This window comes from Pomacea canaliculata, linkage group LG11, assembly GCF_003073045.1.
Source record: "Pomacea canaliculata isolate SZHN2017 linkage group LG11, ASM307304v1, whole genome shotgun sequence".
Taxonomy (NCBI): Eukaryota; Metazoa; Mollusca; class Gastropoda; order Architaenioglossa; family Ampullariidae; genus Pomacea; species Pomacea canaliculata.
The window spans coordinates 22,966,642-23,031,641 of NC_037600.1; the positions used below are offsets into that span (position 1 = coordinate 22,966,642).

Genomic DNA, 65,000 nt, shown 5'->3' on the forward strand with positions numbered 1-65,000 from the left:
GAAGTCGCGCGGACGCCGCGTCAATTCTAATTCTTTTTACGTCATGGATGGAATGACGTAAATCAGCTTAGCACAGCGTAACTAGGGCGACGGTAGGCAATGGAGAGCCATGTAGTACTTGTGATTGGTTGACACAGTCTCCAAGAAAGACTGTTAGGAGGTCGTCCTGGTCGCTAAGGGTGCCTGATTGGTCAGGAAGATGAAAAGAACGAGTTAACTTAGGAGATCTAACGTTTCTCGTGACAGTCGGGACCAAGCAGTTGGAGAGTACAGAGCTCCGTGGAGAGTGATCAGTGTGTGGTTAACTGCCTGCAACTGATATCCAACGTACTTCGGTGGAAGATTACCATTTGTATTCCAAGTTGTGGTGTAGCAATTAATCCCACTGGAATATATCAGCTTCGCCGAGACAAGTGGTGTGGCTTTAATGTGGTTTTTAGATTCACGAACTTCGTGAAACAATCGTCGGATATAACCTGCTGGTCCAGTCAGTCATCCCGCCAGCCCGCCTGAGAAACGTTAGGAGGAGTTTGACGCTTGGGAAGTAGCGTTCTTTTATTTTGTTTCACCCTCATCTCATCGTTAATTAATTTCATAAACATTAAATGTGTTAATCGTTGGCCAGACCTTTTTGTTGAAAAAGGTGAAAGAGTGCGGCGAGCGTGGTTTACATGTAGATGTTTACACGCGCTCGCAGACACATTCAACACACTCTTTCGTAAAACGTTACACCCATTAAAGGTACTAATAGTAAATTAGCAGACGCCTTATCACGAGCGGAGGCGGATCAAAGAAATTCCTTGGAATTGTAGTGAGAAATATAGTGTTACTGTTAACAAAAATGTGTGCATTTTTTTATAAGAGGGAGGAATGTCAGGGAGGTGTATTATTTCCCTTGTCACGTATTTGGCGAGTGTGCGTTAGCGTGTGACGGAGTGAGGAGAGTTCTCCTCACGCTCTGGCTGGGTGCAAGGGAAGTTAGCATCCCCAGCGAAACCGCTGAGACGGATGGTGTTGCTGTACGTGTGGTTACAGGAACTGGGAATAATTGAAATAGGTTCCTTGCCTAGCCAAGGTAATAGATTAAACTTTTGCTGAAGTTCTAAATTTTAGTAATCTAAAGTAGCGTACTTCTAAATTCTTAATAAAAGTGACTTAATTTTCTAAAAGAAAATATATTTTCACTTGACGTTATGGCACAATATATAATAGTATAAGTTATAAATTCGGTAGACTGATTAGTCACCGAGTTACAGGAACTTCTGAGGGACCCGCTAAGGTGAACGCAGTGATCAAGTAAAGTCCCTAACGGCGGCAAGGCCCGAGAGCCTCCCAAGCACGCCGGACCCACCCGGGGGACCCACTACACAAGGGAGAGTCTGCTCAGACGAAGGTGTTGTCCTGGGGAAGCCCTCCAGTTGTATCTTGTGTCGGGTGTCCAGGGCGGAGTTCAGTCCGTCGACGTCCTGAAGTGTTGCTCCGCGACTCCGGCGTTGGGAATAGCAGCTTGGAGTGTGTACGTGCAATCTACGGAGATTCTGTTGGAATCTGTATCTTAGTGTGTTTAGAAAGTGTGTAAGTGAGCTTGTACGCTTGTCATGGATTAAGTAGGAGTGATCCTGACGCAAAGATACGTCTGACTTTTTTGTTCGTCTAAGTGACACTGGCGGACGGTAACAGTAGGTTTACTATAAATTATCAGGGAGACCACATGTGACCCTACGCGACGAACTGAGTCTTAAGTCGCAAATTTCAGATTTGTCAAATTGCATATTTTTAAAAACTACAGGTTCTGAGCTTTCTTTTGATACAAAAGTTGTTCTTCGAGTGCTAACATGGAGCGAGTTATACACGTTTGAAGTGTGACAGTACGGTGGCGGCCATTTTGAGAAAAGCGGGTCAAAGATCAGCGTCAAGACGGCCGACTGGCTCTGTTTACTCCTAAACTTTTGCAGACAAATCTTTGATCGGTGAACATTTGAATCGTTCTTTCAAGAAGTTGAGCATAAAGACTCCGGGCTTTCTGTCAAGGTACAACACGATGGGTTATGACAGGGAAACAATATCGACACAGCGTTTGACTTTCGTAGAAATCGGTACGGATCGCAGTAGGGTACTTAGATTAAAACGTATTTTAAGTCAATTTCTAACTGTTATTTAACATAGCAGTGTATTTCCTTGATAGCTTAATAACCAATGAATCCATTTATAAAGAAAAGGCAAACTGCACAAAACTAACCCTAACACCGTTTGGTGGCTGCCGGGATCACCGCGCATTGAGCGCATCTTTGTGATGCGGATACTAGCGCGCTATAAAACTACATCATCATCATCACCCTTCGGGGCCTTGAGCACAAAACTGTTCCGCACGACTTAAGACTCATTTCGTCGTGGACGGTCACATTTGTATTCTGGACCGAGTTCCAGGGCGGCACTCCTTTTCATGGTGCAAGACTGACTGAGTTAGTAATGTACTTTGGATGATATTTACGAGTGAGAGGGGTGGTGAATATCCTGTTTATTTCAGTCAGTTTTCCGGAAAGCTTTTGTATCTTTACTCTAGGTGTTAGTCTTTATGTTGCTTTGTGTGTGTATACGATACGACCTGTTGCCATCTATCCAACAAGAGAGAGGATGAGTAAGAACCAGAAGGAAAAACAAAAAGAAAAACTTTATGGTGAAGTCGACAATTGGCTATTTTAGTAAAGAAAAGATGAGGAGCCCCCGGACAGATCGTTGTGTTTTGTGTTGTTCGAATGCGCGTGAACACCGTGTGTGAGGCGGTGACGTCATTGTGTGACGTGGTCGTGACAGGACCAGAATGCTTGTTTATTTCCGTGATAGGATTGCAATGCCTGAGTATCGTTCGACCAGGTGCATCGATGTCATGGGAAACTATAATATATTATTTAAAAATCTAAAAAAACTGTCTTGTTTATGCAACTCCTTCTGGGTGAGGCTTAACACTTTTTTTTAACTATCCTCGTATACTGCACACAATTAGGTTTCCCTAAAAGCAAAGTTTTACGGTTTAGTATCTTTACCTCCAGGTAATAACTATCCCCGAGGGATGCAACGCTACACTCATGTCTCGAAAAGGTTAGTCTTTTTGAGGGTCGCCTACTGCCATGTCTGATCACCAGCCATCTGGTTCACAACAGGTAAGTTAGGTTATCACACTAACAGGTATGTTTACGATTAGAAACGCATAATCACTTATTTTATCTCAACTCTAATTACCAAAGAAGAAGCAGGACACACACATAAAGACAACAGTTTCGCAATAACTCTTAATCGTGATGATGAAACTTTGAGTTGGAAAGCAGTTTGATAGGCGTATAGTATGTTATATGTTAGCAACAGAAGTAGCACAGTAGCTAATATCATTGATGTAACTGTCAGCAATTGGACTAACCCTAACCATAACCCTAACAAACTGTAAGAAGTCTTCAACAGTTTTATCGACACACAGCTCTGTAGTCCTTGTCTCCGTCATCTAAAATGATTTTATTTGTTCTTGCCATGCAGTGCATTAACACTACAGTAACTTACAACTTAGAAAATTAGTATGATCAAGTGTTAAAATCACATTTAATTTTAATTGGTCAGGTTTCTTTGTCCTAACTGTCGATTCTAACCACAGGGCAAGCGCCAGAAGAGGATAGAGGACAGAGGTGGTCGGGCTAAAGTTTACCTACACGCCGTGACAGATGTACAGAACCGTCTTCTTACAACATTAAGTGAGTTTTGTTTGACATACAAATGGGTTCTTATACTAGCGAGTTATGTCTGACACATGAATTTATACAGATACTGAGTTTTGTCTGACAAATGGGTTTTTACATATGTTAATGTGCTGTGTAGTGTTTCTCCAATGTACAGAAAACACACTAAAAAAAAACCGACAAATCAGTGTAGAAAGAAGATTTCACGGAGGTTAAGTAGGAGAAGTTGAACCAAAAGGAGTTTAATGATAACTAAGTGAAAGACATCGATGCTTAATAAAGATTTTGTAAAATAAAATGACGAAGTGTATGGTACGAGTTACATTAAAATTATCATAAATTCCATTTTACGCCTTTTAGCCTCTCTACTCAGAGAGATCCGAAACAAGACAGGCGCTAAGGTAGAGTTTGACCCTAACCCCTCACCTATACCAGGTATGAAGATTGTCATCATCCGCGGTGTCCCATCTCAGATGGAGGAAGTCGTCAGAATCATTCATCAGACGACTGGTTCTAAGGTTAGTCTAGTAGTGACCACAATAGACGCAGACACTCGGAAAGAGCAATTAAACAAGAGGAAGTAAAAGAAATTAGCCGTGACAATAAAACACATTAACTATCAGTGAACGGATGGTACTAAAAATGTAAAAACGAATACCGTGCAAATAACACTAATAGTTATAAATAATTTTAAAATGGTTAGATTGAAAATAAAACTGGATTTATAGGTGAGTTTTCCCGACATCGAACAAATGAGCTTAATAAAAAGATACAAACATAAAGAAACTAATAAATAAAAAATAAGAATGAAATTCAATCAAGCTGAAATCATGTTCGTACAGGAAACACTCTTAGAAGAAGCTCAGACATTCTGGATCAAGTGGGTTGAGGCCGCCTTCCCTGACCTCCAGTCTCGCGCTTACTTCCTGCCTCCTGTGTCTTTTAACCGCGTGCCGATGACCACAGAGACAGTTGCTGGTCAGGATGTCCAGGTACTACGGCCACTATCTAAAAACACAGGTCAGATGAAGCGTTTCGCACAAAAGGTTGGGTCTTTACTGACGCTTTCCAAGAAAGACAAGGAGGTAAATCAAGATGGTTTAGACTCAAAGCATCAACTGACGAATCCATCAGGACAGGAAAGGACTTTCATTTCTCAACCTGCTGATGTCCAGGACAGTGACATCAGATACGATGTAGCCATAAGACAAGTTCTCTTTTGTCTTCAGAACATGTTAGTAAAGGAAGAAGAAGTGTTAGTTGGAATCACTCGACTGGACTTCGGACAATATCTTAGTGAACCTGATTTTGCTGTGGCGGCTGCCCAGTTACCCCGAGCCTCCAGCCTACGTCCTAACTTGCCACAGAACTGGAAACAGGGAAAATTTGATGTGGTTCTTATTCATCGACATTATGGTCTTGTCGTCTGCAATGTCATGTCTTTTGGTGACATTACAAATAAACTTAAAATGTCACAGGACGATATTAATAAGAACATCAGAAAGAAGCTGAGAGACGCCGTGTCTCAGTTGGACAAGGCGGAGGCCATGTTGTCTCACCTGGTGTCCGACATCGCTCCCGGTCTGCGCATTACTAAGACCATCGCCTTCCCTAACCTCACGGCTGACCAGGTACAGCAGGCCATCTCTCACGACTCACAGCTCACTGAGGTAAAGATTATTCTCGCTATTTTCCAAAGATTAAATTAGTTTTTTCAGGTATAGTTAATTATTTTTTGGTGACATTAATGGGTCTATCCCCCAAGAATAATTGTTTACTAGCTGCATACCCTTATGTAAGAAAGGTAGTACGTCAGGGTGGTACGTGCTAGTGTAGAGTTGTAATATTAGGTAAAGGCACAGAGGTTTTACTTCAAAATCAAAATCAAAATCAAATCAAAACAGACTTTATTGTCTGCCCAGGAGGACAGAAATTTGTCTTTTCTCACATACCCATACAGACATTTAACACACAGTTAGAAGTAAAAGTGAGGAGTAAAATAGTGTTGATTGCACCAGTCCATCAAAGCAGTGTATGTTTATCCTAACAACAAACCTTGGGTGACCAAGGGCCTAAAAGCACTGCTTAAAGGCCGAAGTTTTGTGTCCGGAGGAAAGACAGTGGTATCACTTTTAAGTGGTTGCAAAAAGCCAAGCGGGACGAAGCGGATAGCAGAGGCGTCAACTGCGCACAGGGAGAGACCAACACTTCAGGGTATCACACACTTGTCTGTAGTCACCTATGCACCTCCACACTTGTGCGCTGTTGCAAGCGGTCAGTAGGAGTAGCCTATCTAATCAACGCTAGCTGATTGATGATTGGACAGTGAGTGAGTGACTAGTGGCGTTCCTCTTTGTATTTCTTGTTGCAAATGTCCAAAGGCAAATTACGAAATGGGAATATTTGACGACACCTCTAAGCACAACGTAAGAATGTATTGAACAATCAGTCACCAGTTGAAACGACTTCAGCTTCAGATTCACTTGTACCTCGAGACTGAGTCTTAAGCCAAGAGGGCAAGACTCGGGAGGAAGGACGCTGGGGTTAGAGAACCTTCAGCAAGGGGACAAGTTGGTGACGAGTAACTGTCAGGACTGCCTCCTGTCGTCGTGAAAACGAAAGGGCTACGTGACTACGGATTCCACTACCTGTGAGAGGACTTGCGCTTGAAGCTGGTGTTCGCTCGGCGGTTGTAGTGTCATTGTAGACGTTGGAGACACCACGTGTATGCTCTGGACTGGGACAGGCTCGACTCTGTGTCGTCGGGAGAGCAGTCGTCGCTCACTGACGAGATTGGCAGATCAGGCGGGAAGGACGATGGACAGGGGGAGCAACATTTTCGAGGGAAAGTCATCGGAGTGCCTTGATTGTCGGTTCAAATATTGGTCTCCACCAAACCACCGTCGTAAACCGACAATAACAAGAACAGCTCAGTTGATGGGCGTGTGAGAGTGAATGGTAGAGATAGAGAGAGGTAACAACACTGGAATAGTGGAAGTAGGCTTAGCATGGATAGGACTGGAACTTATTTCTATACGTTACATCACACACGAGTTTTGTGCTTGGGGAACAGCAGGAGGGGGGGGGAGGTGGGATCGTAAGCCACGTGGTAAACTTTGTGATCGACGTGTGTGTATTGTACGTGTGGTTCCCCTGTAGCTTTATGTTGACGTGACCCACGTGTCGTGTTCGTCGGGGCCAGTATTCACTTTGAAGGTAAAAACAGCAAGAATACTGCAACAATAAAGTGCATCTCTTTTATTACTCTTTTGCTTTCAATTTTGACTGTTGTTTTTGAAAACTTGTTTTTTAATATTAACACATTATTTTATAGAAATACTGATGGCTTTTATGGACAATCAAATAAATGTAAAATGTAGATGCAAGCAGCTTATTATAACTAAATGTTAAGGTCAAGAAATGGTGTATAAGGCCGCAAACAACTTTTGCTAAAACTGCTGCAGTCCTCTGCATTTGTCTCACCATACCGGCGGTCTATATTTACTGTATGTGCCAAGCAGTAAAGAAGTTTAGATTCTCTTGCCCAGAATGTCTTATACCTATCAGCAGCTGGTCTTAAAACCTACCTACTTTCGGAATCGCCATGAAATACATTTTTTAATCTTCATGTTTATTTGCGATCTTCAGCAGTTTGTCTCTTACTTCACCCGACTTAAACTTTTGACTGCATGATCACGTGATTGGGGAAATCCCTGATTCTCGTCTGTTCCCTTCTTTTCGTCGTATGATCTTGCAACTGTTTTGTTTTTTCAGACCACTTTGTTGTTTTCTCAACATTTGATTTCTCCTTTCTACATTTTGCGACTCGACATACGTAATATTTTAATCTTCTGTTCTCATAATCTCGTTTCCTTTTACACATGAACCTATAATCCTTCTCGGGATCTCGCTAGTAACTTCTATTTGACCATCTGTCAGCTTCTATACCGCCAGCATTTTCTGCAAATCATTGTCTTCCTTATCCTCTCCTTGGCTCACTCCTGAAATTATACAGGTCACAGACTCCCTCCATCACACTCAGCATATCTCTTCCTTTTCAAAACTCAGTAATCACACGGAAACCTTGAGACTGCTGGATCCTAAGTTAAATTAAGCACATTACTTTTGTACTGAGGACTTCTTAAATTGAAAAGTTTGGAAAAATATAATGCCAAATTCTAATCAACTTTTCTTTTGTTGCGGCCAATAGCAAGGTTATTTGAAATTTGTCTGGGTTTATCTACCACTTTTGTTTGCATAAATTTTACTTTGAAATGTTGTTAGACCTTAAAACAGAGAAGAAAGTGTACTTCCTCTTCTTCATTTGTTTTAGATAACGCACAAAGCATGTCATATGAAGTGTGTGTTCCATATCGCAAATAAATTCATTTAAAATATTTTTAGCAGTGCCTGAAATCCCTAGTAGAGTAAAAGAGAACCTCTTGCTTTTATTCATGTGATCTTCCCATTCATGCCATCTGAACAGAGCTTTTTTTTAAAAATTTGCCTATAGACAAACTTACATTTTGTACCCCCTGATTTAACCACAGAAAGCCAAACCAGTGAGAAAATAATACTGGATACCCAGTTTGTTTTACCCTTTGTACCTAAATGAAACAGACAGTACACTTTTTGAGGTAACCTATCATCGCTCATACTAACAAGTTTTGACCATGAACAAATACATTTGCTTACTGATTTTATTTTGATTGAGTGTCAATGCTATTTTTCATAAACTGGATCATTTGGAGTTTACCCAAGAAATGTCATAAGGCGAAGAGTTGAAAGGCCTTATCTAATCCCCATAGTTCTCACCATATTGTAACATAGCCTGAACTTGAGAATAAAAAAACGATTTAAAATACCTATAAACTCGTGTGATTGTAGGATCTAAGAGTTTTCATTATTAGAAAGCAGCATTGTAATGCTTATTTATTTTTTTTCTGAATATCTAAGAGTGTATATATTTGTATACAATTTATCGAATAGCTTGTTGCTATGATCTGTTGAAAGCATGGAAAATTGACAGTTAAAGTTTTATGCAGAATAACTCATCAATGCCCAAATTTTTCGTACACAGGCTTATTCGGTTATGCTTAGAATATAGAACAAGAGACCAGAAACATGTTGAAGAATGTTTTTATATTGGTTACTCACACACACACAAGACAGTGCTTTGCTCCGATATGACAACAATGGGCCGATGTGGTAACGTGTTCCCATTTAGAAACAACACAGTTTTATTGCAAACAACTGGTCTATAAATTAATAATATCTTAAGTGTTTTTTGTAGTTCAAAAATATTTTGCTGAAATATGTTCTCATCTCAAAAATAAAATGTTACAGTGTTCAGTTGCTATGATACTGATAATCACAGTATAGATGTAAAGGAAACAAATTAGACGAGCATTTTCCTTGCACAGCCTGCATCGTTCTCGCTTTTCTAATGAGACGATGTGTTTACCGTTACCATCAAACCTCACATTACTGACTGGTTTACTAGACGGCATAGATGTTGATGATGCATTGTGTTGTGAGTGGTGAAGTAAGGCACGAACAATGTGTCGACGAAATTCCAAACGGTCAAATTGGCGTTCAACTTAAACATGAATACGCAAACCCGCAACAGCTGAAATAGTGCTGCTATTGACAAACAGTGGCCACCACAACGTCTTTGAGCGATAAACTGGACGATAGTTTTCCAGCAGCCCGTCCAGTAGGTCTACACCACCCATGTAAGCATTATATAACACAATGACCACTGGCTGTTAAATGTCAATTAGACACTTTTAGGCAGAGCTCCACCTTCTTGCCTTTAACAATGGTTTTATGTTATTGTAGTTTGCAGCTACAGCAACACACTGGTTATCGTGTCATTTTCACCGCCATGACATATCCATCGCCTACGTCGCCGAAGTAACCTCTCTCTTCTTTCTTCGTTGCTTTCCTATCCAATAACGAGGACTAGTTCAGCGTGTTCTCACGAATAGTACCAGTTCCTTTTATGTTTCGTTCAGATGGTCATATGAGGTACAGAAATTGTCAAAATACACCTCATAGCATAGTGGAGTTTGTTTGCAGCTCAGCGAAGACGTGACCCAGGCAACACCCTTGATTCTGACATTGCTACTCATTGGTTGTCTGTCCACAATATACTTCGATATTGAAAGGATAGCATGTGGCTGATGCAAGAACCCACAATATATACCCAAAAGGAATGGGCTTTCCACGCATAAACATTTTTGCAGAATGATTTCCATAATAAGGGACCATCTCTTCATCAGTGCTCTGATGTTCACTGAATATGTTAAACTGCTGTAGGCGTATATTGAGTGTTTCGATGAGAGCACAAACTTTGTACAGTTTATCTTTTATAATTATTTTATCATTGTCTGCCAGGTGAATGTACCTCTTTATCTCCATGAAAAGGTTGCGTGCGATGGGGTGTGATACAAAAGGATGATGAACGTATTCATCCCGGTTATAGTACAAACGCTTATTCTGCAAACAATTGTAGCCGCTCAATAAAGAATTCCAGCAGAAATGTCCAAAACTTTGTCACCTAATTTAAAAACAATACTATTCTTTTGTCTGGAATATCTTACACTTTCAGTTCCAATCAATTCAGTAATATCCGCGTCAAAATAGAGTTTGAAGAGCTCATAAGGTGTTTTATCATGAAGTTCTGGATGCTTCTGAGCGAAGTTTTCCAGCTGCACAGCTCGTAATTAAATTACTGTTTGTAATTTTTTTCAAAATCTCTTTATGCTTTTTTCATGTCCTTTTGTCTGTACAACTCTCGTCTCTTCTGCTTGCTACAAGCTTCTCAGTCATCAGTAGCAGACCTGTATTTTATTTGGCAAGTATCAAAGCAGTAGATCATCTTCATCAATTATTTCTTCACCAGAAATATTGTTGACATTTTTGGAGGTACCAATGCGATCTCAGCTACTTCATTATTTCCAATCTGGCCCATGGCCTATAGCAAGTGTTCGTATTCTTCAAACGTTTTACCCTCGTCGCTGATGTGATCTTCCTCTGTAACAATTATTGCTACCATTACAGATGAGAATCGATTTTAGGACGGAGATCGTCTTCGCTAGGCAAACAATTACGCCCGGAGAAAGGCTGTCAAATTTTAACAAAGAAATGGCTAGGTTAAGGAGTAACGATGGTCATGCAACACGCTTTTTCACCATCAAAAGACAACTTTCTTAGCTTTACTGCAGTTTTAACTTAAGACCGCCTATACATCACAACCATGATTTGTGCAAACCGCAAAACAGAATTAAAACATACATAAATAATGAGAATTTCCTTCAACGGATTGGATTGTATAGAACTGATATCGCTTAAATTATTGAAAGATCGCAATGAATTGTAACAAAAGCACAGCTTAAGTTCACGATTAGCATAGCTTTACTTCAGTACTGTCACCTTCATTTTTCACGGAACTCATTTGCTTGTCATAATGGGAATGAATTCATGTGTTTATATGTACAGATTTGGTTCCGTTGGCTACTATTGTCCTTTTGTTCAAACTGTTGACATTGTTTGTAGCAGCAAGTAGAATGTTATTGTCTATTAAAGATATTTCTATCCTTTGTTGCCAGATTGAACACACCAAACAAACTTAGACTGTGTTTATTTTGTTATGCTATGGACTTACTCGGCGCTACATCTGTCGATGGACAATATCTTTATCTCTGCATGTACACTTTACATCACGTGGTTTGTTACAGGACCTGTGTCAGTGTCTGGGAACATTAGACCCCGCCGACATCCCTGGTCTGTGTCTGTGCTGTGATCAGTTGTCTGACCCCAAGACCCCGTGTGACGTCAGTAGTCACGTGCTGAGGGAACTCGGACACTGGTGGCAGCGACGTGTGGCTGGGGCTGGGTCTGATACTCACATGACACCTGGGGTGTACAAAACATTAGTAGCACGGTAAGATACAATGAGCACCTCGTGTACAGACATCACTAATTTCACCAGATGTGAATGGCGTATGCACTTTGTTGACCTCGTAGACGCACACTGTCTTAGACGGAAATCAATTAAAATAAAAGTAGTTATTTTAAAGAACAAAGAGGGGAGGGGAAGAAAAAGGGTTTTGACAGAAACGGTCATAAAATCAGTTACAAAATTTTTATGCTTAGGGCTTACGTTTACTACAAACAGTTGTTTATTTCAACTGGCTAAGCAGCTAGCGGTCAAAGACAACTTTCACATTAATTTTAATTTAGAGAGTTCTGTCACACACCCAACATATTCCTCTTGACACTACAGCGTTCTTTCGTTCACAAAAAAAAAAATAAATAAAAACAACAACAAACCAAACAAAAACACACTGTATCTACCTTTTGCAGGCACCGTCTAATTTTAATTATGAAAAAAATGTAAAAAACTTTCTATGCACAATTTTACATGATCAAACAAAAGAAACAATACATCAACTCAATCACTAAAAAAAATTACACATTATAACACAGTACACCCATAACTTTAGTTTCTCTCGAGTAGAAAAAAGTCAGCAGGATCTGAAGATAACTGCAATTTCCTAAGCTCGTACGCAAGATTTATTTGTCAAACACCGTTCACACTCGATAATTAACATGACACATGTACAATCACTGGGAGCTGATGCTCTCGAAATCCAGAAACCTTTGTTTGTCAGTAATAATCTAGAGAAGACGCTGCCTCTCAAATACAGAGATAACAATTTGAATGGTTATTTATTATGACGACAAAAATAGATCGCACTCTTCGGAGACCAATAATATTAAAGATAAAAATAGATTAAAGGTAACAGCCAGTGGACAGCGAGGCACTTATAGGCACCTTGAACAACATAAAGATGAGGTACAAGAGCGGTGCGTAAATAATTGGAGTTGTTACATGATGGTTAGCATGACAGACAGTATTGCCAGGGAGTTAAGATAGTAATTCAGGGATAGTACTTTGTGAACAGATATGTGAATGTAGCCTTGTAGTCCGAGTGGCCAATGTGATGAGTAAGAGAGTTCCACTGTTTAGCAGCACAGAGGGAGGACGTCCGTTGTCCGTATGTGACTGTCTTTGTGGAAGGGAGGATAGAATGAGAAGTCTGATGAGGAACCAAGGTTTGGGGCAGGATGTGGACAGACAAGTTTTCAGTAAAGTAGTGGGTGGGGGGACTTCAAACAATCCATAGGATAGAGTAGAGAGCCTGTAGTCTATTGCAGCTTTAACTGGTAGCCAATGAAGAGAGTGAAGAAGTAGTGTGACATGTTCACATTTGCGATTCCGGAAAACGAGACGAGCAGCTGAGTTCTCAACTTTCTGAAACTTATCAATGAGGTCCTGCGGACAGCCAGCAAGAAGAGGGTTGCAGTAGTGTAGTTTATACACAATAAATGAGCAGATGAGAATTTTGGTGGTTGAGATGCATAGAGTATGGCAAACGGAGCTGATCTTCCGGAGCTTATAGTATGCAGAACGACATTCGTGAGAAACATGTTCATCAAGTGACATGTCAGCAGACACTATGTAACCTAATTCAAGTGTTGAAGTAACAAAACGAACATCAGCATCGCCAACACTAACAGTTTATGTTGGATAATGAATGCTAAGACTTCTTTTGGTTTGGATTCATTGTAGGCCCAGAAACTCTTCTAGCCGCAACCTGTCATTCAGAACAGAGTTACTCAGCGGCAATGTCTTCGCTGTCTACGTTCATTTGTGTCTTTTCCAAGACCTCACAAGATAATAATGTCTTTCGTTGTCTGTTCACAAATGCTTTGGATATCATAAAGAAATTCAGAAAGCACACTGAGCTCCTTAAGTCGACGCGGTTGATGTTTCTACCACAGCATAATAGACACTGACTTTTCAGCGGTCTTCTACAGTGTCCTTGGTAGCCTCGTAGACCAATTGTTGCTTAGTTTTACACTTTCTTGGTACGAGTACACCTATTCCTGCTCAAAGTGAGCAGAAAAAGAAGAGAGAATTAAAATGAATATTAATTTTGCCATCAATCATAATTTACTACATCAACTTACATTTGGGGTTCCAAAGTATCGATTTGAGACAGAATTTTATTTCTTTAATAAGGTTCTGTGGTCCGGCGACAACAGTGACATTACCATGTACATCTATACCACGCGTAAGTGTCGAGACAACAGTGAGTGTGCCATGCACATGTCCTTCACGTGTGAGTGTCAAGACCCTGGGTCAGGCCGTGTGGTGGACAGGAGAGTGCTATACTGCTGTAATCACACTCTTCCCGGAGCAAGTTCACCTGCTACACGACCCACCTGACAGACTCTTTGTCACCGGACCGCCCGGTACAGGTAAAACTGTGGTGCTGCTGCTGATGGCCATACAGTGGCTGCGGTGTGGTCACCACGTCTACGTTGTCAGTACGTGGATGGGGAGTCGTGCAGCGTGCAGCATGTTGTATCACCTGTTGCTGCAGACAGTAAAGACACAACAGTCAGCAGGTGTGTCACCCGGTCAGCCTCACCTCTTGCAGTATCATCTTCATGATGACAAAGACGAGGAGAAGACCGTTAACGAATTGTCACAGATTTCAAGCGGAGGGTTGTTGTACGTCATCGCTGATGAAGCAGTGAGTGATTACAGGTACGCTGTATGCTTGGGATGTTATGACAGATGTGAATGGCGCTTGCTTTTATCTCATCACCAGCATGTGCTTGACAAATGATAATTCCTGAAATGGTTTTGACAAGAGGTGAAGTTGATGTGATGTGACAATAGATTTGTTCTGTTACATCAGCTGTTAGGTTTTCTAGCAGCATATATTATTATTATTGTTGTTATTATTACTATTGACTGACATTACACAAGATTCACAAAAGAAAGACACAATACAGTACACAATTTCACATGTGTAGCGACATCGTATGTTACTGACTTGCACAGGATCAACTACTTCGAGAATTTCTGTAAGAACCTGCTGACACGAGTTCCTCGTCTCCATCTGTGGGCGGCAAGTTGTTTCCATAAACACGCACCCGCCGGCTGGCAAGTTGCACATTTAACCAGACCCCTCCGCTCGCCGCCATCCGTCGTCAGGGAAGTCGAGCAGGACGTGTGGATCTTCACTAGACGGAGTCCTGTCCAGCCGTACAGTGAGCGAGGTGTACCCGACCACACAGACGGCCCGCCAGTCAGACGAGTGTATCACCGAGGTGAGGATCACTCAGGTCGCAGGCCAGGTGATTGTGTCACGTGCGGTCGTGAGGTGGCCAGCTTCCTACACAGTCTACGTGTTGGTGTCAGAGGTAGGTGTGGGTGTTGTGTAGTTTACCGTGTTTTGCAGGTAAACACTTACCTCTGTGATAAATAACAAGTGAGAAACAGTCTTGTGAGGAAGACGTGTGCGAGTCGGTTTATTGGATGATTCTATGATGTAGTTATTTATATTGATGTGTCTGTCTGAGTGTACACTGTATCTTACACGTGACACAGAATAAATAAATTGCGAATGTTGACAGAGAGTGGCACAACAACATCAACAGCAGTCAACTCCACCAGCGAGGAAACATCACCTCCCTGTCTACAGTGGAGAGACGTGCTGGTGTTGGATTGGGGTGACATTACTGAAAGCTCGGGTATGGTGACAGGATTGCAAGAAGCGGGTATCCCAGTGCGGGTGATGAAGGATGATGACATCGAGGACGTGGCCACGGCCCGCAGTGACGTGGTGTGGGTGGCGGATGGACGTCATGTTCGTGGTCTGGAGAGAAAAGTCGTTGTCTGTCTGGACGGTCCTGCGATTGACTTGGTTAGGTCTGGCTTCAGGGTGTTGTCTATATCTGACATATCAAGAGAGTCAGATCGTAGATCTTCCCGATTTGACCTCATGTCCCGCTGTACGTCACAACTTGTGATTGTCTCCCATGAAAATGACTGACACTCACACATCTGTCACCTGTTATAGTAGTGTGTCTGTCTGATATCAACACTTGTCTTCTCTGTTTCTCCTCTTACACTCTCAGTCTATCAACACGTCATCGCCTCATGACGTCATACACATGATATCTGAAGTTGTCTCACAACACCAGGTCCCAGATTTTATCACAATATCAATATCATACGTTCTCTACACTGGGTTTTGTTTACACAAGAACTAGCATCAACATCAAAATCATACGGTCTACACACCGGGTCTTGTTTACCAACACGGTTAAAGTTATGATCATTGTTTTATATCGTGTGAAATAAAAAACATATTTAATGCTAGTAACAGCTAGTTCATAACATTGTCAATATAAAGGATATTTTCTTGCAAAGTTTACTGTGTGTGTGGTTTATTTTTTGAAGTACTTTCTCTTTTCTGGTCTTTGTGACATGTCATAATCTTAATGTGCACGCGATTGAGTAATTTGTACTGAGACTAGATTTTTGGTCTGTTATATTTGTAACTTCCATGCAGTTTGGCCTACTTAATTTACTTTTAAAGCTTTAAGATTTTTGTCAAGAATTAGTTAATTAGATAAGAATTGTTTATGTAAGCGGGTAAAGAGATGTGGCAGGCTGATGAATGGAGTTAACGAGGAGTCAGCACGTATTGAATACATATTTTTTAACGATAATTGGAAGATTATACAAAGGGGGAAACATATTTGTCATGTGCTAACTTAAAGGGGGACGTAACAATCGCTCTAGTTAGGCTCTAGGGTGGCTTGTTGACAATCCTTAGGGCCCTTATCCAAGGTGTGGTGGTGTGTGTGCCAGTGTAGAGGTGTTGTGTAGGAGCGCACAGGTGTTGTAATGGGAACCAACCATAAGTGGTTAGAGGAAGGCAAGACTGTGAGAGGGGAGGACGCTTGGGTTTGAGAACCTTGAGCAAGTGGGGGAGTCATTGCCAAAGGGCTGCCAGGACGGCCTCTTGCCACCGTGGAAATCAAATGGCTTTGTGACCAGCTTGCACTTACAATGAGAAGACTTGCATTACCTGTGAGAGGTAGACGTTCGACGCCAAGGCCAGAAGTCGTCGTTCTCTAAGGATGAGACCGTTCGCTGGGTTTGGCGCACTCTAAAAAGCCTGAGAACTTTCCACGGCGGTGGTGTTCGTTCGACGTCTGTAGTGTCATTACAGTCGTCGAAGACATCACCTGTATGTCCCTGGACTGGGACAGGCTCGACTCTGTGTCGCTGGGAGAGCAGTCGTCGCTCTCTGACGAGGCTGGCAGTTCGTTTGGGAAGGCCGACAGACAGCGGAGAAACACTTTCGAGGGAAAATCGTCGGAGGGCGGTGACTGTCGGCTGGAGTATTGGTCTTCGCCAAATCATCATCGTGATTTGCGTGTGAGAGTGAATGATAGATATAGAGAGAGGTAACAGCACTGGAATAGTGGAAGTAGGCTTAGCATGGATAGGACTGGGACTCCCCGTAGACGAGTCTTTTATTGTATGTATATGTATGTATTTATGTTTATTAAATCTTTCTATGCCCTAAGCCACACGTCGAGTTTTGTGTTGGGGGAACAGCAGGGGTAGGGGCTAGTGAGCCACCTGGTAAACTGTGTGATGGACGTGTGAGTAATGTACGTGTGGTTCCCCTGTATCTTATGTTGACGTGGGCAGCTAGAGTTAAGGTTAACTCTCGCCCACGTGCCAGCTTCCCCAAGGCCAGTGTTCACGTTCCCGGCTAAAAACCAGGAATTCTGCAACAAAAATTAACCGGCAAACTCTTTACTTTCCAGAGATACTGCGTGTGGGTAGTGGGTGCTGCATTTTCCAAGTAAGGTGCGATATTCACATTTTCTTTTATACTTTATATTTATGTACAAGTTTATTTTTTTAATTCTCGTTGATTCTCAATTAGATTTGCGTTATTATATCTATTTATAGCCTGTCGATTTGTACAGCATTTGGGCCTGAAAAATGTCTCGAGAAATTTGGCCTAGAATATTTGTCCATAAGGGTGCTCAAAGAACCAATGGCCGTCGGAATGACCCTAAAAGTATTTGGCCTAGCTAATGATTTTGAGGATATGGCCTAGCAAACGACCAGTAGCAACTGATCTCAGATGGAGAAAATTGCTGACCCAAGAGTTTTCAAGAGGGAAGATAGTCTGACAATTGTAACCAGCCCCACCCTGCCTCCTCCAAGCACCTCCCCACTTGACCTTGTTTCCCCCTCGCCGTTCGCTCCGGGGACTGAGATCTTTCTCTTCTTCGTAACCGTCAGCGACCTTGACAGCGTGCGCTAAACAAAACCTTAGTTTCAATCATTGCAAGCTATGAAACCTTCTTATGGCGCTAAGACGAACATCGCTTACACGGTAGGAAAGGCTTCCTAAAGGTAATGGTGACAGGCAAATTAGCTGAAGACCCTATAACTGACGACACCTACAATAAATTTTAGATCAAAACAACCGAGACAACGTCCGACTATTAACTAGGTGAGCTTAGCCGTGTGAGCAATAATTTTGCTAGTTTAGCTTTAAAAATAGCAGCCAGGTAACGAACTGCAGAAAACAAAAGCTTCACAAATACATTAGACAGCATCTTGACTAAAACAGGATTTTTTTCAGCGAGGTAAATTTCATTCTCAGTAAGGAGCTTACAGATTGATAGTACTTGCTTATTTTTGGTACAATATAATCATTAAGCGAAATCAACCATAACAAATACTTTATTTGAATGTTTATAAGGGTGGCAAAAATAAACTTGTAGATACAACGCTATGGTCAGGGTAGAGCACCGCTACCATTGCGCTAAAAGCCATGTAAGGTCAGAGGAAACTGAAGAAAACAAAATTCAAGATTGAAGTTTGGAAAATACACAAAATGTTTATTATTGCCCCAGCGAATAGCACGCGTCCATTCTGTACACCTCAGTTGCTACGTCACCAGCTCCAAGGGAGCTTACTCGCCTTTGTATTTTCTCGTGTAACAAACTTAGGAAGAGAAAGAGTTACAGAAAGAGAGGATAAAGTTTTCAACTGTTCTGAACCTTTGCTTAAAACAGTTATTCATCCCAGAGCGCAGGAGGCAACTCTCTCCATGTGACAGTAAGTTCCAGAAAAAACAATGTTGCTTCTCGCATGTAAATGAGGGATCGTCTTGGTGAATTACATCGTTAATTTCAAATTAATGTGCAAGGATATGAGCGAAGAGTCGTCTCACTGCAGTCTACTTTCTTGTGTTCATATGCTGTCCTAGCACATGGGCGAATAATGGTCTTGGCGGATCAGGTCGTTAAAAGTCAAGACACGTCTCAGCTGGAATCATGCTGTGAAAATCAAGACATTCATTGTACTTACATATTCGCGAATAGTTGTCTAAGTGGATTATATTGTTGAAGACATACTGTTCTAGCTTATGAGCAAGCAATCGTCACAGTGGCTTCTATCGTTATTTTCAAAACATGTGATGTTCTAGCGCAGGCACTGCCCTCACATATGAACGCATTCTCATCTAACAGCGTGTAACATTGCTACATACTAGACAGATACTGTCATATAATAATATATTATCGAGTCCTTAAGATACTCCTCTTTTCGTCGTATATTGTCATTGTATATCAAGATAGCGATCCGACCTTCTGTGCGCATGCGTATCACTTGCGAGACGGCACATGCGCACCGAGCAGGTTGATCTCGGTCTACGTGCGGGGTCGATTATTTGCCATGTCACTTTCCAGCCATGACACCTGTAGCTGATTGATAATCAGGTAAGTTTTAGAATCTTTAGTAAATAATTACAATTTATAAAAAAAAAATCCGAATTTTTTTGTCTTACTAAAATAATTAATTTTTTTTAATAGATATGTATATGGTAGTGTGTGATCAATGAAGAATAGTGAGAAAAAGTAAACATTTTAAGTAGTAACGTATTAAAAATAAAATAATGTTTTTATAAAATTATTGTTTCGGAGTATTTTATCTACAGATGTACCAACATAGTTGTCAAATGATCATGCTATACAACTATTATGAACTAACAAAGTAACAGAAACATTAGATTGTTGAGGTAAATGTTTAAAACAATATTTTTTATTAACTTCTTCAATCAGCTCAAACACACACACACACACACACACACACACACACACACACACACACACACACACACACACACACACACACACACACACACACACACACACACACACACACACACACACACACACACACACACACGCACACACACACACGAACGCACACGGACATACAAAACAACATTTACTCTTGCACTCTTTCTACTGTGTTGGTCAGCTTAAGCCAGTTCTCCTTATCAACGACTCTTAGGTAATGAAATCGACTATGTTCAACATATCTTCCTGCTCGAACCATAATCGTGATGATACTTTCAACTTTATTGCACCCTATATCAACATAACTACAGACAGCCTAAGAAGAGTTCCTCTACGGACGACTCAGGGTCACTAGATGACACTAGTTTACTCGCCGTCGGTAGCGACTTTCCCCATCGCTCCTCCCCTAGAAGACTGAAACCTTGTTGATCAATCCCGGACCTGCCTTTCACCTGCATCACGTTATAGACCTGATCAACCCCTGGACTACCATTGACCTGCACCATGTGAGAGGACTGAAAGAAAGAACACAATAGGTTTGTGAATGTCTATATTTACATTCGACCCTGTAGACAACGCAGAGAACTTGTTTTTGAAATCTTAATTAATGAGACTAGTTTAGAAGCTTTACAACCACAGGAGTGAACTATATCTATCAACCGTGACGTCGAGGATATGAAAAAAACTCAGTTTAGTTTCTGTTTTATCCACATAGTGGTGTTAAAGACAGACTATCCGACAATCCTTTCAATGCGGTACATAACACAACAGCCATGCTGTTCGTCAACGTGTGAGCATTGCTGGATACCGACCATTTATAAACGGCCGAAAAATGAGGATGCCACAGCAGAGCCTAGTAAATTAGTGGTCAAAATACCCGCTTGTCATCACTGCAGTAGAGGTTCTGGGCTCAGATCTCGTCTCTGACACATCCTGAACGATCGGCTTGGTGTTACGGATAGTTTTGACTTGTTTCTCACTCAGGGTGACGACTCAATAACAATCGTGTATACCTGTCTCCAGAGATTGTCCTGATCACTATGACGGCCAAAAAAGTTACTTTTGAACTAGTTCCTAAGATATGACCCTGACCTGGGGTTCGACAGTTTGAACATGACATCCTCTGCTGCCCAGCTTATTGTGCTGGCTTTTTCTATCTTTTGGAGAGTTGTCTTTGCGAGGTTGTACGCCTGATGGACGTATTCCAGAACTACGTCCCGGCTCCGATGGACATTCAAGTAGAATGACTGTCATTTCTCATTTTTAAAATTTGCTCTTACAATACTTAATGAAGCAAGTCTTTATACATTGACTCCGTGAACACATGTTTAGCCATCTTTTGTAATGAAGAGAGGCAAAACTCTGTCATTCCTAAGGTAGCATCTGTATAACACAGGAAATAGGTGGAATACTTCTACTAATGTCACTTTAGCAATATCATAATCTCGTCGTTCAGCATCTGTGAGCGACAAAAGTACCTCTGCTCTTCGGCCTCTCAACTGACAAGAAAGAGTCACCCCCAGCGATTTTCATCCTTGCTTTTTAATTCAGCTACACACTTAAAGCATCATATGAAAGTGTCAAGATCATCCACAACATCCTCAAAAACAGTTTTCTTCTATAAAAAATCCTACACGTGTTTGATGGAGAATCATCTTGTTTTGCGAGCCGCTCGTGTTCTAATTGAAACTTTCTTCTTTCATTTTAATGATATTCCCTCTCTTTTAACTGAAGTTTCTTTGGTCTTCCGAATCTAGCGGAAGTTTTTCTTCGTCTAACTCAGGGATGCCCAACCTACGGCCCGCGGGCCATATCCGGCCCGCGAAACTTCTGCCCACAGTGCAGGAAATCGGCATGTTATTAATAATAATAATAAAAACCCTAAAAAAACGAAGAAGAGGGAAGAAGAAGTATTTATCCGTACGTAGGGACGTCTCTCAATCTTTTTTTTCGATGGACGAACATTTCGATTCAGTGCTCCGACTTTGTGTCTCTACGATGCAGCCAGACATTCAGAAGTTGGTTTCGGTAAAACAACTTCAAATATCCCACTAATTACTACATAGTTAATGGTAAGTAAAACTTGCTTCTAATAAAAAATGGTATCTGCTCTTTTTTTTTTTTTTTTTTTTGTATTTTTGCGGTGAAGCGCCCCGTCACACGCATGTCGGAAATGTGTTTGGCCCGCAGGCCGAAAAAGGTTGGGCATCACTGCTCTAACTAGTTTCCTTTGCCTCTCTTTTATTTTTTTTTTTGTTGACAGTCTTTCTTTTTTCTTTTTGATCCCATGAAGACGAAATCTGAGCTTGGCCAGTACGAAGCTAAAAAGTTTTTTTGTTTTTTTTCCCCCGCAAGATCTAGTTAAGTGGAGAGTAATTTACTATCTTTAAAGTTTACCTGAATTCTCCTACACTTCTTTAGAAATGTTTTCACTAAAAAGGCATTTTTGTTCCGCTCCTTTGGTGTAGGGTTAGCTTTGGTATTTGAATCGAATTAAGTTGTCACAACCACGGTAGGATACCATCTATAAGACACATAAAAACAAGATAATAAAAGTGTAGTCTCACCATATAGTTGGTTATTTCATAGACTTATATAGACACAAGAGTGATTAATAATATCTTAAATATTTTGTGTAGTTCAAAACAAAATTTTAATATAATGTATTTTGCAGTGAAACGCTGAATGTAACAGTCATCACTTTCCTTGCATTTCTGATCATACTAGGTGATGACGACAGAGCAAGTTTGATCTCAGAAAATAACATGTTTCAATTGATACTGATGTTCACAGTGAAGATAAAGAGGGACTTTTCATTCTTAGCTGATCAGATGAGCATGTTTTTTTTCCACAGACTGCATCTTTCTTGCTCTGTCGACTGATTTCTATCCTTTTTCCCCATAGTCTGTTCGACCTGGCACTCCTGGTGAACGTTTGGCAGCTCTACGTGCATCAGCAAACCGCTCCGCCAACATCGCTAATTCCTTCACAGTCTTTGGCGAGCATTGGCGGAGATAGATTGCCATTTCTCCTCCTATAACCTCTAACATCTGTTCTTGCAAAACTAGATCGAGCAAGTCTTCATACTTTGTCTCTTTTCCATACAAGCTAAGCCATCTTTCTACATAGCGGGTCAGTCTGGTGGCAAATTGAGGAAATGTTTCTGTGTCGAGTCTTCGTTCATTTCTAAACTGACACCTGTAGGACTCTGGAGTCAGCTGAAATGCTTCTCTCAGTGCTACTTTCACAACATCATAATCTTGTCTCTCAGCGTCTGTGAGTGACAGGTACAATTCTGCTGCTCGATTGACCCCCAAGCATCACGCAGATTTCGTGAGAACATTTTTGTAACCGTTTATAAAATATTCAAATGCTATCTGGGGCGCTGAGCGTCCGTGTACTTGAATGTGTAACCACACGCCACGCTCCTCTGCTATTTTTTTTGTATTATTTCTAGGGACATCAACTCCAGTCAACATCATGGGTCTGTGTCTGCGTTCTAATCAGTTGTGTGACCCCAAGATACCCTGGTACGTGAACTCGAAATATGGTGGAAACGCCGTGTGGCTGTGTCTGGGCCTGACAGTCACATGACACATCACCTGTACAAGACATGAGCAGCAAGGTAAGATACATTGAGTTCAATTATCTTTACATAGCTTAACTAACATGCCACGAGTTTTTACTTTCAGAAAACAATTTGATGTGCTGGTGATAAGAAGAACCAATGTTCAAGTCGTTTCGACTAAGATTATGATACCAGCCTGTCGAGCTTCTCTGGAGTTAAAGACTAATGTTACATCCATCCGTACAAGACACGCGATATTCTTAGCCACAATTTAACATTAACTTCTTCTGTGTTGACACGTATACAAAACTTACCAAAAACACGCTTTATAAATGGTTTTATTAAGTTGAAAAAAAGTGTTAATGACTTTGTTTAAATCGATTAAAACTATGTGTCTAAAGTAGATAAACATACTTTAATTGAAAATATAAAAAGTTTCTTAAAGGACTCTATCTATTTCATATGAAAAAAAAGGAAGAAGTATTGATGGCGACCACTGGTGAGAAAATTCTGCCGGTTAACTCTGAGTAAAATGTTGGCTGCTGGTGGTGGTATAGAGCTGTCACGTGTGTTGCACATTTATGATTACACGTGACATGAAAACTGTCATATTCAGCAGTGGGTATGACGGTAAACTGGTCTTAGAACTGATCACCTGTAACCTGAAAACTAGCGAGTTTTAGTTTTACACTCACGCACAATCACACACAGAATAGACTCGTACAGATACACTCACAGCACACTCACAATCGTTCGTCAATAGGTCGTCAACTTTGAAACAAAGAAAATATCAACTATTACACAGTATTCGACAAAATCCAAAGAGGCAGAATAAAAACACTTCTCGTTGGGAGCACAATTGACGGTTTGTACAAGCACAGGTCCAAACTCACGGATGTGTAGCAGAAAATGTAGAGACGAACTACGAGCCCCGAAGACGAGAAAATAGGAGGAGTGCTTGGTGTAGATCACAAAGAGCAAGTTATCATTTCACAGACATGCACACCTGTATTCATTCATGTCTTCGTGTAACCCCAAATCAGCGGAGAATTTTCTCTGCCGTCGTGTTGGCAACATCCGGCTCTCATGAAAAGTGCTGAAAGTAACTACTACCTTGCCTTTTTGGGGGCAATAAGAAATAAGCCTCCCATGTTGAGAAAAGAAAAGAGTGTGATATTTGTCTTCATGTTGTTTCTGGAAGAGCATGTGGAATCTTTTTTATGGTTTTACGAAGTTCTCAGCAAGGTAAGCTTCTTAGCAATAAGTTTTTCTCCAAACCCAAAGCTAGTGAAGAAATCATCACTCGATATTTTTCTTCCACTATTTCTCAACACAGAGATTATGTCCAAAACAATTCCTTCATCCTGGTTCTGTTCTCTTGGTTGATCAGGTCTTCATCCCGTGTATGCTTGGCAACTCAAGCTAAAAGACATTGTGCTCTCACAGAAGACCAAGAGTTGCATACCATATTTTCTTCGCTTGCTAGAAATGTATTGTTTGAAAGGACATCTGCTTCTAATGATGACTAATTGTTCATCAACAGTCACCTCTTTTGAGGGTTCGTAACACTCTTTCAAATTATCTACCTGAACAGCAAATATTTCAAGATTGGTAATAGCTTTAAATCGGGATGCCTTTGACAGCAAAGGGTTAACGTGGAAAAACTTCAAAAATTGTGTCGATTTGCTTATCTTAAAAACCATTTTCTTTCATTTGAGAAAGACCTTATTTGGTCTTGTGTCTGTTGTCTTTTGCTCTGGGAAAAAATCAAATGCCGTCACTTCCATTATCTCCCTTTCCGGAACTGGCATTATCCCCGCTGGCCGTCACACCTTTACCTAGACTGGTCCACATGTTTGTGACAATCTCCCCTAACTACTCCGCCAGGCGACCTCTTTCGGTGGTTCTAGAAAGAAATAAAACTCAAAACTGGTTTCTTGGGGAGCAGTGCTGTACACAAGTGTAGTATGAGCATTAGCATGAGCAGTGATACCTGTAGACACGTGACATCTAAGTCTGTCTTTGATTTTCTAAGGCATTTAGCTTTGTGCCATTTACTTAAAGGAGTTTTGTGTTCTTTCATTTCTACAGAAAAGTATTTACAAAAACATATGTCTGTACTGCTTGCCTAGCAAAATAGGTCATCACAAATAGTAAACTCTATTGTTGTCTCACAAAGAAGTATTACCGAATGCGTATTTCTCTTATTACTGCTGATCTCAAAAGTATTTGAAGTGCACCATGCTGATAAGAGACAAGAATTCGCTGTGATGACATTCCATTGTGTCAGATGTCATCACTAGCAAACCAGTCCTGAAGATAAGGGATCAGTTTGTTGTTTGTTAAAGTAATTTCACGAAACAAAAACAAAAACAAAAAAAACAACAACAACAACAACCAAACAAACAAACCCCACTATCTCTTAAACAAATATCGTCAGTGGACAAGGTTTGTTTAAAAGATCACACAGGAACAGTGGTGCTCAGTTTACATAAATATCATGAATCCAAATCTGACACAAATTATTCTAATAACGAAGAAGCTTCCTCCAATGACACCAGCAACCTTCTTATTCTTCTAATGATCAAATGCGCTCCCCACTATCGCGTTTCTTGTGCAATAAAACCATTGGTAAAAACGATAAGGCGAGTAGCCCTATGTGCTACATCGTGAGAGAAGAAGATGCTGTGTGTGTTAGTGTGTGTGCGTGTGTGTGTGCTAGTGTCTGTGTGTGTTATTTTGTGTGTGTGTGCTAGTTTGTGTTATTGTGTGTGAGCGATAGTGTGTCTGTTAGTGTGTATGTGATGTGTTAGTGTGTGTTAGTTTAAGTGTGTTTGTGAGTGTTAGTGTCTGTTAGTGCGTTTTAGTGTGTGTTAGTGTGCGTGTTTGAGAGAGAGTAGGAGACAGTAGACCGGTACAGCCCCGCTAATACTATTGTTCTCATGTTAACAGTTCAGCTCAGCGGAGATAATTTACTTCTTGACATTTTTACTCTTGTCAAATGACGCAGCGAGAAAAAAATGGAAAAAAAACTGTTAATATTATATCTTCTCGACTTTGTGCCACTGCCTTGTGATAATAGATAATAGATAATTACTGCACGTACTCACCATCGCCTGCTCCAAATGTCTGTATGTCGCCAAAGATGTCTAAAGGTGGCGGTGAAGACAGTGTCTAGCGCCTGCTGCTGCTAGTTGTCTGTGCTTGTAACACTACAGTGTCGTAGGTTCTACAAGGCTCGTGAGATGACAGTAGTACGTGTGTCACGTGGTGTATACCACGGTCATCTACAAGGGACGTCATTAAAGATAGAGAATGTAGTGAACTGCAGAATCACGTCTTGAGGATACGCAGCCTGTGATTTACCAGTTACGAGATAATAAGGCTAGCAGGCCAGGTACATGATAACAAATCTTGGAGGTAAGCTACAAACTAATCAAGTGACAGGGTTAAAGTCACAAGAACAAGCGACTTGGAGCAGTTATAACACTGTAGTGACATAGACATCCCTACAAGCCTCTGTGTGTGTGTGTGATAGAGAGAAACAAAGAAGAGAGAGAACGGCATGTGCGATCATTTTCAAGAAGCATCGAGTGTTTGAAGAAAATAATAAATGTATTCTCGCATTATGTTTTGGTCATTAGAGAGTATTACAAAAATCTGCGCTGATTGTTAAATGACCAGGACAACTCGCCCCTGATGTTATGATGCCTGGAGATTGTGCCTTACCTCCCCTTGTCTTTATCTCCACACGAGCAGGGAGACGTCTGCACGCGCACATTTTTCTGATACCCGAGTGTACCTGCAGTGTACACGTGATATTATACTCGTGATGTACGCTATATCGGCAAGCTCATATCTCTTAGTGACCACGTCAGCCTCTCAGTCTTTGAACTTACCTGAAGAAGGTATGTTTTGTTTTACCCTCAGTTACTATCTCTCCGACTTAAAGCTGCTTAAACTGTCTTGTAACGTAAATATAAACACCCAAACAATTTATTTTTAATGTCTTAGTATGTATTGTTTCTTAATATTATATTTGTGTGTGTGGGAGGCGGAAGTTGTAGATTCATTTTTTTAATAAGATGTAAGATTCCTTTTACTAAATGACATGAACACAGTAAGGCAACGTGTAGTCATCTCTTTTACTGCCAGAAAATATGTGTTGTCTTCTTTCGAAAGCAAACTACACGGGTACAGCACTCTTTCCGCTGTTATATTTAGGAAACATAACGTGGCAGTTTTTGTCTGCTGACAATAGAGTAGAAGTGTTTGTCAACCAACAATACAATAGCCGCGTTTGTCGACTAAGGACTCACAACAAGCGCTGACAATGTGTTCGTTCTCCAAAGAATGTTATCAACACTAAGGCTTCTCGTTGTTTGTCTGTACTTTCCAAGATTACCTGAAAATTCACTGATACAAAATAAGTACTGCTGACACATAAATATCGTGTGCAGTTGTGTCAGAGTCAATTGCTGTCAGCCATGTTGTTTATCCATGACGTGTTCTGGCTTTTTTCTTTTTCTGTCTGTTACCTCACCGCTCACAGCTCCCGTTGTACAAGAGGCTGTTACTTTTCAAGTTCAAAGGAGGTAATAAGGAGGAGGATACCGATCTTCCGAGGTCCCTAAAGGCGAAATAAGTTTTCATGAGTTCCAGAAATTATTTAACTAACTAACGAACATATTTAATGATTTGATCACCGGCCCAGTAAAGACTAGTGCGTCGCTTCCTTAGTCCTCCATCTTGTGTCTGGATTATTATCGGCCGTGAGTACAGAAAATCTCCAGTGAAATGGAAATTATAAAACTTGGGTAAAATAGTCTCTTGTCTCAAATTTGGTAAACTTCGGGAAAACAAGTACAAAGTAAATTTCAGTCTTATCTCCATAAAAAGGACATTGAGAACTATTGTTTAAAATTTGTAACACTTATAAGATTCAGTATACCTAATGTAAACCTAAGGTGTCCTTAAAGTTTATATTTATCGGGTCACAGAGATATGGCGCATGTTGAATGGCTATTTTAAAAGAAGTATATACAGAGAAAGGTAATCTACTAGTGAGTGTATCGTGCCAGTCATGTTCATGACAGTCTCTAAGCCTTAGTTTAAACTCTGAAAATAACTTTCACATTCTAATTGCCTTGATTTTCCTAAACGATACCACAATTGAATTTATAGTTTTCATTATATGGTTCAGCCACTACTTTTATTCTTATTTTGAAGTCTTTTTTTCTAATATTACTAGTGTTTTTCTAGATAGAACGTTCGCATGGAGATGAGCTTCCTAGTCAACTATTGTAAGAAAGATGGCGAAATTTCAAACTTTAGTAGCAGGCGTATAGTCCGGACTGAGGTGATCATGATACTAATACATAAATAACCACAGACAAGGCAGATAACTGATTTTAATTACGGATGTATAGCCAGGACTGTAGCCAACATCCTAGTAGCACATCAGTGATCAGTAACACCAGTGGACACATACCGCAGATTATCAAAATCGCGGATTACGATTACTGTCCTTAGAATCATCGTCGTCATCAGCAGTTATCAACGATTAACAACGTCACAAACACACTTTGACAACAACTGTTTGTTAGAGACTTTGCTGTCACCTGTTTGTTGTCGGCAATCAGCAAACAGTAACTATCGTGACAGCTACGTGCCTATCACGTACAGAGGAAATTATGGGCGCTGCGCTGTTCACACATCAAGACGTGTTGTACTTGTGCACGTAGACACGTATTGTACTCAATCTTTAAGCGACGTAAGTCAGCTGTACAGGTGGCGCTCTCACCGAGGATAATCTAGAAGACTTAATATATGAATAAAATTATTGTCGCCCATGTGTGTTATCTACTGTTGCAGTCAGATTCTCACACTGAGCGAAAACACCAGTCACGTTCATGTCAACCATGTCTGATAAACAACCGTCTGCTGCACAACAGGTGAGACAAGGTGGAGACACCTGATAGTAGGGGAGTGGTCGGGCGAAGAGAAGTCAAGGAGGTCAATCCTTGTACCAAAGTTAAAAATGTTCTTTCATCAAGTTTACAAGTCAGTGTGTGGCCTGTCCCACACCAAAATTTCAAAGCAGTAATGTCAAGGTTGTCAATGAGAATGTTGTAATTAGTTATCATTACGTTTACATACAATACTCGGCTTTTCTTACATCCGCCGTGTGACTGTTGCCTCTTACGAGTTATCAATGGTAAACGAAACATTTCATACCACATAAGCACAAAATTCACGCTGTTTAAACAAAAGCTGTTGTACAAACAGCATAAATTATAATTTCAGTAGAAATTACTAACGCGCGCGCGTGTGTATTACAATGTGTGTTTGTTAGGTGCAAGGTTTGACATGGAAAGTATATTTGATGTGTAATGAACCATTTACTCCTGATATACAAGGGATGGTCATCAATGCCATTGCTAATAAATAGAAGTATATATATATTAAAGATTAATTAGAGTAATTATGTCTTCTTATGTGTTTTTACCATGATCAGCTTTGTGTACGGTGTTCAATGTCTGATGTTCTCCTGTAACTGTATAACCAACATCACAGGGAAAGCGCCGGAAAGGAGGAGGTGGACGAGAAAGTTTTAGAGGCGGTGACCGGGTCAAAGTTCACCTACACGCCGTGACCGATGAGCAGGCTGCGCTACTTACAGGTACATTCTATCTTTAGGTTGTGTTATTCCTAAAGGAACACACACAAAAAAAAAAAAAAACGCAGAAAAGAAAACGACGAGGACACACCAAACAGGTTAGAAGATAATGCAATGTATACGTGTGGAGCACAGGCCAAAGTTTTATTTATTTATTTGCCCCTTACAGGTGGATAAACATGCAGCTTAATGTCCGTCAACCGTGTCTGTCTTTAACGATGTGAGTAGGTCTTGCACGAGACGATAAGTCCTCTCCTCGTTTGTAACACAGTTCGTCCTCTCACCACCTCAGTAAATTATAGAGAGTGGGGACAACTGAGATAATTCATCATCACAAAGATGTGTATAATTATTGAGATAAAAAGAGTAATAATTAAATTAAACATTTGTATAACTCTTGTGCAATAATATTTTCAATGTTCTTTGAGAATTGACTTACTCCACAGAATAACAAACAAACACGCACCCATCTACGCTATAACAGACACACATAAAGAGAAAGTAATTACAGACACGCGTTATGCACACTCAGGGTCACACTAAAGTTTTCGTTCACAACAGATGTGTTCAATTAGGGCCTAAAGGTGGTCAGAGAATCAGTGACTGACTGGTAATCCATTCCAAGCTCATGTAGCTTGGTAGGAGATAGACTTCTGTTCATAATGTATATTTGCCTTAGTGGACACTGGGTGTTATGTTTTCATAATAATTATTACAACTAACACAAGTAACCACTTACAATTCACCGTATATATTATACATAACTTTAGCACGAACTGCCAGGTTACAGGTCAAGATGTCCCAACAGATAATCTTGTTTACAGTGAATGCGCGTCCACTGGAAGAGGTAAAGAAGAAGACAGGCGCTGATGTACACTTTGACCCCAACCCCTCACCTGTACCAGGTATGAAGATTCTCATCATCCGCGGTGTCCCATCTCAGATCGAGGTGGTCTTCAGACTCATTAGGCTGATGACTGGTAGTCAGGTTAGTGCAGTAGTCACTACAATACAATCACAGAGTTACAAACATCAACACTAAACAGTAGAGGCTGCAATCAACAGTAGGCAGCAAGAGGGACTAACAGTAAGAATGAATAACAACTGATAATCAACGATAACAACTAACAATGGTTGGCTGTACTGCATAAATAAATATAGTGAATAACAAAAAGAGCTATAAACAGCCAGAATACACAACGGAAAACGGAAAAAAAATTGACAAGGATTAAATTTTGGTAAACACAAGTAGCCAGAATACAGTAGTATCTTCAAAACGCTTAGAAATGAAAAGAAGGAACATAATTTGACATAAACTTTTATTTCTACTCACCAAACAAATGCGACTAAACAAAAGATGCAAAAATAAACTAAAATGAAGTTACTGCAGTCAGACAAACTGAGGTCCTCTTCCTACAGGCAACACTCGCAGAAGAAGTTCAGACATTCTGGCTCCAGTGGGTTGAGGCCGCGTACCCTGATCTCGAATCACGCGCCTACTTCCTGCCTCCTGTCTACTTCAACCGCGTGCCGATGACCAGAGCGACATTTGCTGGTCAGGATGTCCAGGTACTATTGCCTCAAAAGGGAGGTAGGTTGAAGCGTCTTGTAGAAAGGTTTGAATCTTTACTGACGTCAGTCAAAACAAACGAGGAGCGCCATGAAGATGGTTCACATTCAAACCATCGAGTGAAGAGTCCACCAGAAGCTGCTGTGGCTTTTATTTCTCAACTTGGCGCTGTCCAGGACAGTGACATCAGATACGACGCAGCCATGAGGCAAGTTCTGTTCTGTCTTCAAAAGTTGTCTAGAAAGACAAGAGAAGTGTTAGTTGGAATCACTCGACTCCACTTCGGACAATATCTGAGTGAACCTTGTTTTGCTGTGGCGGCTGCCCAGTTACCCCGAGCCTCCAGTCTGTCTCCTAACTTGCCACAGAGCTGGAAACAGGGAGAATTTGATGTTCTTCTTATTCACCGACATTACGGTCTTGTCGTCTGCAATGTGATTTCTTTCGGTGACATCACAAACGACCTTAAAATGTCACAGCAGGATATAGACAACAACATAAGAAAGAAACTCAGAGACGCCGTGTCACAACTGAACAAGGCGGAGGCCATGTTGTCTCACCTGGTGTCCGACATCGCTCCCGGTCTGCGCATCACTAAGACCATCGCTTTCCCCAACCTCACGGCTGACCAGGTACAGCAGGCCATCTTTCACGACTCCCAACTCACTGAGGTAAACATCGGTCTCACTGTCCCCACCCCCCCCCCACCACCACCACCCCAAAAAATATATATTTTTGAACGTTGTACACGAAGTGCATCTCTCTTATGATAGTTTTGTTTTACTTTACATACTGTTCTTGCATGTAGTAAACTAATGTAATTAACGTCGGACTTGATGTGATGTACATCGACGACTAAAACGACTTGGATAGTAAAGTTGGTTTGTGTAGTCATGGGGCATAAACTAGCTTATTAGTCGCTTGCCGATAACAATGATAACAAGTTAATCCATCTGTTACAATATAGGCAAACTAACACAAATGAAATAAGGTTTTATTATACGGTAGGGACAGAAGTGGTACTCAGTGTGTCTGACTGTGTGGGTATCGTATTTATACTTTCACCTCCTCAACACATCGTCAGTCACTGGCAGACTGAGACCTGCCGCAGTATTTACAAGGCTGCACACAAATATCTACAATGTCGACGACACTCGCTTAGTTTTTAATTTGTTGCTGACAAAACCAAAAGTCCTGGAAAGAAAATATCTTAGGGGGTAAAAAAGTAAACTACGAATTACAAGATGAACCAGAATTTCAAGTATATCTACCGTACAAAGATTGTGTAAAAGCGTGTGACGCTGATTGACCTCGGCCGCGTCATATTTCGGACATGAACATTGACCTCTTAAGGGTCATGAACTTTGTGGCTGCATCATGGACTGCGGCGGTGTCCTCTGCTCCGGGTGGCTCTCAGTGGGATGCTGTCGTTAACATCCATCATCACCACCATCCGCATTAGTTTGTTAAACAATAAATAGTCGTCTCTTTTTGTATGGAAAACAGCAGAGGAGTGTAGCTCGTGGTCAAAAATTCATGTCCAAGCACAATACACAGACATCTGATTGAATACTCATCACTAAAATGTTACATTTACAGGTGTGAAATATTTACACTACGGTACAACACAGTATGTTTAAAAGCAATCTATGGGCAAATGGACATTTTCATAGACTATAAACCTAAGTGTAATGTGATCATCATTTTTATTTTCTTAGCAATGGGACATTAATTATCTACATATACAGGTATGTTCATTATACTTCCACCCATCTATACATACTCATGTCTGTACTTTTTTTTAGTAGCATCTTATGTACATTTCATTTAAATATACAAACGCAAACCACCTACTTTCAAAGAATAGAGTTTCTATCACCGTCAGATCCAGAGGGGCTGTTCCAGAAGATACATAGTTTTATCGCTTTTATGTTTAAAATTTAGAGTGACTCAATTTTTTACATACCTGTTCAAAATGTTTGGGTTTTTCTAATTACAAAATTCTGTCAAAGGACCTGCATTGCTGTCTAAAAACAACTGACCCAGCTGACATCGCTGATGTGTGTCTGTGCTGTGATCAGTTGTCTGACCCCAAGACCCCCTGTGACGTCAGTAGTCACGTGTTAAAGAAACTCGGCAAATGGTGGACACGACGTGTGGCTGTGTCTGGGCGTGACAGTCACATGACACGTCACGTGTACAGGACACTAGTAGCACGGTAAGATACACTGTGTACAATGAGTATCACAACATAAACTAACACTGTACGAGTGTTGACGTGTAAATAACATTTGATATCAAATGCACGTGTGGTGACAGTCAGTGGCGACATTGATATTGAGATGACAAGATGTCAGGTCTACTGTCATCACATCCTCCCACAACCTCCTCCATCTCACCTTCATCGTCACTAAACACTCTTGAGCTTTGAGCCACTCACCCGTTGTTTATGTTGTTTATTTATTAAGTAGCTGTTGTTGTGTACGCGCTGTAAACACACATGTTTATAAGACACAAGACACAGACTGAACAAGTGTCACACAGTCAAGTATACAAGTATGTCTGTCTACTAGTCTACCGCCACCAGGTGAGTGTCTGTCTCACCACGTTAATATTTACTGTTGACTACAGTCACTCATTAACCCCTTGTCTCCCAGTGTTCTGTCTAGGGGACAGTTAATTACAGACCTCTGTCTGCTGTACCGAAGCAGTCACGTGACCCATGAACTTTGTGGCTGCATCATGGACTGCAATTAAGCGGTCAACTATGGGGGCTGTAACACCAAACCTGGTTTCAATGTTCAGTCAGGTGTGTCGGACGTTGTTCATGACGGGGATGATACTGACGATGTGAGCCTGAATGATGAAGTAATACGAGATGATTGGGACAGAGTAACCTCTGGTGCATCTAAATTTAACTTGGACGAGAGATTGGAAACATGCAGTGTACTTTCTCTTGACTAAGTATCCGAGAAATTTGCGGCTGTGACACACAATGGGGATGGAGTCGATGGCGACTCCGGAAATTACGACGACGACTATTGTGAATCAACAGGTCCACCACTCACATGCGGAACACGTGACGAGCACAACTGACAGGACACGTGATGTAAACACCAGCACAACTCACAGGACAGGCCACCTTGGATGACTTCCTCCCCACGGGGACATCAAGTCTTGTCTACACACGGTCACAACCTTGCTGCTCACCTGTTGCACTTTGACATCGTGATATGCTTACACAGGATTGTGACATGCGGTGTCTGTCATACTGTCTCCGTGTCTGGATGTCATCTGAAGTAAATAAAGTGTTTCCTCCATGTAACGTTTATTATGGCGGTCCCTTGAGAAACGTGAAATCGAGGTTTTACTGTAAATATTTATTAAAAAATCAATCCCAGTTAAGTAACGGTAGTGTCAGGTTACTTTGTTAGTTCATCCAGCAAACGATTAGGATCAGATAATATATTTTGGTGAAGAGACTACAGTTACAGAAATAAATACTTGCTTCACCGCGAAATGCACAACACTTCGTAGAAAGTAGACCGTCAGTGACAGAGAATGTAGTTAATATTTTATATATCTTCTTGTCTTCCTTGATCACAAAAGGACGTTAGTACGTCAACACAGAAAACGTTATTACTGAATGTAACAAACCACTTGTAGAATAAAGCGTAAACCCCTCGATATACAGGGTTTGTTACAGAAGCTGATGTAATGTTTATTTTAATAGTAAGATGAGCTCAAGTATCCAACATTTGTTTGTTGCAGATTCTGCGGTCCGGCGACAACAGTGAGTGTGCCATGCACATGTCCTCCACGTGTGAGTGTCAAGACCCTGGGTCAGGCCGTGTGGTGGACAGGAGAGTGCTACACTGCTGTAATCACACTCTTCCCGGAGCAAGTTCACCTGCTACACACGGCGCCTCCCACACTCTTTGTCACCGGACCGCCCGGTACAGGTAAAACTGTGGTGCTGCTGCTGATGGCCATACAGTGGCTGCGGTGTGGTCACCACGTCTACGTTGTCAGTACAAGGTGGGGGAGTCGGGCAGCGTGCAGCATGTTGTATCACCTGTTGCTGCAGACAGTAAAGACACAACAGTCAGCAGGTGTATCACCCGGTCAGCCTCACCTCCTGCTGTATGAGCTTGATGACGATAAAGACGTGGAGAAGGCCGTCAACGACTTGTCACAGGCGGCGAGCGGAAGGTCGTTGTACGTCATCGCTGATGAAGTAGGCAGTGAGTTGCGGTGAGTTGTACTGCGTGTGATGTGATGATAGACACACAGGTAGATGAAGCTCGCATTTATTGTATTTTAAATATTTGGTGCTTAACAGATATTTCCTCCACAGTTGTGACACATGATTGAGGTGGTGCTTTGTCAAAACTGATTTGATTTAAATCATCGCCGTTACACAGATTGTGTTGCAACACGTGTCATAATGGGACATCACTTACTTGATGACATTATTAGTAAGAATATTACAAATGATACACGAAAAGAATCACACATTAGTGTACACAGTGTAACGCGTGTAGCTACATCCTATGTTACAGAATCAAGAACTTTCAGACTTTGTGTGACAAGCTGTTGACACAAGTTCCTCGTCTTCATCTGTGGGCGGCAAGTTGTTTCCATGAACACGCACCCGCCGGCTGGCAAGTGGAAAATTTTACCAGACCCCTTCGCTCTCCACCCGCCGTCATCAGGGAAGTCGAGCGGGAAGTGTATGTCTCTGGATGCCGTGATATCCTGCCGTACAGAGAGCGAGGTGTACCCGACCACACAGAGGGCCCGCCAGTCAGACGACTGTATCACCGAGGTCAGGGTCACTCAGGTCGCTTGCCAGGTGACTGCGTCACATGCGGTCGTGAGGTGGCCAGCTTCCTTCACAGTCTCCGTGTTGGTGTTACAGGTAGGTGTGGGTATTGTGTAGTGTAATGTTTACAGATAAATACTTGACTGTGTGATAAATAAAAAACACATGAATAACATTGAAAAACATTTTAAAAAACACAGAGTGGTAATGACGTTAGTCTGACAGTTTACCTGATGACGTCACCATGCTATTGTTTATATCCATGTTGACAGAGAGTGGCACAACAACATCTACAACATTGACCTCTACCAGCGGCGGCACACCACCCTGTCTACAGTGGAGAGACGTGCTGGTGTTGTACTGGTATGACGTTAGTGATCAGTCGGGTGTGGTCACAGGACTGCAAGAAGCGGGTATCCCAGTGCGGATGATGAAGGATGATGACATCGAGGACGTGGCCACAGCCCGCAGTGACGTGGTGTGGGTGACGAATGGACATCGTGTTCGTGGTCTGGAGAGAAAAATCGTCGTTTGTCTAGAGGACCCTGATTATTATTCATACACATTTGAGGTGTTACAACGTTACATTCCTTGCTCTGCTCGAGTAGACTACATTTCACGCTGTACGTCACAACTTGTGATAGTTTACTCTCACTAAACAAACAGAAGATGACTGACAATCACGCACCTGTCACCTGTTCTGGTCGTGTATCTGTCTCTCTTATATAAACACTTCAGTGTTTCTCCTCTTCTTCTCTCAGTCTATCACTACGTCATCCCCTTATGACGTCATTACATTTTAACAAAACAATACGTCCCTGTCTTTGTTTAGACAAAAACAAGTGTCAACATAAACTCTATACGATGTACACTATGTGTCCTGTTTAAACAATAACAGAGTGAACCTTTGTATTTTTTTAATTTTATTAGAATAATATTTAGAAATAAATTATTTGGAATATATCTTACATCATGTTTGTCTGTTACAGAGGTGCATGTGTGAGTGTGTGGTGTCATATCCGTGAGTGTGTCAGTCTACACGTGTGATATCTGTGTCAGTGTGCAACTCTACCAGTGTGATATCTGTGTCCATGCGTCAGTATATACGTGTGATATCTGTGTCAATGTGTCAGTCTACCAGTGTGATATCTGTGTCAATGTGTCAGTTTACCAGTGTGATGTCTGTGTCATTGTGTCTATTATGTTATACACGTGCTGTCAAAGGGAATCAGCAGACTGTAATGTCAGTGCCGTGCACTAAAGTGTTTAGTCTGATGTTGTTTACTGCCAGTGGTAAACAAAGGGGACAGAACTCTGAGACTAAACACAGACACAAGTGGTCCATCAAAACCCGCTTCATTAAAGGGATTCTAAAGGCAAAATAAAACTGCTTAGAATTGCGTAAAGAGTAGGATAGATTTGAATCTCGTCTATTTATATGTGTGTTCACGTTGAAAACATTGAACGTTTTTAGTAGAATGTTCTGCTTAGTAAGAGAAAATACACGGGACTCCTTTTTTGCTTCTTTTTTTGCTGAAGTCTCGTTCTCCGTCACGTGACCCTATGACGTGTGGTTTCCATAGTGAGAACCATGCCTCGAGAATGTGCTGCACCCGATGGCCACAAAAAGATGGAAAAGATTCAAAATTTTTTTTTCATCAGTTTCCGAAAGACAGAGCCTTACAGCCTTACACACAGAGTGCGTCATAGGAATAAGCAGACGACGTCAAATCTTCGCAATGACCTTAGACACTTCCTGTCAGAGACTGACGTCACAACAAGACTCTGACGTCACAGTAAAACTCCTCTGCTTGATCATCTCGGGAATCTATCGTGGCTACTCGGCGGAAGGACACAATGGTCGATTTCACTGGATTTTTTCAATTTTATAAACATCGGCAACCGACGTAGTGCTAATAAGTGGTAATTAAGTGAGAAACAAAACCTTTATTTCTCCTGTATTGCTCTCGTGCTCTGTAATTGTAACTAAATATAGTTTTGAAACGTTTGACCGTGGCCACAGCCTTATCACAAGCCTTGAGTAGCCCTTTAAGAGAGTCATTGATATAAACACAACAAACACTACCGGCTCACTTATACAACACATGTTACAAGTTTAAAGGGATACTCTATTGCAGACCTGGGCAAACGCCTGCCCGCGGGCCGGATCCGGCCCGCCTCCTGTCTCTGACCGGCCCGCCTGCTGGCCCTCCCGCCAGTAAATATACTATACATATATACAGTATTGGGTAAAACTGAGTTAACTATATTAGTCCGGCCCTCTAGAACCATCTCAGTTTCTCATCCGGCCCCTTGGGAAAATTAATTGCCCACCCCTGCTCTATTGAGACACTGTGCAGATTCTTGGAATGTACGCCGAATGTCGAGGACAATGTGTTCCGGTTCATTGAGGAGATTTTCGAGCGAGATGCATCAGGACATCGACGCCACACAAAGTTAACAGACTTTTTTCTCTAAAGGTAAGCTGTTTGTTTGTACTGTTCGATAGTACAGAACTGAGCTAAATGCATCCGTATAAAACGATAATATAATAAACGGTTTTAATACAGTAATTAAGCCGGAAAAAGATCGTCCTTGATTAACCTGCGCCTATTACGCCATTTTCCCTTACTCGAAAACTCCGTAAGTCACATTTTTTTCGGGTCCCTTTGAGTTCGACTTATGGAGGTCAGACTGTATATTATCTGTCATGTCTAGATTAATGTTTTCATCCTTAACCTTTTGTGCGGTTTTTTCAGGAAAAAAAGTCACCACGATTTGCCAAATCTAGCAATAATCGTGCGCATTGAGCAAACGCCAAATCATCCAGTCATACCCAAGGCCAAAGTAATGCCGCACCGGGATTTCTCAGAGAACACAATTCAGAAATTTAAAGATATGTTTGCTAGAGGACACACTCCAGCATTTGCTCTCAACATGCATAAATTTGATCTTCACATGGACCACACAGCCAATTACATATATTTGGCCTCTGACCGTTCAGTTTGTTCAGACGAGTTTTGTTTACAATTAATTAAAGTCTCGTATAACAATAAATTTAGAGATGCATTAAATGGGCTGCTCTCTTATGCTGCAACGCTCATGGCTAGACTTTCCAATATGGTCATTTTTAAGTTTTCTGTTGGAGAAAAGCGATTTATGCTCAAATAAAATGTAGTAACTTATCATAGATCAGCTGAAGGTTGTAATGTAAAGTAAAACGGGGATTTTTCCTGACAAACCTTTTGGTACCAAAATTATTTGATTTTCCAAAAGAAGTGATGTTCACTCACTTCCAGTTTTACTTTCAACATTAGTTTAAAAAAAAATGAGACAATGAAGCACTCAGGAGTGATAATTTGATTATTTCGGATGCTATTATTGTGGTAATAGTTTTAAAAAAGTACAAAAAGTCCGCGCGCAGGTCAAAGTGAGGAACCGGTGTGACCCGGTACCTTGACTTTTTGCAGCTACACGCGGGGAGCGGCAACAGAGGGTGGAGGGATGCGACACGATCACGTGCCTGCCACATCGAGCGCGGCTGAAGAGAAAAAGCGCGATGTACGCGTAGCTATCTCCGCCCAGAGGTCATGCCGTCTCAACTTTCGTCAGTTTAGGATCGCATTACAAGTCTCCCTCCTGTTCACCTCACTTCCCTAAAGGAACTCATCAAATTCCCCCCTCTCTTGCACGCTGGGACAGAAGCCTCTCCACTCAGGTTTTATCCGTTAGGCAATAAGCAAATGTTTTTTTGTTAAACTTTACATTACCACGAACTCAACCATTTGCAGCCATACAACCAAAAAGGGTAATAAAAAACGAAATAAAATTAAGGTAAAGAGCCAAATGGTATTAAAATATAAACAGCTATATGACAGTGTATAAAAATCATACATATTTATCTGTACAAACTCTCACAATGTCGCGGTTGTAGGACCATGGACTTTCATTCACTGTTGGATCTACCCGACTCCAGTCCTTTCAATCTTTGTCTTCTCTTTCTCGCTCTTTCTCATTTTAGGGAGAACTATGAAGTGTAACGGCACCCAGGTCATATTCTACTGTTTTGTATAAAACTCAAGGTATAAAAGCTTCTAGCATCTGCACCACCCTTATCACAGATCTTGTACTATAGTTTAGCATTAGACCATTGTCTTTTCTGGTTCCCAGTCACTTAATCCCCAGACACCTATCCCCGACACTTAACCCCCTAGACTTTTAATCCCTAAGCACTTCATCCCCAGACACTTAATCCCTAAACTAAATCCTTACTATAAAAATTATGAAGTCAGCGAAAAACTTAATTGAAATTCAGATAATTCAAATTCAAATGATGTTATTAACTTCAACGTCATTTGAACATCTACAACATCAGTTAAAGTTCATATAAGCTATCCATTGATTCATGTCTCTCTACAATGTTGCTAATTCTCCTGCTAACTCAGCGTATTTCCTCTTTGCACGTTTCTCTGTGCCGGCGCATGATTGTAGAACAGACGCCTTGTGTAGCTGACAATCCTTACGTAGACCATCAAGGAATGTCCACATTGTTGGGTGATGACAGGAGAAGAGAGATTGAAGGGCGTGATGCCAACCCTCCACAGAGTTGTTTGTTCGTGTTATACAGGCATTAAACAATGCTTTATGAAAGAATCAGTGATTAGAAATGACTTATTGCTCTATACAGGAGTAAATGTGTGGGGATGACGTATTCTAATTCAATGCTTTGACAGAAGCATTACATAATGCTTTATAAAGGATTAAGTGCCTGGGGATTAAGTGTCGGGGATGAAGTGTCGGGGATGAAGTCTCTGGGGATTAAATGCCACAGTTTTCTATGCAGCAAGAAAGCTTTGTGACTCCTTTTAAAACGAAAATAAAATCCCTCAATTAGAATTTGACAGAAGGTAAACTCTACTCCATAACGACAGATGTTACTGGTCTCGGCCATCTTACAGACAAAGAAACCCTCCATGCTTATCATCACTTGGAAGGCAACAGGCGGTCAAAATGTGTTGCTGGGTGCACGAAGCGTATCCTCCTCCTCCTCATCATCATCATCATCATGTAGAGGAGGTCACTTCTCGATTGTTCCTTCTCCCGAAAATTCAAGGTCCCATAAAGTTTACTGAGATAGACTTCGTAAGCAGAGTTCTATCTGTATTACTTTTTTTTATTTTTCTTGCTGTTGGCTGTCCGAACTCTTGCTCAAAATCCAGCTGTCCCAGATACATGCATATACAACATAGTATATGAACTTCATACAGTAGTACAGCAGTATATACCGTAAAACACAAGGTGTATACACATGCATAGATGTATGTGTACTACATATACACAGCAGTACACTAGTGTGTGTATATATAATAGTCTCTTAGTACCCATACATAATAATTAATAAATATATTGTAGTACATTAGTACACACATGGTAATTAATCCATATACAGTAGTACATTAGGGCATATACATGGTAGTGCTGAGTTGTAGTACTTACAGATGGAATATGTGTTGCAAATGTATAGTCATGTTTGTCGTACATACATGAATGCAGTGTATGTGGCACGTGCACACAATGATTTATGTAGTGCGTGTGTGTGTGTGTGTGAGAGAGAGAGAACAGTTATAATACAACATAAATGGAGTTAAATAAACATAAAAACATTAACGAAAGCATTTAAACATAAGAACACTTGTCGTTTTGACGGCGTGGGTAGATGGAGGTGTGGGGGAGGAAGGGGTGGAATTACTGATTGGATTCCCCTTCCATGAGCACACGTGACATTGTAATAACGGGAGGTAACTTCCTTTTTCTGTAGCTTTGAGGTTGAAGGAAAAAACTTGTCCAGTGTCTGCTCCTTCTGCGTTTTTTGTAACACTCTTGGGTAATACGACATCACACAATCATTGAACATGTTTAGGCTCCTATCGCCTATTGCACTGTTAGGGAAAGACTTTTCTACAGACTTTTCTTTGGAGCCATGATTGAGGAATATCTTATTAAAATAAAGCACAAAAATCACTAAATAAGAAGAATGCGCATAGGTAAGGAACGACCGATCGTAACTGTGTCTCGAGCGCGAATGATGACATGCTGGTCGGTCACGTGTGGTTCACGTAGCTGTTCGTTATCCGAAATTTTGTTCGCTATCCGAGACAAACTTTTAACGAAATTTTTGTTCGTTAACCGAAATATTCGCTATCAGAGGCGTTCGCTAACCGAGGTTCCACTGTAGTATTTTTAAAGTTATTTAAACAGCCGATGTTTCTTCTGCATGGACCCTACCACATCCAACGGCCAAGTGCTTCAGGGCATGGGTCAATAGTTTGAAACTATGTGTAGGAACCCTTTATAGAAATCCTCATAGAAGCAGGACCAAACAATAGTGTAAGTCGTTTGTTTCGTTCCCCATACCTTGATTCCTGTTTATCTGTAATTGTGATGGTTAATACAAGGAAATTAAAGCTGCATGTACTTCGATATCAAGTGTAAGTTGTAAGAAATTAACTAGTGACACGCAAATCCCCAATCCCTTAAATCTCCATCGTAAATAACATCCCTTACTGATGCTTAGATAATACAGTCTTTGTTTTTGTGTCCCTTATGCTGTTTACACCAAAAATAGACAAACTGTGTGAAGCTTCTCAAATAAGGATCTTTTACATATTACTAAGAACTGACATTATTGTTCTCTTTATTACTGAAAATATTTATTTAAGAACGGTTAAGCAATTAAGACTCATAAAAAGCCAACTTCTTCGGTAGAAGTTGAATTATGTCCCCCAAGGCTGTTGACCTTAGATTTATTCTTTAACTTTTTATTGACAGCTTTGGCGCTAAACGTTAAAAACAACTATAAGCTGTGATGTACACCGGGACATGTTGTGAAGTCGTTTGTAATCAGGAAACTTAGTATTTTTCTTCCACGAGTCAAAAACCTCAACACTCACGACAACCTTCCTCTCTAATCCGCGAAACAAATCTCCTTTGGTAAACCACACAACATCAGAATTGGCCGTAGCCATATCCTTTACGAGTTCCATGTCCTCAGTGTCTTCATGTTTCATCAACCGATGTGGAATCTTCTGTTCCTCGAAAGCCTTGGCGATGCCGAACTCCTCGCTTACGTTTTCCCTGTAGAGCACCACTACGTCTTTCCACCGTAGTGCTGGTGGCGCTGACGGACCACTCACTGTTAACAATCCAAGTGTGTTAAACATTGAGTTCTAATGAAGTCGATAATCATTTTCCCACTTACCCATGTACCCATCCGTTCTCCCATCCACCCTCTCGCGCTCGCACACACACATACACACACGCAGACACACGCTCAACGCGCCCGCGAACACACAGAGATAGAGGAAAAAGAAGAAGAAAAAGAAAATTAACAACAGCAAAAAGGAAAACAAGAACAACAAGAAACAAGAGATATAACCAGTGCCGAGTGTGTAAATTCTACAGACGATATTTACAGAGGAGTTAATCTCAATGTCCCTTGTTTTGCTAGTTAGTGAAATCGTTGATATTTACGTGTCTAATTTTAGACTCATTTGTAAAATACTCATTTTATAAAATCACGCAAGAGAAACTATCAAAGATCTCAGTACTTCAGTAATTAAATAATTAACAAAACAAATCATAGATAGATTAACATTTGATTTTATAAACTTCTGACATATGAAAGCCGTGTTGCTACAGATGTCCAGACTCACGTGGATTCCCAACACGTAGATGGTTCTGAAGGAAGCTGATCACTTCACGACCACACTGGACACAGTTGACTGACCGCCCAGGACTGTGGCCCTTGTGAGTGATTCTCTGCAGCTTCGGTCCCTCTCCGAAGTCAGGAGCTCCTCGGTCGCTGTACTTCTTGACAGTCAAGTCCCTGGTCATCGCCCTGTCCTGCTCCACTTCTCTCCTCACGACTGGTGGACAGCGGAGAGGTCTGGTCAGATCTTTCACCTCCCATTTATCGTGCTTGTGTCTGCTATAATAACTTGCCGCCCACAGATGAAGACCGGGAACCTTTTTCAGAAGCTTGTCACAGAAAGTTCTGAACTGTGATTGTTTCCCTGACCTGGGACATAGATGGCTCTTAGGGTAAAACTTCGAGTTAACTGTCTTCAGGATTATGTATTGTTTCGTGTAAATAATTGTTTGTTACACCTCTGATTGTGTATATGGGGCTTGCTCTAACATAGTGATGTATATGACATAATTAAAGAGAATAACTAAAGTTATAACACGCACCTAAACTTTGAAAAGAATTGTTCTTGTTATGTATTTGTTATGTATGACATTTAGAGCTTTAAATATGCCAAAGCTGTTGTTCATTTTTTTACAATCATCTGTTATAAATATTGCTGATCACTATGAGAAAAAAACCTTTTTGTTCATCTTCAACTTACTTATCAGGCCCGGCTTCGTCGGCAATGACATACAACAGTTCCCCATCGGACTCCTGTGACAAGTCGCTCAGGGCTTTGTCCATGTTCTTTTTGTCCTCAAAGTCGTACTGTAGGAAGTGGAGTTGACCGGGTTGTACATTTGTTGTCAACTGCAGCTGGTGATGGAGCAGAGTACATACTGCAAGACTTTCCTGCCATGTGCTCAGGACAAATACTTTCTTACCTTGTAGCAGCCATTCACTTCCCTTTAACAACAACACCACTGTCTTGCCTGTACCAGGCGGTCCGTTCACAAATACTCTGGGCATCGCCTGTGTGAGCAGTTCAACTTGTTCTGGGAACAATGCCATCTGAACATAGCACTCTGCTGTTTGTGACACGGCCTGACCCAGGGTCTTGACATTCAGGCGTGGAGGAGATGTACATGGCACAGTCACTGTTGTTGCTGGACCACAGAACCTGAAAATACGAAATCATCATGTCTCATACAATTTCTGATCGACAACAATAAAAACGTGTGATAATGGAATACAATCAGTTTTGAAATATTTTAATAAATGTTTGCAATTGTAATAGCTGTACTTAAGATTATTTCTCTTCTGTTTGATTTTTAGCTCATAAATATGAATAATAAAAGAATTTATGAAGATCTTCAAACCAATTATAAGCTTTCAGTTAGGTTGAGCTCAGCACATTTAGAAATTTCTAGATACAGTATCTAGTTTCTTCTTTACTTCTGTTAATGTAACCTAACAAACGGTCTGCCCCTGACCTGGCTGCCAGTAGTCTGTACACATCTAATGACATTTTTGTATCAGGGCTGGAACCCTTCACTCGTCGATCCCACCACACCCGGAGTTCTTTGGGGTCAGAAAAATGCTCAGAGCAGAGACAAAGAGCACTGATGTCTGATGGTTCAGTCGTCGGCGCTTCTAGACACTCTTTAAGATCCTGCGGTACGAAAAATTTTGTTCAAAATTAAAAAAAGAAACTGTAACAATTTCAATGCCACATGTGTCGAGGAAGGCATGGTCAATGCCTACGATCACATTAATCTAATTTTAAAATATCAAGAAAAGACTGCACCGTGGTCAACTTTAAATGAGAACAATCCACCATTCAGCATTTGACATTTAACACGTTTATAAAACGATAATTCAAGAAGAAGAAGACTTTTTGCCAAGTGATATTAAAAAAGGAATTTGAGGTGCTAACCAATCCTTCTGCCACTACCAATCACACTTTCACCCGTACTTGCACACGGTACTGCTCACCCCCTTAAATCTCCACATTCTTATACACGAAAAAACACAATTTCTCTCTTGTTTGCTTACTCTCTCTCTCTCTCTCTTTCTTACTCGCTTTCTATCACATACACATGCATTATTCACATTGACTGGGCAACAACCACATCTTGCATTCACCCTAGATACCAAAACACATGCAAGCAGGTACACATGGATGGTCGCCCATGGGAACTGTACTTAACCCCCACAGACTGCAAAAGCTGACGGAAATCAGGGTGTACATACACTCCATACTGGGATACAAGGAAAGTTTTGAAATGGAAGTATGTGTCGTCTGCTACACAAAGCTTGGGGACTTACCTTTCTCAAATCTGCGAATTTGCTGAGGGTGGTATTTAGCTGTTCATTTCTGAGACTGGGGAAAGCAATCGAGTTATTTATCTGTGGATCACTGATGATGTCAGATGCCAAGTATTTTAACATGATTTTTGCTTTTTCCAACTGGGCTGCAGCTTTCTGAAGTCTCCATCTGATGATATTTCTCAAATCTTTGCTATTTCTCTCTTTAGGACGAGTACTCTTTACCTCACATACGACAAACCCGTAAACTCGATGAATAAGAAGCACATCTATTTCTCCAGTTTTCACATCCTCTAAAGTGAGTCCAGGAGGAACCTCATGAGCAGGAAATTTATCAGCAGTTGGTAGCTTAGCAACAACTGCATCATACCCATGTTCACCCAGGTAATGTTTAAAATGAAGCTGACTCATTCCAATCAGCGTTTCTCCTTCCTCTTCAGCCATTTTCTGCAGACAGGAGAGAACCTGAGCCATGGCTTCATCATCTCTGATCTCGTGCTGAGGAACTGAACCATCTTCCTGAGATGTTGTTTGAATGACCTTCACCTCTCTGCCAGAAACGGTCTCTGTGGTACTCGGCACACGTTTGATGTAGAGAGCAGGTAGGAAGTAGGGGCGAGAGTCCAGGTCAGGAAAGGCTTCCTGAACCCACCATAGCCAGTTTGCTTGTTCTGAGATGATTTCCTGCATTAAATCCAACCTTGCTGTATTAATGTTAAAGAACTAGCTTCAAAGCTGTTATTTTAAGCACAACAATAAAGACAAATCTCATTACTCCAAAAACTAAAAAAAGGAAAGCACACTGAAAGTTTAGTAACGCTATAGACAATGAGTTTAAATAATATAAAATGGAAAATATGCTCATCAATTTATCTGTAATTAACGAATTGAGCACACCATAAGCGTGTGCATTACTCTTGTTTTCTATCATTGTCCTCATTACTAACCTCATCAGTAAACCTTTGCTTGAAAACCTCGGGCACCTCATCAATCTGAGGTCGGCTGTCCTTGATGGCAGCAAGTGTCCTACCTTGTACAGTGTCAGGCTGGATAACTTTTGCACCAGTCTCCTTCTCCTTCTGCTGTAGTGGACCTTTACCTTAATCATAGTAATTTTTTAAAAATTATTATACAGTTTGTTATAAACTTCTTTCCACTTCGACCTACTCTTTCCTCTCTACCTGCTGTTCGTTCTTACTTTTGGTGAACAATTATTATCATCATCAGCAGCAGCGTAAGTGTATGGTTTAGTTTTTAATTGTTTACTGTTATTTGTTATTGTCCTCCTCTTAATTCTCGATTTAACTTTTCTTGTCGGGTATATGTTTCTCTCTTTCTTTTTGCTTTTGATTTGCGTAGTGATGATGACAATAGTGGCTGACAATGATCGCCTCGTGGTGATTGCATTATATGCAATTATGGGCTCAGACATAGGCATTGACTAATTTTTTATGCATTTGTGCTAGTTACATTGTTTGGTAGGTGCATTTCCGTTTATAAGATGACGGTTACAAATATTAACTTGAATGCAATTTGAGATGACTGTATTGATGAACTATAAAAAAACCGACAGAAATCTTGATGAAGAATCAAAAAGCAAATAACAAGGTGACAAGATGCGGTAGCAAAGTGATAAAAAATTGCATTGATTTAAAACTAAAAACGCAAAAAAAAAAAACCGAGAAAAAATCTGACATAAAACAAAAAAATCTGCAATACTAATTATCAGTTCATAAAATAATGTGTAAGAAGAAGAAATTACCATCTCTACAACGAAGATTATAAAAAGAGTTCGTGATGTCGACTAGGTGGCCCTTGGCTTGCCTGTTGACCGCCGGCTGTCTACCACAATTCTCACTGTCTGCACCGTCACTCCGCCTCCGTGTCCCCTGTAGTGTATAACCAGTCGAAAGATAAAAACATCAAATCCTCAATCTCTTGCTTCAAAGAGAAAGGGAGACAATTGTGGGTATCACAAATTGCCACAAATTTAAAAGAAATAGTATATCGCTCAGAAGGCTGTGAATTTTTAATAATAATAATAATAACGTTTGTGCTAGAAATATTAACAGTAAATATTAAAAGAACTTTTCCGTTTCTTTTGACCAACTCAGAAAGAAACATGAAAATTGTTTAGTTTGCAAAAAAAAGGTATTCCTTTAACGGGAACCAGGGAATACAACCTGGTGTATATATTAAGACAATAAAGAAAAAAAACAACATTTTGACAGCAACCAGCAAAGTCATAAACGTAACCAAATTTAATGAAAGACTTGTCGGAACATCAAATTAACACACTATGAAATAAAATCTGTTTCATGAAGAAAAAATGCAAAGAAAAACAAAAAGTTTAAAAGAAGTAATGCAAATTTATTTCCAGATGTAAAATCGTATAGTTGTTGACAATTTGATCCATACCTCCCGTGATGATAACAGTGTTGCAGTTCTTACTTACTTGAAACATCCCTCCATCATCTTTTGCTCTCTTACGCTTGGGCTGAACTGTCTGAAGACAAATAAAATGTACCCGTCGTCATAGAGACAGGAACAAAAATAAAGTCTCCAATATGTACCAAGAAAGTTTTTCTTTAATAGGCAATAAAGGCAGTCTAAAGGTAAATGGTTGTCCAAATAATTTAAAAACAAGCAAACGTTAGACAAATTATACTGAACAAACCAGAATATAAAATTATTATCGAAATGTGGGGGAAGTGTAGAGCAACGGCAGACAGAGCAACAATAAAAATCTGTTGTTACAAAGTTCTAAAGAAAAGTGGGAAACTATTGTCTCGTTTTTGATAGTTTCCTTTCTACCTGTCTCGTGGATGGTGTTTCATCAAGACTTGGTGAGTGTTGCAGCTGAGTAGACAAGACAGAATCTGAAGCTGGTTGTCGAGGCTCACTGCGGCTTTCCTCCTTCCCACTCTTAGACTGCACATGTGTTATGATAATAAGATAACATTAAACAAGTATTAAAAAACTGCTACTGCTGCTGGTGATTTCCCCCAAATATTAAGATATAACAGTAGGTAGAGAAAAAAAGTTCGAAGAAGTGGATTTCAGCTTATGACAAACTGAGTAAAAATAAAATGGAACTACTATTATGAAGGTAAAAACCAACTTCAGGAGGTTTCAAAGAAGGGGAAAGTTTAACAGATTCTATTGCCAATAACGCAGTCTTGGTGATTTTTACACATTTCATACTTCATGGAACAACTGTAATGTAACTTGTAAGAAAACTAATAATAAATATATCAGAATTATTTAATTTACACTTAACTCAATTAAATTTGATTAATCATTGCAAACATATCCCAGACGAGGTCAACATGGTTATTTTGCTTAATTTTTTAGCTGCATCATCATCATCATCAATCATCAATCATCAATCATCAATCATCATCATCCATCCTTTGACTAGTACTAGCTGATCACTTGTACCAGGCGAACCTGTTGCTGCTACATTTCATGACTACCTCTACCAGTTTCGATGCAGATGATGTTTCCTGAGTGGACTGTCGATGTCGTCGATGTCCTCCTTTGCTTGACATGATGTTGCTACACTGTTGCCCTTGTTACACACAAAAGTTCATATTTTGCTCTGGTTACTTTCTTCTAGAATACCATAATACCTTCTGTGATCTGCAAATATTTAACAAAATAGGAAAATATCCCATCATTCAAGAACAAGATAAGGACAAGCACACAAGGACAAGATTGATAATATGGATTATATGTAATAGTAAGAAAAGAAACTACATGTAAAAAGGAATGTTTGCATTTCTGATTTTTAGAAAAGTTGTTAAAAATTAAAAAACCCTCTTAATATCATAATATCTATATAATATAACAAAAACCTACAGTGGAACTAAGTTGTCTCTGATTTATCTTATACCGCAGTCTTCACTGTAACACTTTTGCATTTACCTTTGCTTCATGCTATTGTAATTCAGGCGCAAGTTTAGTCTTTCACGCCTCACCGCTTCACTAAGTACGAGAGAAACGAGAGAACAAACATCACACAACGTACAGACGAGAACCTTCCTTCCACGTCACCTATTTTCAGCAGTTGATGACAAAAAATAAACTTTACCGAGATGTTACATTAACAGTTAGTGACCTGATCATCTATTTACAGTTCAGACCAACACGATTGTTCATTATTCATGGATATTTGTCAAAGTGTGAGTGCAATCAACCTACTGCGCAGCTGCTTCTCTGTTTCTTGTTAAACAAAGGTCAGATGTCAGGTCAGGATGCCAATCAGTGTAACAAGGTCGACACTAATGGGCTTTCCCAAAGCTGTAGACATCATAACTATTCACAAAGGTGGATTTGAATAATAATGATTCTTTCTTTTGTGCAACTTCTTGTGTAGTCTGTCTGATAGTTATTAGGTATTTCTGAAGATTACAATACTTTTCTTGTCATAAGTATAATTTCCACTAGTTTTAAACAATATTTTTACTCATTATAAAAGGGACGATATCAGGACCATTTAATTAACATTTTTTTTTAAAGATTTGCCTCCCCTTTGAGTTAGCTTACCGTAAAGAACAAGGAAAAAGATAAAGAATACATCATATGAAGCTGCTTACAGACTTGCATGAGATCCAACTACTTTAAGTTTTGTTTTATGTTCTGCTTGAAACCCGCCTTTCTCCTGGTTGAGCGTCGAGGTGTGTGTCTCTATAATGTATACATTGTTCCTTTTTCTGGATAATTTATGTTGGTAGGAATTAAAAATGGTTTCATGCCGTTTGTGTTTGTTTATGTATGTTTGTGTGAGTTTGTGCTCGGGCCATTAACAGAACAGTTATTATTCAGTGACACTGATGACACTGATGGTATTGTTGAAAAATATTTGTTCTTGTTTTCACAATACTTAACGATAGCGCAGAAATTGACATCTTATGTTACAAAGATGAGGAAATGTTCGACCGGAAATAATGAGGGATGAGGCGGACGCTGAAAACAGGTAGGTTAAGAGGTCAGTGTGTTGGCGAGGTCAACAGCTGTTGCTACAGAGGGTTAGCTAGGGATGTCATTAGGGAGGTACAGCAAGCTCAGAGTATATCCATTTACAAGATATTTATAACTACCACACCCCGTGTACAAAAAATTAACACACAAATAATATAAACTCTAAAAACATTTTATGTCCCTGAAAAACATGGAGAGATTTTTTCCCTCACTTTAAGGAGACATTTGGTGAAAATGAATATAAATGTACAGTGCATGTTCATTGTGTCAAAGCCTCAATAAACATTGGGATTATGGAAACGGCAACGGAACTTCATTTATTGTTAGAAAACAAAACAAAATATCGTATTTAACAGAAATGTTAACATAATTCAACCTAAGTAATTATTTTACTGGAAATCGATGTAATATTACAATAAATACCCGGACAACACCAAACGAAAAGAAAACAAAAAGAAAGTGCTGAACAGTATTTGAGTTTCTGTGTATGCAATGAATTTTAAGCGCTTTTGTTGCATAGACATCAATTTTACATAAATTTCTGAGTAACCCATAAACGTCGGGAAAAAAGTAAATTAATTACTTTTCTTGAGGCCCTGTGCTCCTCAAGTAGTAACAAGGAATAAACTAAACTAATTTAGTTTCGTATAAATAAAGCTTTTTTTCTGTCTACTTATTTTGATATACTTATTTAAAGTTAAGTGCCTTGTTAAAGCGATTGTAAAATGTATAGTACTAAAAAAGAGTAGAATTACTAAAACGACTGAAAACGGACGAAAAGATGGCCGCTACTCGCTGTGCGACGTCAGCAATTTTTTCACGCCGGTCTGTGTCCTCCACACAGCAAGCGAGGAGAAAACAGAGATCTTCCAGGTTATCAGTGACAATGATCTAGACATCATGTTATTGACTGAAACGTGGCTCACGGTGCTGATGAGAGTATTAATGCAACAGTTTCATTGCCACACACAGAAGTTCATCCTATTTGGTTATATACACCACAGACACATTCACTGACAACATATTGTTGTCAGAATTTCATTATCTACTTGACCTCTGAAGCACGCTCAGTGGCACACCGGTGATCGTAGGTTATTTCAATGTAATGTTTGATGAGAATAATCATCTGTATACAGAAAGGATCACGAACCTGCTCGGTATGTTCCACTTCACCCAGTCACCGAGCCCACTCACGTACAAAGTCCTATCCAAGTTATTTGGTGTACAGACCTGTTGACCATGTCATACACATGCCTACTTTGTCAAATGTGTTCTCTTCACAGCATTATTGTGTGCGGCTTGACATCTCATCCAGTTTTCCAGCACCGAGACCAGTGTCTCGCACTCTACAACTCTGGGATTCCGCTAGTGGAGCTTCCATGAAATCTTTAGCAAGTGTTCAGAGGCGATCTGTCAAAGCTGTTCTGCTAAAACAGAAAAGAAACACACGTGACTTCACCTCTCTAGGCCTCCTTCCTCTAAAAGACAGACTTACATTTAATAAATGCATAAATTACTGACTGGTAAATTATCGCCAAGACTCTCTCCATTGTCCTCCAATAACTCTAGAACCTCTCCAAAACTGAATATTGCCATTCCTAGACAAAAACTTTTACAATCAAGTCTGAAATACTCAGGAAGCGCGCTGTGGAACAGCCTCCCTCTCCAGCTCGCAATCGAACTCCCTGAACTGCTGTCAACACCATCTATCTAAATACTATCAAGACATATATATATGAGGCCTCTAGAGATTGCTCTCAACTCCAGGAAGCCTAGTGAATATATACATATTTTTTCTTAACCATCACTTTTGTAATATTCACCTTCCTTTATGTTTACTACTATTTTTTGTATAATTCTTAATAACTTCATTTTGTAGTTAATTTCCTCCCCTGTAAAGGGCGAGGACTAAATGGAAAAAAGCCTTTTCTTGCTTAGTTTACCTCTCGTTAATAAAGAATTGTTATTGTCATTGTCTAAGTACACTTGGAAACCGAACTGCCCCCTGGCCTTCAACCTCCTCTGACAGGTTAGCGGCTATTCTCCGCTACGTGCTGAAGGCCATAGTCCTGTGTAAATTGCACAACTCGCCACTCGGACTACAAGGCTACATTCACAGGTTCTGTGAAAACATATATGTTCACAAAGTACTATCCCTGAATTACTATCTTATGTTCTTAACTCCCTGGCAATACTGTCTGTCATGTTAACCATCATGTAACAACTCCATCTGACACTGTTTATAGTATCTACATCCCTTTATCCACTGCTTTACCTTCTTCTATTGTGCCTCATCTTGATGTTGTTCAGTGTGTCTATATTACCTCACTGTCTACTGTTATCTTGTTCCTCATCTTTATGCTGTTTAGTGCCTATATGTCCCCTGGCTGTTATGTTTCATTTATCATCATTGGTCTACCTAGGTCGAGATGCTGCATGTTATAACTTCACATTATTTATTTTATAGTTACATCATAACGGCGATGTATCATTCAAATCATGAATGAAATTATGATTCAATAACTTAAGCACACAAACACACACACACACACACACACAGATAAACAAAGTCCCTTAGACATGTCACCTGCTTCTTTCATTCGGTTTCTTTGTCCTGGTGTTACCAAAGACGCTAAGTATGGCTGTGAATGGTTGTCATGGTACATAGAATGGTAGAGTCATCGACCTTTTCTCATCCCACAGAGATACAGAGAGTGCAAGTGTGGGTGTGTGAATGGTGTTTGGACAATAATTTCATGCTGATCTAGATTTGTGTGTGTGTGTGTGTGTGTGTGTGTGTGTGTGTGTGAGCGTGGTCTTGTACAGGTTGATATCAATGTCACAGCGGATGAACTGCAGAAAAAAAGGGCATAATATGGCTGACCAACACTTTATAACAAAATACAACACACCATTTTACATTACAAACGAACACGACCCAACCCAGACGAACTTTATTTCTAATAATAATGACAACAACAACAATAATAGACAAAACCTACACAAATTTTTTCTCTCTTTCTCTTCAAACCATTTACCGCGCGCCGTTCACGCACAAGCACACACTGTTAATATTTAATCAAAGGAATAAAAATTTTAGACGACAGCACTGCAGCCACTCACAGTACTTGTTGTTGTGTAAACAAGACCTAGTGTGTAGAGCGTATGATGTTGATGTTGACACTAGTTGTTGTGTAACCAGAGACTCAGACGTGTTGTCAGAAAAAATAATGACGTCATGTGTATGTCGTCATGAGGGGATGGCGGGGTGATAGACTGAGAGTAGAAGAGGAGAAACAGTGAAGACAAGTGTTGATGTCAGAGACACACGACTACAACAGGTGACAGGTGACAGGTATGTGTCAGTGATAATCAGGGGCGACAATCACAAGTTGTGATGTACACTGCGACATGAGGTAAAGTCGGGCAAAATCTAACCACTCAGACTTAAAGAGACCGACAACGACTTTTCTCTCCAGACCACGAACACGATGTCCACTCGCCACCCACACCACGTCACTGCGGGCCGTGGCCACGTCCTCGATGTCATCATCCTTCATCACCCGCACTGGGATACCCGCTTCTTGCAGTCCTGTGACCACACCCGACTGATCACTAACGTTATCCTGGTACAACACCAGCACGTCTCTCCACTGTAGAGAGGTCAGTGTTGTGTCGCCGCTGGTCGACGTGACTGCTGTAGATGTTGCTATGCCACTCTCTGTCAACATTCACAGTTTATTTGAAAATCACGTGTCACAGAGACAGCGTACACACTGGTAGACGCATGCATATAAATAATAAATCGTCGTCGTCGTCAAAATTTTTTAAGCTGGTACTGACAATTTTAAAGAGCATGCTATTTCAAAAGGAAGGGTGTGACAAAGGACTGGCATTATGAGAATGGTTGTTAGGAGTAATGTTTACAGAAGAGGTGTGTTTTCAGTTCACTTTTAAAGGATTCAATAGCGGGTAGGTGGTGGGTATGGAAAGGGAGAGAGTTCCATTGTTTCGCTGCACAATAACTAAACATCCTGTGGCCACATGTTGTTCTAGTGACAGGAAGAGTCAGGAGACGATCATCAGACGAGGAGTGGAGTTGTGTAGCTGGGATGTAAGGGAAGAACAGTTGAGAGAGATAATCAGGGCAGATGCCAGCAAAGACAATAAAACTCAGCACGGACAGTTTGTACTGGATGTCAGAACGGATGGGAAGCCAGTATAGACAACAATGAGAGGGTGGTGCGGTCCCGTTTCCTGCTCTAAGCACCAGACTACAGCAGACTTCTGTACTTTCTGAAGCTTGTGAAAAAGGTATACAGGGCAGTCAGCAAGCAAGGAGTTGTAGTAACCAAGTCTTGATAAAACAAACACACCAACAAGAGTGTTGGTAGCGCGTGTAGACAGAATGTGATGGATCGCGCTAATCATAGTCAGACAGACTGACAGACAGCTGTAACGTTTTCGTCAAGAGTCTTGTCTGCAGTGACAATAAATCCCAGATTCCTGATGAAGGACACAAAGGTGATGTTGGTTTCTCCCACCTTGATGTGACTTGGTGGACAAACGAGTGAAAATGGATTTCTTCTTCTCGAACATACGAAGACTTCCGTTTTATCATCGCTGAGTTTGTTTGTGACCATCCAGTCTCTGACTTCATCAATACATACTTCTATGGCGCTGGTGGCAGAGTGAGACTCAGCCGGTGGAGTGGAACAGTACAGCTGCGTATCACCAGCATATGGTTTATGAGGAACCTTGTGAGACTGGATGCAAGATGAAAGTGGTTTCATATACAGAATAAACAGTTTAGGGCCGAGTACTGAGCCTTGAGGGACAACACAAGAAAGTGGAGCTGGGTGAGATGTTTGACCATCAACAAACAGTCTGTGTCCTGTCAGTGAGACAGGAGTTGAACCCCTCTAGTGCAGGTCCAGAAATCTCGTAAAGGGTGTGTAGTCTATGAAGGAGTAGAGAGTGGTCCTTCGTGTCAAATGCAGCAGACAGGTCCAGTAGGGTTAAGGTAGAAACATCGCCACTACCAAGGGCAGATAATATGTGGATGGTGACTTTAATTATAAAAGTTTCAGTTCTGCGAAAAGGTCTCCATGCTGATTGACATGAGTGATGATCTGGTGCTGTTGTAAGTAGGGCCACAGCTGTTTTAAAACTACTTTCTCTGTGATCTGTGAGAGAAAAGACAAGTTGGAAACTGAGTGACAATTGTTGAACACATCGACATCCAGCGTGGATGTCTAAAGACGTAGCTTCACCAGCATTTTTAAACAAAGATGGAAAACACCTGATGAAAAACTGAAATGTACAATGTTTGCGATGGAAGGAATTAAGCTATGTAAGCACTTAAGAAGAATACTTGTGTGTATTGGGTCTAACTTGGAAGTTGCTGGCTTGGTTTTCAGAATAATCGCGTTGATATCGGCATAAGAGACTGGACGAAATTTGGTCAGAAAGTATAGCAAAAGAATATCATAGGAAATGCTCGCAAGCACCAATATCGAATCCAAGGATGATCGAATGTCCAAAATCTTGTTAGCAAAATAGTCACAAAACACTTGTGGCAGGTGTGAAGCAGGATGAGCAGTGGGCAGCGGCATCGCCTCGCTAATTCCCGTCATTCGATTGTATATGTCATAAAGTGGTCTAGAGGAGGTGGAATTATTTATTTGGGCCTGAAGATGTGATGTCTTTGCCTTGTTGACACATTTTGCAACGCTTGGCTTGGCGGTCTTATAAATCTCTTTGTGGATGGTGAGTCCAGTTTCCGCCAAACACGCTCAGGTCGCCGGCGAGTTCACTTAAGGTCACGGAGGTCAACACGGACCTCTGAACACCAAGGTGACCATGTGGACTGGCGCATCAGATGTGGAGACGCTCGGCCCTGGTCATCAACAACTCTACACAAAACACACCCAAGCTGGTCAGCAGAGGGTGGCTGTAGCAGCGCCATCTGCAGTTGTGATTTGAATGGGACTATGTCAACATGTAATGCGAGCATACGAACATGTAATGCCACTATATCAACACTGCGTAACGGACGAGTGAGTCTAAAAACTGGCGCCAATGATAGGTATCTACAATGAAGTTCAATAAATGCACAGTTATGATCAGATGTGAGATGTTGAGAAACATCAACTGCCTGCACTAATCGGTCATCAGTCGATGCATGATCCAGTCTCAGATGTGATGTCTTTTATGAGTAGGCTGCAAAACAGACTGCACAAGACGAAAAATGTGCAACACTTCTGACATTTTGACAGTGTCAGGATGAGACTTGTTGTCAAATGGACATTAACATCTCCAAGAAGCACGGCGGGTCCACTGAGTACATTTCTCTAGTCTAGCATATAATGCAATTTTGAGCAAAAGGTAGAGGCTGTGAGTTTGTTCTTGGCACTCGGAGGGGTCTATAGATGCAGAACTGGTGTATCGAGCAATAAGTAGCCAAAAAGAGACTTGTACACATTCTAAAGATGTGTGTGGGAAGCATAAAGCAGTAGTAACAGACAGGTACTTGGCAAGTGATGCTTTGTAGCAATGCCGCCTCCACGTGTAGGATGGGGGAATGATTTCACATAGTAGTCCACTGGAGTGAGGTGGACACACTGTCGTCGCCTTGCTGTTGAAGCCACGTGACAGTGATGATGAAAATACCGAGGTGGCGATGTGTTACAATGTACAATGTCAACACTTCAGTGACTGTTGTGCTGACGATACAGATGACGATACAAACTGGGCGTTGAAAAACCCAACATGGAGGCGGGTGTTGAGTTGTGAGGGGGACACATGGCAGTCTTCTGTTTTCATACGACCATGTTGATTTGGTCGGTCGTTTTCCAGCTGGTGTTACAGATAATGACATTAACTAGTTTAGTCTGATTGTGTCGATGCTGACAAGGAATCAGAGAATCTTTACAATGGGTGTGAATGTTGAAAGTACTAAGCAGGTTGTAGAAGGGAGTGTGCAAATGACGTTAGTGGGGGGTGGGGGGGGGCATGACAGTTGACAAGACAGTGAAGTTTTGGCAAGTTGAGAATATGTGTCGAACTTGGTGAAGAGGGACATTCAGCAGAATAACGACGATCGCCAGAGCAGGTGGTGGATTTATTCGCTGTTTACGACCTCCAGCACGTAAGCTACGGATTAAAATTGTTTGTCTCGATGGGGTGTCAGCATTACAAATTACATTAAAACCTACATTATAAGGTGATGTAAACTGACAGACACACGGCACTCACACACTGTGTTCATCAATTGGCTGTCTCTCCGCTGTTTATTATTTATCCCACAAGTAAGTATTTAACTGTAAACATCGTTACACCACACAATACACACACCTACCTGTAACACCAACACGGAGACTGTGTAGGAAGCTGGCCACCTCACGACCGCACGTCACACAGTCACCTGACCAGTCACCTGAGTGACCCTCACCTCGGTGATACAGTCGTCTGACCGGCGGGCCGTCTGTGTGGTCGGGTACACCTCGTCCATAGTACGGGTGGACATTACCGAGCTCAGCGATCCTCTCGTCCTGTTCGACTTCCCTGACGACGGCCGGCGGAGAGCGGAGGGGTCTGGTTAAATATTCCACTTGCCAGCCGTCCGGTGTGTCTATGTGGAAACAACTTGCCGCCCACAGATGGAGACGAGAAACTTGTGTCAGCAGCTTGTGACACAATATCGTAAAGCTGGGACAGTAACAAAAGATGACGCTCCACGTGTTACATTGTGTACTGTCACTAATATGCATGTTTATGTGTTGTGCGTGACGTAATCAACTCAATGCTATTACATTAATGACACGTGTTGCTACACAATCTGTATAACAGCCGATATAACACATCTACTTATAGCTTACAAGGTGTCATAAGGTGTTATAAGGTGTCATACCCATTTAAGAATTATCACCTGGTAAAAACGTAGTGGTGATTATGAGATAAAAGCGATCGCCATCTACCTGTCTGTTTATCACTACGTTACACGCTGTACAACTCACTTGTAACAAGAATCTACTTCATCAACGATGACGTACAACGACCCTCCGCTCGCCGCCTGTAACAAGTCGTTGACGGCCTTCTCTACTTCTTTATTGAGATGAAGCTCATACAGCATGAGGTGAGGCTGACCGGGTGTCACACCTGCTGACTGTTGTGTCTTTACTGTCTGCAGCAACAGGTGATACAACATGATGCTCACTGCAGGACTCATACTACTATTGACAACGTAGACGTCGTGACCACACCGCAGCCACTGTATGGCCATCAGCAGCAGCACCACAGTTTTACCTGTACCGGGCGGTCCGGTGACAAAGAGTGTGGGAGGCGCCGTGTGTAGCAGGTGAACTTGCTCCGGGAAGAGTGTGATTACAGCAGTATAGCACTCTCCTGTCCACCACACGGCCTGACCCAGGGTCTTGACACTCACACGTGGAGGACATGTGCATGGCACACTCACTGTTGTCGCCGGACCACAGAACCTAGTATAATTAATTCAATATTATTTCAGATGTTTTATATAATAAAAACCTGTCGCACCATGTCAAAAACAGAATGTATTAGAAATTAGTAATAATCTACATTGCTCTTAAGTATTTCTTGTTTGCTTCACCTTATAAACAAACCCTTTAAGACTTTGTTGAGCATACCTATTCTTCTCCTGGTCAGTCAGCATTCTGTCATCCAGATGGTCACTGTGATGCATCATCAACACCAACACAGAATAAAACTGAAAGAACTAAATGACCTGGTTCGTGACTTGAACTGATGCAAGAACAAGACATGACTGCTCGGTTGAAGACTCCAACAATAAAAGAAGATGTCACGATTCATATTGTCACTAGCAGTTGTAGGTTTTCTTAAGAAAGGAAAGTAATCTGGTATTTTGTCCTGATATCGAGGGCCTCCTGAATGCCACAGAAATCATCCCCCCCACAAGAAGGGAGACTATTTATAGACTCTTGGAAACTGAGTCTTAAGGCTGAGGTTTTGCACAAAGGAAACCTTCCTCCATGTATTCCAGTAGACCATGTTGTCCACATGAGGGACACGTACTGTAACTTAAAGCAGCGACTGAATTCATTTTAGTATAACAAGTACAGCTGGCACCTCTGTGGTGATTTGAAGATGTGAGTGGTATAGCCGAGCAAGTAAACTGCACTACATGCAGAAGAAACGGACTCGCGGACAAAATGTAGAAGCTAGAGAGACGAATATCCAGCACTCGAGTCTTGTCGAAGCTCACAAAATCAATCACATAAAAAGCAGGTTTGATGAACTTTGTGAAAGCCATGGACTGGACTTCGCCAGCTTTCCGATACCTGCATGAAAATGTACTCGACAGTGCGGCAAAGATTAAAGAGTTTGTGGGGTTCCTCAGATTCCACAAGTCTTCAAAGATGACCGATTCAACAACTTTCTGCAGGGCGATGCAAAGCAAAAATGGAATGCTTTTTGTCTAGTGTCTACAAACTTTCGTCGGAATGCCAGGGCACAAAACTACAAGTAACTAGTAGAAGTCATGCTGATGCAGTATCAGAATTTTGACTGCAATATGTCTCTAAAAATTCATTTCCTTCTAACCCATCTGGATTTCTCTCCTGGCAAGTGTGGTATGGTTAGTGCGGAACATGACCTCCGTTTTCATTAAGATATCGCAACAATAGAAACAGACATCAGGGAATATTGTCTGCTACCATGCTGGCTGACTACGGGTGGACACTCCCCAGATACGCTCCCAAACATCTGTACAAGAGGCAGGCCAAGAAATCTCAGATATAGTTTATGACTTGATTGTTTACAGGTATTAACATGAGATTAATTACTGTGACTATGCATTTGTTATTGCACAATGATTATTGCAAATTACGAAAAAATAAAGACAATTTTTCAATTGGTTTGTCATATTCATGTCAAGCACATGAACACTGATAAGAAATGAAGAATTTTTTTACTAACATGACATTTGTAAAATTTGTTGAGCAGTGTGATAATCCGCATTGTTTCTTAAATATTTGTTTATTTCTTACTCTAAAGCAGAACTCTTAAGGTCTCGTTCGTTAAAAAATTAGAACTGAAATATACTACCACAGCTTTGTTTAATAATGTACTGCTTTGACTGTTTGTATAAAAATAACATACTGTGAAATGGAAAAGAGGCAAATTTTCATCATCTTAAAAGCTTACACTACAATACAACTTTATTTATCCACAAGATCAATTTATGATAGTGCTGGGGATAGAAGCAACACACACACACACACACACCTACATGCTGAAGTAATTTCTCCCTCTTGTTTTGTTTTCTTATCTGTTTCTCTCTCCCACACACAGCGCCCCCAGCAACAGTCAATACAGGTGACCTAAGGTGACCTCAGAGTAGTACAAGATGAAGGCCAGTAGAGTTCATCAAGAGAATGTCACGTGTGGTGAATAAGTTGCGGCAATGGTTAGTTCTGTATACAGGCATCCTAAAATTACAGGCAGAAAGAATAAAAATTTCCATTCAAATATATGAACAGACATTTAAAGGATGCGTGATGCCTTCCTGAGGATTTGTTGATGGCAAAAGGCTGGCAGGTTCCTCTGCCTGGCTCCGGTGATCTTGGAACAAGGGAGACAACACTGTTCCTGTTCGCTGGGGAGACGCTGTATGATCAATAGATGAAAGAAAAACTGATGAGACTTTCAATGAACAACTGATAGAACCGAGTGAGGATGAGATAGCTGACAGAAAAAGATCCGAGTTTCCGTAAAAGGGACAGAAGTTGTTGACTGTTATAAAATGTACAGGATCCAGAGAGTCAGTTGGTGAGACAGATGGGAGTCTGAAACTAGTCTCTCCGCCAACAAGTGAGGTTGCACGGTGATAACAGCAGAAGACAAATCAGCGAAGAGAACCTGGTATGAGTTGTGGGTTTCTCCAGATGTTTGTACACAGTATTGAGCATCATCCACACCTCGTCCAGCTCTGTAGTCAAACTGCAGCGGGTCAAGATGTGGAACAACAGTAGCCATCACCTCGCTCCTTACAATTTTCTCAGGTGATTTCATCAAGATTGAGGACAGAGCGACTGGTCTGAAGTTGTTGGATTCACTGGGCCTAGTGATCTTAGGGACAACAACAATGTGTGAAAGCTTCACTCAGTTGTTTGGCACAGTAATAAAAGGTGTGTTCAGAAATCCCTTCTGGACACGGAGCCTTGTTAACATTTACTTGCCTTAAGAGATGTTTGACAGAGGACTAGGTAATCACTTACTCATGCTCAGGGAGCAAAGACTGTTTTAGTGTGGAAAACTCGTGAAAGAAGTCATGTTTCTCAAAGTGGGCGTAAAAAAAGAATTGAGCAGGTTGAGAATATCACACTCATCAACACCTGCAAATGCTACTGGTTGTTTACGAGTGTTGGCCTTGAGATTGACAGAAAACATGTTAATACCAGGTCAAGCTGCCACGGGGTCTCCTCTACTGAACTGATACTCAGCTTTGTCCTTGTAACTTTTATTTGTCTTCCTGATGGCATTCCGCACCTTCCTGTTTGGTAGTTTGTATTATCATATACAGTTCCGGTATAAAGTATACTCTTTTTAATATTCAATAGAGATTTGACAGTGTGTCTGTGATTTACACCGGTTGTGGTTGAATTGTTTTCACAACCGGTGTAAATCACTAACACAGTGTCTTATACACTGGAGCCGGGAGAATGCTGTTATTTAATAGATAGTAGGCGTAGAGCTTTGTAGGCACTGGTGACAGTGTAGGAAAGAGCATGATTGAGAGGAAGGGCTCAGAAGAAACAAGCGCCATCTACCGTCTCTAAGAACTTACACAACGATATGTCTCCATCCTGACCTGTCTTTTATATTCCCCACTTTAACAATACCGCAATAACTGTGAATCTAAACGTTTTCTATCTTCTTCGCAAAAGCCAGGGATTTAATCTCATGTAAGAAATACACACAAAAGAGTCGTAAACATATCTTGACAGCAAATAAAACTTTGCCTTTGCTTAAAGGATTGAATGGCACGGGGTTACCTCAAACTCCTTATAACTACTTAGGATTTTAACCAAGACAGGTCGTCGTATACAGGAGTGGCCACCTTTTTACTATTGTACTCAACCAAAGGACGTAATATGACACAGATTTGTACAACTTCCAGCTCACGACCGACGCAAACATCCTTTAAAACCATCAGACTAGAACCAGAGAACCTGCAGACTTTTCAGTCTTACGGAAAGAGGTCAAAGAGCGGGACAGGCTGAAGAAAACCAGTTGCCTGTCGTTAACAACCTTCCAGACGAGCTGCTCAAGAACAACATCAGTACTATCGCTGAAGAACTGCTAGCAGAAGAACATGTTGACTGCAGAACAGGCAGGATTACAGGTGAACGCAACTTTCGTATTCTGATAGAGAAGCATCTTCAACAGTAGCAAGAACTTCGTCACAACAAATCAACCCAACACTACTCCCCATTCTACAAGCCACAAGGAGAATCTATTTGACAAAAAAATTACAAAATGTCCACTTCTACCGTAGGAGAAAGCATCCTTTTCTATCCGTCATAAATGAAAACTACTAGTGACACTGAGATTTTGAAGGTAAAAGCTGAATAAGTGAGGAGAATGAAAGAAATAGTAAAACATAAATCCTAAAGTTCAGATCAAATCTCTGTTTAATAATTTATCTTCTTTCTTTTCCTATCATCCCAAAGTGGAGCATAGGGCTGCAAGAATTTTACCTTAAAGGTGCTTTATATCTTATTTTACATTATCTATGAGTATTAGCAATATCATTTTATGTTTATAGAATTCTCTGCATACTTATTTTCTAAAAGAAAAACTTTTATTGATTCGCAGTTCCTCAACGATATCTCAATTTCATAGAATGTATTTCAAGACCTTCCTAAAGGAAACGGTTTGTATAATCTTCCATGTAGCAATAACAGAAGAGGACAAAATAATGTTGGTTGATGACATAATGATCTCAGTGTTTCCTAGTTTTATTCTGAAGCTTTACGGGTATAATTAAGTTCTTAATAAATTCTGAACCACAAGAATCCAGGGAATAGTACGTGATGTCAGGTGTTGCCTGCCCCCTGGTGTTGATGTCCACTTGTTGTTTGTACCTCAGGAGTTCAGTAGACAGCTCGCTGTCATTGAACCCTTCCGCCACTACAAGGCAGTCGTGGGGTCTGTCTCTAATGTTGATACAGTTTTTGAGGTTTTCTCAATTTTTTATATTGAAAGATTCCAGCGGATGTAGACTCGCACCCTTACTAGAGAACTACATTTCCTTAAAAAGTTTAAAGTCTGTAGGAGAGAGATGGTTTCCATTTTACTGGAGCAGTGAATATACAGAACACTACAGTCCGTACAACTTGCAGCAGACAGAACAATAAGGTATGTGTACTGTCCAGTGTTTATAAGAAAACATACGCCACCTCCCTCATTCTTGGCTAAAAACTCGGGAGACGATTGGGACGAAGCATTGAAAAGTTGCAGTTAGTCTACGTGTCTGTGATGAGGTTCACTGGGAACATTCAAAGGCGTCTACAAAGCTTGAGGG

General features: G+C 40.9%; 4 protein-coding genes across 8 annotated transcripts in view; 2 read left to right on the top strand and 2 right to left on the bottom strand.

Moving 5' to 3' along the window:
- The first annotated feature begins 14,109 nt into the window (after positions 1-14,109).
- On the top strand, positions 14,110-17,187 carry LOC112575467. Of its 2 annotated transcripts, none has more exons than XM_025257354.1 (3): positions 14,110-14,349; positions 14,650-15,011; positions 15,225-17,187. In XM_025257354.1, the coding sequence occupies exons 1-3, from the start codon at positions 14,135-14,137 to the stop codon at positions 15,641-15,643; spliced, it is 996 nt and encodes a 331-aa protein (XP_025113139.1). In that variant the 5' UTR covers positions 14,110-14,134; the 3' UTR covers positions 15,644-17,187. The 2 variants fall into 2 exon arrangements, with proteins under 2 accessions (XP_025113139.1, XP_025113140.1); XM_025257355.1 differs by having other exon boundaries at positions 14,803-15,011.
- A 9,626-nt stretch (positions 17,188-26,813) lies between these two features.
- Positions 26,814-37,485, top strand: LOC112574719. Its single transcript, XM_025255946.1, has 9 exons — positions 26,814-27,251; positions 29,218-29,297; positions 29,920-30,025; positions 30,847-31,010; positions 31,442-32,263; positions 33,605-33,810; positions 35,364-35,415; positions 36,114-36,513; positions 36,690-37,485. Exons 2-9 carry the CDS (start codon positions 29,256-29,258, stop codon positions 37,073-37,075), a joined length of 2,178 nt encoding a protein of 725 aa, XP_025111731.1. The 5' UTR covers positions 26,814-27,251; positions 29,218-29,255; the 3' UTR covers positions 37,076-37,485.
- Positions 37,486-42,545: 5,060 nt separating this feature from the next.
- On the bottom strand, positions 42,546-59,791 carry LOC112576027. Of its 4 annotated transcripts, none has more exons than XM_025258230.1 (13): positions 59,434-59,791; positions 58,776-59,125; positions 52,566-52,839; positions 49,915-50,074; positions 49,247-49,363; positions 48,888-48,938; positions 48,195-48,321; positions 47,380-47,531; positions 46,433-47,116; positions 45,598-45,776; positions 44,826-45,284; positions 44,130-44,494; positions 42,546-43,609 (listed from the first exon to the last, which is right to left on the bottom strand). In XM_025258230.1, exons 4-13 carry the CDS (start codon positions 49,981-49,983, stop codon positions 43,254-43,256), a joined length of 2,559 nt encoding a protein of 852 aa, XP_025114015.1. In that variant the 5' UTR covers positions 49,984-50,074; positions 52,566-52,839; positions 58,776-59,125; positions 59,434-59,791; the 3' UTR covers positions 42,546-43,253. The 4 variants fall into 4 exon arrangements, with proteins under 4 accessions (XP_025114015.1, XP_025114012.1, XP_025114014.1 ...); XM_025258227.1 differs by having other exon boundaries at positions 49,909-50,074; XM_025258229.1 differs by having other exon boundaries at positions 49,909-50,074; positions 52,566-52,842.
- The window catches only part of LOC112574720, a 20,211-nt gene continuing 14,422 nt past the window's right edge, over positions 59,212-65,000 (bottom strand). The window contains exons 16-17 of the mRNA XM_025255947.1: positions 59,858-59,913; positions 59,212-59,255 (exon numbers count right to left, since the gene is read on the bottom strand). Of these exons, the coding sequence (XP_025111732.1) occupies positions 59,212-59,255; positions 59,858-59,913 (100 nt within the window). The remainder of the gene's footprint in view (positions 59,256-59,857; positions 59,914-65,000) is intronic.

Bases quoted from the DNA above. Each gene is read 5' to 3' on its own strand.
- LOC112574719 (XM_025255946.1), top strand. From the start codon at position 29,256: ATGTCAACCATGTCTGATAAACAACCGTCTGCTGCACAACAG. The intron at 31,011-31,441 runs GTTAGTGCAGTA...CTCTTCCTACAG, and splicing joins GGCTGATGACTGGTAGTCAG to GCAACACTCGCAGAAGAAGT. The intron at 32,264-33,604 runs GTAAACATCGGT...ATTCTGTCAAAG, and splicing joins ACGACTCCCAACTCACTGAG to GACCTGCATTGCTGTCTAAA.
- LOC112576027 (XM_025258227.1), bottom strand. From the start codon at position 49,983: ATGTCAAGCAAAGGAGGACATCGACGACATCGACAGTCCACTCAGGAA. The intron at 48,322-48,887 runs GTAAGTAAGAAC...TATACACTACAG, and splicing joins ATGATGGAGGGATGTTTCAA to GGGACACGGAGGCGGAGTGA. The intron at 43,610-44,129 runs GTGAGTCTGGAC...GATTGTTAACAG, and splicing joins TCTACGTGTTGGGAATCCAC to TGAGTGGTCCGTCAGCGCCA.
- LOC112575467 (XM_025257354.1), top strand. From the start codon at position 14,135: ATGGGGAGTCGTGCAGCGTGCAGCATGTTGTATCACCTGTTGCTGCAG. The intron at 14,350-14,649 runs GTACGCTGTATG...TGACTTGCACAG, and splicing joins GAAGCAGTGAGTGATTACAG to GATCAACTACTTCGAGAATT. The intron at 15,012-15,224 runs GTAGGTGTGGGT...GAATGTTGACAG, and splicing joins TCTACGTGTTGGTGTCAGAG to AGAGTGGCACAACAACATCA.